General features: G+C 49.9%; 2 protein-coding genes across 3 annotated transcripts; both read left to right on the top strand.

The window, feature by feature from the left end:
* Window positions 1–15,475: 15,475 nt before the first annotated feature.
* LOC128268555 (autophagy-related protein 13 homolog) lies at window positions 15,476–45,406 on the top strand. Its single transcript, XM_053005680.1, has 4 exons — window positions 15,476–15,654; window positions 27,303–27,660; window positions 39,690–39,885; window positions 43,171–45,406. Exons 1-4 carry the CDS (start codon window positions 15,514–15,516, stop codon window positions 44,075–44,077), a joined length of 1,602 nt encoding a protein of 533 aa, XP_052861640.1. The 5' UTR covers window positions 15,476–15,513; the 3' UTR covers window positions 44,078–45,406.
* Window positions 45,407–47,817: 2,411 nt separating this feature from the next.
* On the top strand, window positions 47,818–69,872 carry LOC128278327 (sensory neuron membrane protein 2). 2 transcript variants are annotated; one of them, XM_053017037.1, is made up of 10 exons: window positions 47,818–47,960; window positions 48,590–49,078; window positions 58,448–58,605; window positions 58,667–58,814; window positions 59,420–59,554; window positions 61,944–62,198; window positions 62,279–62,508; window positions 62,580–62,779; window positions 68,945–69,063; window positions 69,141–69,872. In XM_053017037.1, the coding sequence occupies exons 2-10, from the start codon at window positions 48,968–48,970 to the stop codon at window positions 69,489–69,491; spliced, it is 1,707 nt and encodes a 568-aa protein (XP_052872997.1). In that variant the 5' UTR covers window positions 47,818–47,960; window positions 48,590–48,967; the 3' UTR covers window positions 69,492–69,872. The 2 variants fall into 2 exon arrangements, with proteins under 2 accessions (XP_052872997.1, XP_052872998.1); XM_053017038.1 differs by lacking the exon at window positions 59,420–59,554.
* Window positions 69,873–71,708: the final 1,836 nt, after the last annotated feature.

The following is a 71,708-nucleotide window of genomic DNA, read 5'->3' as shown; positions in this document are numbered from 1 at the left end:
ATCACCCGCACCCGCCGTGCCACCGGTGACCCGACCAGAGTCCCCGTCCCCACGAAATACGGGTCACCCATTGCGACCCTGGGACGCATCACATCCTGCGTCTCCGATTGTGGTGACAGTTGACAATCGATCCGTTTGAATAATTCCACACGATTTTTGGCAGGCCCTGTCCGTCCGTCCGTCCGTCGGGCCGTCCTTCTTCGTCTACGTCGGGTTGAACGGTTCAATAAATAAAACACCGGAGCCAGCTCCAGAGACCGGAGGGTCCGGTCCAGGAGCGAGTGGAGCAAGAAATCGGTTTCACGACACCTTCCGGAATTGTGTCCCCGGACCGGCGGACCCCCGAAAAGTGGATCCCCGACGACCGATAAGGCAGGCGCGCGTCCCATTAGTCTCCACAAATCTAACACCATTTCTGACACCGTAGACGCAAACGGTGCGCCGAACCTGGCTGCTTTGGATGGCTGTAAAACGAGACCGGACCGAGACCGGACCATATTTGGCCACATTCGTTAAACCCCTTCCCGCCGGAAAGGCGGCGAAGGATTGGGACCACAGACGGATGGGCTTTTGCATTCGGCAATACGGACCCGTCGAGCACGAGCCGATAACCCACGAATAACGGACGGACAGACGGATCAGAAGTTGACCCAAACAAACCACCCGATTCACCCGAATGGGGCGCACGACAAACATCGCACGAGAAGCAAAGTCTACCGGCTGTCGCTGTCGCAAAACGGCGGCCCCGGGTCGAAGGTGTTAATGCACGTTCTATTGTGAAAACTTGGAGCCCACGTGGATGGGGCGAACTTTTGCTCCAAACAATCATAAAACTCCCATTAACTCCGTCACGACGGTCCGTGGCATAGAGAGCGCGCGAATGGTGACCAGAAAAAAAAGGGCGGAAACACAAACACCGACGACCGCCAGATGCTGGCACTCCGGTCCTGGAAGCTGGACAACTCAGGAGAGAGCGATACAGAGAATAAAAAAATCTGGTCCAGACCGGACAGATAAGCAAAGAGCATCGAGCATACGCCAGTTGGCAGGCGCCCCGCAGGCAACTCGAGCAACTCGTACGTCACAAGTGACCAGAACTTTTTGACGTCATGGACGACGGAGTGTGATCCGGAGTTTTGCATTTTCATTTTGCTTTTTTACTTGCGCAGTTTATAAGTTTACTTTCAATCAACCGGGCACCGATGGGAGTTGATCGATGGCTTGGTGTGTGTGTGTGGGTTGCCCGTGTCCCGGTATTTAGTCCGGCAAACGGCAGAGTTCACTCTGCCAACAGTGGCAGCGGGCAGACGAGTAGTTTTTGCTCCCGGCGCTGGTAAGTGATTTTCAGCAAAATGCATCCCTGCTTTTTCATCACTCCGGCCATCGGCCACACTGGCTGGCTGGCGGAGATGGCTGGTGAAGGGCTATTAAAAGACGATTCGGCGTCAATCACGTCCACGGTGACGTCGGTGCTGATGGAGCAGTTTTTAATCGGGGTTTTTGTGTGCTTCCGCTTCTCGGTGGCCGCAGCCATATTGTATATCGTGTTACTTGCCGACCGGACCGGACCGTGTGTGAGACGTGGAGCAGCCTGCGGCCAGTCATTAGAGTGACTGCTCAGTGGAGAAAAAAGGTTGCTTTCCACAGGACCTCACACTTCAAAGGAACTAGAAGCGCAACAGCAGTGTTTCCTGCCCGAAGTTGGTATCGAGCTCTATTGTCCTACAGTTTGTTTGTTCTAGACCTCGCACTACATCTGTGGGATGCCTGAAGAAAGAAAGTTGATGAAACTTCAATAAAAGCCAATCTCATTCGCGCTCAAATTCTCATTACTCGTGTGCCGGTCCGCGACCACCGGCGCCCAATGGAGGCGCATGGTCATCGGCGTCATGGTGTGTGTTGCAGAAGCGGTCCTTCCGGTTCCGGCGTGGCGTTCTCCAGCACGGCACCGGCACCTTCATTACGCGTACGCGGGCTACGGAGACTCTAATCGATTTATGGTTCAATTTTGTTCCCGGAAACAATTCCGTCCCTTCATTAAACCTCCGCCTCCGCCCCACCCACACACTGCCGGGCCGCGATTGATGTTTGCGATGGTTTCGGATCGGATACTTCCTCCAATTTACTGCCCACCGGTATCCGGCCCCGAAGGATTAGGGTCCCTGTCTCGCTCTTGCGCCCGCCGGAAAATTAAGAGCCCGGAGGCCCCAGCTCTCCGGTGTTCGATTCGGGCGACGAAGAAAATTGCAGAAACGATTCGCACAATAACACGCACACACACACAGACACACAGGGCCTGATCCGAGGCTGATCGTGTGCTATTATCACCTCAAAGCCGAACTGATGGGAGAGGAAAATTAAATTACCCAAGGATTAAGTGGACCGAAAGCATCCGCAGTCGCCGGAACGACCGGAGCGACCACCCGCGGGTGCCTTTAAGAAGGACCTTCGGGCGTTCAGCGTTTAAAGGATAATGTTATTTTTCGCTTCTCACCATTCAGGTGTCCGCCGCGCGCCGGTGAACGTTGATGACGATCAGGATGACGAGATGTTGCTTCGCGTTGCATCATTACTACGCTTCAGGCACCACGGAGGACCATGGCGAGTCGGAACAATGGTCGGCGCACTAACTCAATCCCTATCAATCAGGGAGCACTTTATGAGCCGGACGCGTACCGCGACCGACGACGATCGATCGCACGGAAACGATTTATTGTTTTTCCCATTTCGTTGTCAATCATCTCGTCTGTCCGCTCTGGTTTCCACTGGCACCGAACGGGGCCTCACTTACCGATCGTGCCCTAGAGCGGTATTTCCTAGCTATCGATTGCCTCCCAAATGCTGCCTCCCAAGAGGCACTCGAGGACGCGGGGCGACCGGCGCAACACAGTTACATGGGCCATTTGAAAGAAAACCGGCCCGAACAAACGAAGGAGAAGAAAAGTGAATGCTTCATCTCCGATATTGGCTGGCTTCCAAAAATAAACGAACGGTTGATACACTGTGTCATTCGGCTCGGTTTCGATTCGTTCCGTTTGTTTTTCTTTTGTTGTTTGGTGAATTTCACGATTCACTACACCACGGCCGCTCTCGAGACAGACAGACCGAGAGACAGAAAATCGTTGGCAATCGAAATTGGTAACCGAGCACCGTTGGGTCGCAGCGTCTTAAGAATGAAATCACGACGATGCGATGCTCGACTGCGCTGGGCATTCTGTCCGCCGATTCGAGACCGGAGAAGCCGGGCCGTGCGCCTCCTCCGCAACATTGTTTGGCTTTCGAGGAGGCCTCTTCCTCTGGTGCGCTGATGCACCGTCGCCTTACGAAACATCAACCGGTGGTCGACCACGGCGGCGATGGCGATAACTTTGGAACGAGTTCACACGGTGGGCGAAAGTGGATCGGCTTAATTTGTCACCGACGTACAGCGTATGTGAGGTAATAAATGGCTTCGCTGGCTGGGCTTGGACTGTCCGACCGTCACTCCGAAGAAGAAAGTAACAACAGGAAACGGAACCCCGATGAACGAAAGTGTTAAGTTTGCACTTATTTTAGAATTTGCTTCAACACGAAACACCAAGATTCACCACGCGTCGATATTTATTCACCACGCCATGTGTGGTGGATACATAAAAGAAAGATTAATGATGATTGGGGCTCAAAATGTACACAATTTTTGAATTTAATGATTTGATATATTTGATGATTTTAATTTGATTTGCTTGACCCCGACATCGTTTTGTTTCCTTATCTGATAATTGCGCCCGAAGGACAGAGACTTACTTTGACTTTACTTTGACTTCAGCTCTTCCTTCATTATTTCTTTCGAACAATCTAAGTATGTTGCAAATAAAACTCAAATTCATTGACGGTACGCTTCAGCATGGACATGGTAGAAGCATTGCTGACCCAGCACACTCGAGGATCGCTCGAGTTCATCGCGTTCCAGCGCAGATTTAGCGAAACCGCACGAAATGGTGATAAAGATTTCATTATGGATGTGATTGTGCCATTTCATGGTGAGACCCTGCCTAGACCACCCTCGGGGTTCGACCACTGGCCAGTAGGTGCTTCCAGCTCTCCAGCCCCCTCGCCGGCCCTGTTACACCTTTTTGCCGCTGTGTGTTGACCGTCATCTTCATAAGCATAAGCGGCCGGGTTGAAAAAAGAAACTTTGGAGCGCTCCCAAAACGGTCGCAGGGCCAACGAAAATGGTCATAACGTTTCGGGCGAAGGTCCGCCCGGCACGGGTGCGTCGTCGTGATCTCGAGCTCCATCTCGGGCCGACTTTTATTAGCCCTCGGTTACATTAGCTCTCAACGGGGGGGGGAGCGCAGCATAATTTCATGCTGCGTGCGTGCAGCGATCGCGCCGCCCGCGTGTGGATTACAAACCCGAACACCGTGCAATGGCGCCCGGGAATCACACCCACGTTCACCCCCGCCCCGGGTGCCAGACATAGCGCCCGGGAATGCTCATACTCCCCACCCCCGGTGACAGACCCGGTGATGGACACGGCGAGTCCGAGCATCCGGCAAAGACACCTCCATCTTACTGCCGCCGCTTCCATCGTGTCCCAGCCCTTTTGGGCGATTCATTACCGGCCCTCGGTGGCCACCGAACTCCCGCTCCCGCCCTCTCTCTCCACGTGTCCACACGGCAGCACACGTGGGAGAAGCAGCACGTTTGTAATGTTGGGATGTTGGGTGGCTGCGGGAAGCGAGAAATTGACGTCCACGGAGCAAATGAAGATCATCTTACCGGGCGTGTTCGTGATTTGTCGCTTTTTTCTCCTGTTTCGCCTTGTTTGCTTATGCTGCCCGGTGTTTGACGGTTCGGTCCGGATACCTCACGGCCGGACGCCTGTTTTCTGCGCGCCGGTTAGTTTGTTGTGTTTGCTTGGCGTTAGACTAGATGAGGGATTAGTTTTGTTTTTCTTCTTTTTTGATAATATAACCCAGTTTAGTAGTAAAATGGGGGACATCAGGGTTTTTGGGGCGATGGCGTTTGGAAAACCCTGATTTTGACACTGACACTTCCAGGACACGGTGAACCGACTGCAAACCGTTTAACCACAGGATGAAAGAGCTTAAGCATTGTGTGCTCTAAGAAATGTCGCTTATCGTGGTGATCGTTAAATATAGGAGCTTTGCTTTGCGTAATCACGTTGTCTTTCAAATGGTTTTGAATAACGTAACATAATATAAGGTTGGGGAAAAGGAAATCCATTACTTTCTCTTAATATTCAAAAATTTTAATGAATCCATCCTATGTTTTGGACTTTGCACCAAGCGATTACCACCTTTTTCTGGCATTACAAAACTTCCTGAGTGATAAGAAATAGGGATCAAGAGAAGATTGTGAAAGTAGATTGCTAGAGTTTTTCGACAATAAGGACCAAGACTTCTATAAAAGAGGCATTGTGAAGCTGCGGCAATCAAATGGAAACAAATTTTACCATCGTAAACAACTTTTAAAAAGTTTTGAATTTGACCCAAAAATAATGGATTTCTTTTTTTGAATGAATATTTTTGTTAATATATGTTTAAACATTTTTATGAGCTTTTGGTTGGTGAATTTATGTCATTGATGTTACATTTTATATGAAACTAAAGGACCTCAAAACTAAACCGATTGAGTGTTAATGGTTGGTCTTCAAACGGTGAACAAGTTTTGAACATTATTCCTTACTGTAGCTACAAACTGTTAAAATGAACCGAAAACAAGGCTTTGAAGGCTCGTAATGCCAATAAAACGGCCTGTGGAAATGACTTAAATTGCATAAAATCAAACTTAAATTCAATTATCACTCTATGAGGTGAGCTTTTTATGCAATTTTATGGTTTTGGCGCTTCCTATTAGTAGTGCCAATTGTGTTATGTTGATCGCACCACCAATTACACCCTGGGCGCTGGTGTTGTGTAATTCAATTTTCCAGCAACACGCTTAGGGGCCACGTGCAATCGTGTCCATTTTTGTACCACACAAGCGGTTAGTACACGACACGGTTCATGTGTTCGGAAACGTGTCGAACAATCATCACGACCGGTGTTAAATATTTCATTCCGTTTGACCTCCGAGCGCAAGGGAACGGCGAAAATGGCGATTTAGTTTGGGACAAGGGGGTTTTGGGGGTTGGTTTTTTGTAATGCTCTCCGTGTATAGCCACTCTCCGAGCCACGTTGTTGCATGTTGTGGAAAGAAGGTTGTTTTTTTGCGAACAGTTAATCGTCAACCATTTCATGGTCCCAAGGTCCGACGGACGTTTTGACTCAAATTGACCGACGAAAGCAACACAAAACGATGCCATAAGCTGCACGCTGTTATGAGAACTTTTAATGCTCGACCGACCGACCGGCAACCGGCTCTCGTCTAGCGCCTTCTTTGAGTCGCTCCGGACGTACGATCGTTTTCTGAGGCTCCCACCGGCCATATTGCAACAGCGCGATGGATAACAACCCATTTTCCGCTGCATAATCAAGCGATTTGCTGAAGCATCCGTAATCCTGCTACGAACAGATCCTTTGCTGCCCTATGCATGCGTACGCTCATCCTTAAGCTGTGGGGTCCTTGGTCAGTGAGGTTCACGTTTTTTTTTGCTTCGCTCCGATTGCGTTTTAATCCTCATAAATGTGCCCGTTTTGAGGACGAAACCCGAAACCTCAGCGCTTTCGCATCACAACGTCCATCAGCCTGTGAGCCTTATTCTTCATGACGCGGTGACGTTTGACCCCATCTTCCATCACCCACTCCAAGGGTAATGTTTTCCCCGGCACAAAGCCACCCGCTTTTCCGACCCCCCAAACCCAACCGAGGAATTTATTATTAACTCGGTCTTTTCTTCATTTTCCCCGAACAGAATCTTATCACCGTCCGAAGGACGGAAAGGTCGCTCTCGCTTTTCTTATTAATACTTTCGCTCTCTGTCTCGCTCTTTCTCTTTCCCTCCAAAAAATCGCGACCTTCCAGCGCGTCCAGAGGGTAAAATGGCGATCCCTATCGTGCCGGAAAACCAACTTCCTTTTGTGCGCACACAACGAGCGCAATAATAGCGCGCTGATCCGGGGATGTTCCTATCCGAAGATCACATGGCCCGCTGGGCAGAGCATGAATAAGTCAGCAGGCCGCAGCCTGGACCGTGAAACGCTTTTAATTGCTCGCGCATGTTACACCCAAAAGTACGAGCATAAAGATTTCCATTAACCATCCCCGGGACTCCGGGCAAACAATGTCCCGGCCAACCGCGGGGGGCGAACACGTTTTTTGTGATACACCAAAAACGCGCTCCAAAAAGAAGGGCGCACCAAAAAAGGGGACTGAAGGATTGTATAAATGGAAAATCAACCGCCCGGAATGTAATGGAGTCTCCCCGGTTGGCGCAAAGGATGCACGGGATTTGTGCAGCGTACGCGCACGACGGTGCACTGGACGAGGACCGACTTTCGGAGGGGGCGGCTGGAAGGGGACCACGGGCGCTTAATAGGCGACTCACTTTTCCGGCTTTTTACACAGGCTTTATGAGGATACTCCACGATTCGCTGAGTGGTTGCAATAATAGACGGCCTGCCGGACGGCCGGTCGTCTTTTGTGTATGTTTTGGGCCGGACCCTGTGCTGGCCGATTTCTTTCATGACCATCCTTTCATGCTGGGAGCATCAGAGAACCTCCGGCAGGACCTCTTTGGGTCCTGGCCATGGGGCAAGCCCCCGTGGCGGATTCAAAGGACAGCCACGGTTTCCCAGGAGCGGGTCCCACCGGGCTCGACCGCAGGCAAAGATCCTCGCGGTCAGTACCGTGCCCTGTGCATCTAGCCAAGGCGGAGGAAAATCCCATTTTTCAGCGGATAAACCCCTATTTATTACATGTAAATTAAAACCACATTTAATTGCCACGCCCGGACGACGAGGACGTCCGTGCTGGATGGAGTGGCAACAACGAATGCACGGTAATGTGTATCCGGTGGGTTTCTTGTTGCTGTGGCCCCGTACTGTGCCCCGTAGTTTACGCTTCTCAGCCTCCGTTGACCGGCCCGGCCCGGGTTTTCCGCCCACTCAAGAAAAATGCCACATCCGCACGTTCTGCTGGCGCAGGGCGTAGGGACGCCAGGACGGACGGCCAGCAAGCCCAACCGTAACTAGTATCTATCAAGCCGTCGTTGTGTGTGTATTTCATTTTCATTTTTACTCTAGCCGAGGTCCGAGTCCAACTGTGGTTTATGTTTGCTGCCGGCTCGGTTAACTGGCGTTCGGTTCCGTATGCGGTGGTTCCGGTATGCTAAACCGGAAACTTTTTTTTTTTCTATTGGGTTCGCTCCGCCACACGGAAACTTCTACTTTTGCGGTTCTTGCGTTCAATCTTCGCAGTTCTAGGCAGCTGGCCTCGTGGCCAGTGTTGGTTGGTGAAGTTGTGACGTGATGGAGCGGGCCAGAAACCAGCAACCCGTAATGTACTGGCCGCCGGTACGGTCTCGGGCTTCGGTAAGTAATCACTTACACCGAGCAAATAACTTTGCGCGATAATTCACGATCCGGAGGCCGGCAAAGATCAAGAAACCTAACACCGTGGCCAAAGCGTAAAGAGAATTTTTATTCTGAACTTGTTTTCTTATTAGTGTTAGCGATACGGGTCCTTTTGTAAACAATTAAAAGTGAATTCTACGTTTTTCATATGGTCAAAAAGTGTTCAACAAAACAGTTCCATTAAATTTTGTGTGTGGAATCAAATTTCGGCTGCCAAAAAATGCTTTCAAAACGAGGCACGACCGGGACATTCATCAGTCCAATTGACAATTGAAAAGTGAAGTGTCGTTTGGTGCCAAAAACATAATAGTTTTGAATCACATTTACGTGATCATTTCGTTTCGACTTTCGGCTAGACTCACGAGAACTACTTTGAATGGGATGAAACGAATTTGGAAGAATAGATAATAAGTTCTTGAGTGATAAGCAAATTTCCGTTATTTTTTGGCCACAGTAGTAGTTCTGTGCTGGCTTCACTTTTGCAGCAAGCCATAGCAAAATAAGGGGTTTGCACTGGAGATCTCTAAAAGCTTTCGCTCGCGGAGAAGTTTGGCGCTCTTCGTCTGTTCGTGGCGAATTGAAAACTTGAAAGCGCCTCGGTGTCTTAGCACCCAGACAAGCCGTGGTTTTCCCATCTTGTTCCGCGGCCCACATGAAACGAGATTCAGTAGCATGAAAAGGCCACCGCCAGGTCAAAAAATGGCATAACCTTCACCGAACAAGGCTTCTCCGGCTTCTGACGAATTAGGTATCATTATGGTAAATCATGCTTCCACTTAGGGATAAAAGATAATTTTAATTTGAAAAACGACCCCCAAAGCAAACAGGACACTTTGTCCATACATCTTCATCATCCCCGGCGCACGCCGACCTTCACCGCCGCCGCCGGAGGGTCAGTTTTTGGGCGGGCGGAATGTGTTTTTCCTGGTCGCTCCTTCGTTTTATTTGCAAAATTTCCATTCGTAATTTGCAGTAAAACCACGCCACCCCACCGGGAAGGACAAGAAAACACGGCGCGTTCCCGACGCTCGGCTCGGCTGGGACGCTGCAAATGGCACCCGTCGTAGCGTATAAACAAATGTTCCAACAGAAGAAAACAGACTCACAGGAAAAACTAAACATAAAACCAACTCGGCCAGGTGGGCGGCGGTGGGCCCAGCATTCGACCAGCCGGAGCGTCTCATAAATTACGGTGAAAGATAAAACTTTAACCACATCTGGGAACCGGAGTCCGGAGCATCTGGGGTAGGCCGCACCGGGCACCGGGAGCGCTTTTAAGCTCGCCACGCAAATGATCAACGAAATTAAGATTGGCCAAAGCACATACCCGCCGGCCCGTTCCGGGGTGGGTGTTGGGGGGTGGAAGCATATCCGCTTCTCAGCATAAATCCCAATCCGGGGCGGCGCTTGTTCCGTTTAATGTGCTGTCATGCATCTTCATCGTCGGTGAAGATGTTCACGCGGGCGCTCGACAACATCGGCGCATTCGGACCTCGTCGGTTGCCAATTTATTTAAGTTTATTTACCGCGTTTATTTGCTTCTGCTCTACGCATCGCCCAAAGTGTGGGCCATATTTGCTCGCTTTTAATTCCACGTCCGCGGGTCATCGCCGTGGACTGAACATTAGAGAGACCTTTTACGGTCACCTGAAGCGCTTAAAGCCACCATATGACCCCGGGATGGCGAGGGACCAACAGCAAAATATGTTACGTTCCCCAAGGACCTCACCGGGGTTTGGGGGTTGCTTTCGGGATGCTTCACCAAAAACCGGTTGACCCGAAGGAAATTATTTGTCGTAGCCGCGGCTAATAATATATTGAACCGACGCGCTGAAAGGACACGTCCCCTGGTCAGCAAGGGGCCGTTGCCGTTGTGAGAAGTGCACTTTCCCGGCCGGCGAAAGGAAAAGTGGAGCAACAATAGGAACGCGAAGGAACACGAAGTGGAAAGACGGTGGAAAATTTCATCGACAAAGCACGATCGGCCACCGCGCGATTGTCCGTCGATGAAAAATGATGTTTCCTCGCCCCGGTCCTTTTCGGGGTCCTGTCCCCGTTTCCTTCACCCCCCTCCTCTCTCCCTTTCTGTCGGTGACACAATGGTGGAGGAAAAATAAATCCCCTTATCGTTCGGGGATGCTTTATGATCGGAAAAGCCAATGGGCTAGGGCCACGATTTGTGCGAATGTTTCAAGTGTTTCGTTTTTTTCTGTCTCGCTCGCTTCCATCAGTGGGCCAAGAAGTGCGAGGACGGAGCAGCCGCCGTACCGTTGCCCGGACAAATGAACCGGAAGCTCGGAAAAAGGACCAATTGTAGCGAGTGAGCAGAGAATTTCTTTTGCCTTATTTTCCCTCGTTCGCAGCGGCGACCAAGCCGAAGCACCACTTTCATACAGCACCACTTCAGCAACATCACGAACGCTCCGCGATGGGTTGCCAATCCGTTCCGTTCCGTTGTTGGCAGGGGGACGGTGCATTGGCCCCACTTCTGGCCCGTGAAGCATAAAACATACACACAAAAAGGCGGCGACCCGGGAAGCCTCGGGATGTCACGAGCCAAATGTTGGAAAAGCGGTTTAGAAAATTAACCATCATTGTTACCGTATCGAGATGATGGCAATCGGAAAGCAAACCGCTTAAACCGTACGCCGGTAGTGAGTTGGCGAAGGCGCACTATGGGCTAATGCTGTGGGACGGACCGACGTCCTCCAGCATGTTTCGTTTGGGCACGTTCCGACGAGTTCTTCGATATGGTTTCAGCACATTTTTCACATTATTTGACCGTATGCTTGAAGGGCTACACTATTGGAACATAAAAAATCCCTTCTAGCGGACGGAACCACAGCAATAATGAGGTAGGGAAATAAACGTCGATGTAAACATGGGTCGATAGCGCAATTACCGAAACGTCGCTCAGCCAATTGGCTATTAATAGTGAACACGAATGATGCTACATTGAAATCGTTAAACTTGGCTCATCTCACGCACAAATCACAAACCCCGTTCGATCGCGAACAAATTAAAAATCATTTACCAACCAATCCCTGAGCTTCCTTTGGCTGTCGCCACGGCACGGCGCAGCGCGGTCCCAAACGAACGCCTACGATCTCATAAATTTAACATAAACTTTATTTTTAACCCCAATTCCACGCCATCGGCCATCGCAGCGCGGAACGACCAACAGGTGTTGAGCCGAAAAGCTGCAGCCACAAGATGCAGCCGGGAGCAGTGTGTGTCGCGGGAGCATGATTCTTGTGTCGATGGCGACGATTTCGGGAGCTCCCATTTCGGGCGGTAATTAACATAATTGGTACTTGTAGTGCATTTTTTCACTTTACGAGTGACGTCACAGTAATGGGCGAAACCGTCCGACGCCATAAATGTCAATCAGCGAACCGAGAAGCGTAGCACCCATAAAGGATTCTCGCCCAACTGTTCTGCTGCTCCGCAGGACGCAAAGAAAGCGGCTGCCCATTACCGATGGTTGAGGGCCAGCAACAACCACGGTACGAACTAATTACTTTCCCGCTCCCGTGCCGAAGGAATTTACGACCATTTCAAGAACAAGAACTATCAACCCTCCTTACGGGTCTTCCACAAGAGAAGCGTAAAATAAATTGCACGACGACGTGCCGGTCTAAGTGGACTTAGTGGACCGGCCGAGAGCGGGCTCCCGGGATCGATTGCCGGTGTGCTGCGGCCGATTCGATTGCGATCCATTGCAGCGAGGCGAAGGAGATTGCTTTCCGCGCCAGGGCGTCGTACTTACCGACTGTCGATAGAACGGCCACGGCACCCAAAATAATTGCAGCCATCCAGCGGCGCTGGCCGGGTCTTTGAGAAGCCGTCCACAAACTGTTTGATTCCATTGATTCTTCGTTCCGGGTTTCTTTCCGTTGCAACACTTCAGCACTCCATAAACGAATCAACAAACGATTAGCGGCGTGTCGGAGGCGAAAATCAAGTCGTTATTCATCAACACACACACACGAACAGTCGGGAACTTTTAGGTGCGATCGAAAATTAGACACTAAAGGGAACACATTCGATTGAGCTAAGGTCACTAGATCTCAGCACCACAACCTAGCAATCGTCGCGAAGTATGTTGGATGCTTTTCCGCTTCCGCACTCACCGATCGTCCGTCCGAGCTGGCGGAATGTTAATGCGATTCACTAGCCCACAGGGTGTGCGAAAAATGTGCGAAATGCATCAATCGCGAACCGCGGGTTATGGTTTCAACAGATGACGGATGTGGTCACTGCCCACCTCGTGCGCGGCCTAACATCATAGACCGTGTTCTAATCTCAGCCAACCGTCGAGAAAGTTCCTTCCTCGGATGGGGCGGACTGTTTCCGAGATCCGCTACTCGCAGCGAACCGATCGCGATCACGCACCGAAGACGACTGAAGGCGGGATCGCTGTGGACGGTCACATTTGAGCATAGGTTTTGGTGTGTCTTCGGCCACACAAAGTGGGAGCTCGCTAGCCGTGCTCTAGCCGCGGCCGGCGGTGACACCATGCTCGCACGCATCGGATTCCGATCGGATCGCGGCATTAAAATGGGGAGACAGAAAAAACTCCTCCACGGGAGTGTACCACCCGGTGGGGGAAGACTTCTAGACCTGGTTCTCCGGAAAGGTGTCCGGATCGCGGGTTGGCTACAAGAAAACATCCATTACACCAGTTCGATAGCGTCGCACTGGAGCTGAGACTCCATTCATCCCCTGGCCACGGGGCACGTGGCACGCGCGACATAAAGTGACATGATTTGATTGCGCGTAAAACGATCGTCCATCGGTCCGGTATCGTAATAAATTGACTCTTTCGTTCACAGATCGTGTGCTGGGTTCTGAAACTGTTCTCAGCAGCCCGGCTCGCCGGCGCGTCATGGTGCGATCAAAGTGAAATTTTATTAGTTGGCCCGGAAATTATGTCACACCTCGGTCTAACGCCATATTTTATGGGGATCACCGGTGATATCTTTCTTTACGCCGCTTTCTCGATGCAGTATCGTCTTTCCGGGCCATTGGTATCGTCTTACCTCTGCGGTACCACGTTCTGGATGGAGAAGAATCTTCACCGGCGAGGATTATGGAGAACTTTTACATGATTCTACCAACCCCTCCGATCCACCTGGAAAGATAATAGCTAGAATCTCCACACAGGTTGAACAGGTTCTTGAGGTGCATCAGATAGAGGCTCAAAATGAAAGGCGGCAACCTTGGGGTGCACCGCTCGGAAAGGAGAGCGCATTTCCCACGGTGCACCACGACCGATCGCCGCACCTTCACTTCGCACCTTTCTTCGCCGGTGGCCACGGTTGGCCCGCGGTGGGTGGTTTGCTAATTTGTGAAAATTATGATTCGCGACAAAAGGACGCTTGGTAACGATTGCGGTGCGTGAAGCAAACAAAACAAAAAAACACAAGAACCTGTAGCAGCGACGACTCCCACGCGGCGGCGGCGCGCGACATGCCGCATGGGGTGGCATGATTCATGGGCAATATTTTGTGCGTTACGTTTGTTTAGCTGTGGCGTAAAATATTGGACGAATTTTATTAAGTCCTGGTCGGCCGCCGCACTCCCACCGCCTTTTGGGCTGAGGCAGTAAATTTTCCGCGCCCCGAAACAATCGCGTTAACCACCAGGCCACCACCAGAACCGCGAACCAGCTGCCGCGCCGCGTGCGTGCTACGCGACCCGGACGATTAGCATATTTATGAAAGCTGAATCGTGTTCGTTTGCCAAAAAATTGTCCACAACACCGGCGCCGGCCCCAGGCCGGAATAGTGTTCCGGCGCAGAAAAAAGATTTACGGCATGGTGTTCGAAACGATGGGCCCATCGATCTTGCTGGTCGGAAGATGATGATGATGTTGCTGCGGTGTGGAGACATCGAATGGAACAGAATTCGATGTTTCGTCGATGTTTTCCACGGTCATTTGATCGAATGTGTGCGAAAAGCCACGAAAAGATGAAGAAAAGCCAAGAACGATCCATCCAAATCCTATAATATTCCGAATAAGAACGCGAACACGAATTCTACAGAAGACTGCCGTCTCGTTTATTCTAGCAATGCTGCCTTAGCAGCTTCCTTAACAGTCGAACTGAGTCCAATTACTAATTACTATTCTCGGATTACTAAGTAATCAAATCAAATCAAACCAACAAATCCAACGAAAAACGGACTTTTATCAATGAAATTCAAACTTTAAAAATGTCAGTTGAACGTTGCTCAGTTTTGCTCAAATTGCCTGACAAAATGGTTGTTGTCTCGAATAAGGATCAACAGAGCCACTGGAGAAAAGTAACGACTAATTTTGCTGAACGGCGACCAATAATTTGTCGATGAACAAGCTACACTTAGCATAATACAAATATATCCACAAATTCCTGTATTTGTTTTACTTTTTTTGCATGTAATTTCGGTTCCTCAATGGTGATTCTTGGCGACAAACGTTTAAACAAACGTTTAAACCCTTAAAGTGCCACTCACTGACAGCTGACAGCAACTGACAGCTGACAGCAACTGACAGCAACTGACAGCTGACAGCAACTGACAGCTGCCAATTCGTTTGACGTTTCCTTCTTTCCGCTGCCCGCCCCTCACCAACCTCCTGCTCCATCAACATTCCACATTGGAACGGAAATTTCTTGTGTAAGAAGTTAAGCGCTGGGAAAAAGGTGAATTTTAGCTTCTTATTTCAGTGTTTCGCTCGCCAGAAGCCACTTTTCGAGTGAAATTTAGTGTACATCAGAGTGCGCAGCTTCATTTAACAATGGCGATCGTCGTTTGCTGCCTCTCCTTTGCGCGTTGTGTCCGGTGGTGATTTGTTTTGTGTCGATTGAATCCGCGAAACTCGGCTCGGATCGTTCCCGCAGAAGCTGGTCCCGTTATCAGCTGGGACGCGGTGTTGGTGCGTGTGTGCGGTAGGACGGAAGGACGGAAACGGCTTCCTTTAGTTTGTTCGAAGAGCACGCAAAACGAAACGGCAATGGCGGGCCAAGTAAGTCTACAGGATCGGAACAATCTGGAAAAGTTCATCCGCCAGCTGGCGATGAAATCGGCCCAGATTATCGTACAGTCGCGCCTGGGTGAGAAAATTGCCACCGAAAGCAACACGGCCACCGATTGGGTAAGTATGTCCCCACTGGCCAGCATCATTCTTTTCTATTTTGTCTCTTTGTTCTATTACCCGCTCGTTCGACGGTGAGGTGGAAGGGACCCCGGAGCTCGGTGGAACATTCCCCTTTCGAAGAAGAGGGCACCGAAAGTGGGCCACGACGGTGATAAGCGATTAGCGTTGTGCTCCTATTGCTATGCGGTCGGGCTTTTACATTCTCCCGGGTTTCTTATGCAAAACCAGGAAGCCAAATGGTGCCGTGAAGGGTGGGCACAAAGACGCCCGGACGACCTGTCAAGATTGGGCCCAGCTAGGATTAGCAGGAAGCGCGGCATAGATTGGATGGTACGCCGCCGAGAGCAATCCATCACGATGGCCGAGCTGAGAGTGGAGCAATTATTAGCGATTGAAGCCCCGATCGCTGTACCGGTTATCGGTCACGATTCGATCTGCTGCCGCGGCCGACGTACCGCCGTGCGTTGCATCATCATTGATCATAAATCAACGGAGCGTACGGAATGGCTCCGGACCGTGGATGCAGCTAATGCAACCTTGTCGCTTCAGAAGCCTTTCCATGTTTTTAGCAAATGGAACCGTGTTTAGGGCTGCCAGTTCTCGAGCACCTCCGTTCCCGGAAACCCGCATCATTACCGATCGATGCGTAGGGCTGGTGGATGTAGGTTAATGGATGAACTTTTGCCATCGACCGATGGTTCGCTGACCGCCGATCGCTTCTAGGCGGTGTCCACGCGGACAACCATGTCAAGTGATAATTAGCTGAATAATATTCTTTGCATTACGGTGCAAACGATGAATAAACAAACCGGGTGCCCCGTCGATTGACACGGGCGCAAACTAGAAAGTTGGACTGTCTTCGACGTCACCGACATCGGGCGGACATCACCCCAGATTCTAATTTATAATGCAACGCGGAAACGGCCGTAAGACGTCTGAGCACGTGAGGGTTCGATAACTAGGTTCGGCCGTTTCAAAACCTAATCCTCTTGAGGTACCTGAAGGACCATCTCCGTCTTTATAAAATGGTATTTGAATAGTGACGAGACTGCTCGTTAGCTTCTCGAACTATTGTTTTATGATTTTTTTTTTTCTAAGGGATGATTGAGATCATTTTGCCGATAGCAAGGAAAAGCGACCGTCTTGGGTGTTAAGAGGGAACTCACGAATTTCACATCCAGCTGAAAGCTGATTAGCCATCTTCTAAGTAACGATTCACAACCCCTTCGAACCGGTTCGTGATGGAAAGAACGAGGCGAAACCGTGCTCCGTGTCGTACCACTAGGTTGCCCTTCCCCCCTCAGGTTGCGCAACGGCACTTCGATTTGCATTGGAGGCATCGATCGTCGGCTCGGAAAGAGGAGCGCTGGGTTTGAGTGCACCGGAACGGGGTTTTGCAGGAAGAGCGAAGCACTTCCCTATCGCCTATCGTCAACGGGTAGAGTGCAACAAGTTTGCAAGATGCATGACTGTTGTGTTTCTATTTACCCTACTCGCTAGTTCTGAGGAACGACCGGCGCCAGCCACACGCTAACCGGTTCGTTCCCGTTGCAACCGGTGCGCTTAAATGACGTTTTCACGGCTAGTCAAGAACCGCCGAAAGGCGGTTTAAACTTCTCGAACGGACACTTATGCGTAATATTAATCATCAGTCCACCGGTTCGTTTACACCTCTAAGCCCAGGATATAGGGTGCACTTACGAGGAGTAACAGCACCGTTAAATTGGCGATTTAGTGGACGGTGGTGGTTCCCCTGACGAAGGCTGTTCAGAGAAAAGGAATATAGTACTTACAGGGGGATTAAACACACCAAGCCCCCGCAAAGTGCATGATAAGATTAGAAGTTTGTAGTGAATGTCGTTTGCTCACCCCATTGGCAACAGATACTGTGTTCCCGGTGCCGCTCTTCCTACCGCTTGAATATAAAACAATCACACATTGTGCGATATCTTATCAATTACTTACTTGTTTCGTAATAGACGACCGATTGAGCTCATGTAGTTTGAACAACTTCAACGAGGTTTTGCATTCCAATTTCCAGACATAACTTTAATTTTCCTAGCATTTCTTCTTAACTTTTTAGGTCCAGTTTTGCCCATCTAGTAACGTTTCTTTGTCGGGTCGGTGATGAAGTGACATTAAGAGGAATTCTACGGTCATTGTCTTCTGCCCATCAGAGTGTGCATCGACGCTCTCTCACGACGGCGGTGCTTGTCGTCAGGATTGCACAGCACATTTTATTCACATTCGCCATCGGCAAGAACGAACTATTCTCGGGTGCATTTGCTGTCCGTCGTAAACCGTGGGGACGCTAACGAGTGGACGTCATCGCCCGCATTGTCGTCACCCAGAGCGCGGGCGATGGCTGTATTTGCAGAATCGGTTCAATGTTTGCTGAGCTGGCCATAAACTTCAGTTCAGTCCAGTGTACAAATGTTATGAAAGCACACTTTGATGGGTTTCCCGGCCAACCGATGAGAACCTCCACATTGTTGTGGCGCAATATCTCAGCCCATCAAGCTCGCCGTGCCATCTGCCCGCCCGTTTGATGATTGATTTGATGACATGGAAATTTCTGCGTGAAATGGAAATCACTCGCGGCCGGGTACAGTAGTGTGAACATTATTCGCTGCGAACATATCATCTCCGGCGCTTTATGCTATCGGTGTTCCAGTAACCGCACATCAGATGCAATGATTTGCACTTCACTGTGGGCGCGGCGTGTTGGTTTGAGTGAGCATGAGTTGGCACAATGGCCATCGCCACAATTTGTTGATATCACACTATCTTCACAGCCGCGCTCGTTGAGCTTTGTCGCCGGTTCGTAAGACACGCCCCGAGCATAAATTCCGTCCGCCGTCAGAAGAGGGAATTTATTTTTATGGGAATTTTATTATTATTTACTCAAACTAACCGTGCCTTGCGTGTGAATGATTTTGTTTGTCTTCTGCAAATGGCCAAGGAAGATGATGACACTGGCACGTTGGCGACGATGGGATGCACTTGGCAAGTGGACCGGGTGTTGACAAAGTGCTCGTGTATGCGTGAAAGCGATTTTGCAGTTTTTCTGCATCTATTTGCAATGGCTTTAACATGCCATTCAACTGTTTATATTGGTAAATCAATTACTTTTGCTCAGTGAAGTTCCTAACATATTTTACGATAGAAATTTATTTCGGTAATCTGAAGAAGCTCAATCGATTACAGTCACTTTTAATTAGTACTCACCTGTGAGGTCAATTAAATATTTGGTCCTTGACCTCCTTTTATGCAGTACTGTTCGCGAAATGATGCTCTTCACAAACCCTCTCTACCGCTCTATGGGTCTTCAGCGAATTGTAATGGTCCGCGCACATGACCGCCAACGCCCATCTTGCGCTTCGTTTCGTGCCTCTGTTCTTTCTCGGCATTCCGTCGTCGTACGGAAGGAAATGCGAGATGCAATTTGTCGCAATTTGTTCCCAACTTGTGCCCTCGACGACCGGAGTTACATCGTGCCTCACGCCACTGGCCACCATGTTCTGGGTGATTGGGGGCGCCAGTTCGGTCCGGTGTTGGTGTGTTGCAACATCGTCTCTCCACCGTCGTCGCCGTGTTGGTTGGTCTGACCTTCCCAACCGAATCACTGGCCACCGCAAACCGTGGCCAGCTGGCTGTGACGAAGCAGTACTTCGATGCAACCCACGATTTCCGCTCGGTTCTTGTGAAGCAATCTGAGAAAAACCTGCAACTTTGCAACTTGGAGATTAATCTGCTAATCCGCTCGGCAGCGCGGACCTGGAGACAAAGAATGAACCCACTTGTAGAGGCAGCTCTGCCTCTGCATCGAGCCATAAGTGGGTAGTGCAGCCGGATATTCTTTAGTCCAACAAGACCCCGCTCCCTTGCGATTCCAACTAATGACCAGTTGACTCAAATCAGGGGTAAGAAAAATTGTATATCTTGTACAGTTCTGTTCATACTTTCTCACCACAACTCGGCGCTTTCACTTTCCACTTTGCTAGAGATACGTTCCGAGGCCATACCGTGCCGCGAGATGGTGAGAAGGCTCTCTCGTGCTCTGGTCAAGTTGATTGATAACGATTTCCCATCGGTTGCACCCAAACCGCTATGCGCGGTTTGTTGTTCAATCGGAAACGTATTTAATTCACCACAACTCGTTGCGGTGCTCGGCACTGCCGCAGTAACTCGTGAAAGCTACACCGCAGTGGGGCGGCAGGAAAAGTATGCCGACTCCGTGTTGCAAAAGCGGCCAATGCATAATCTCTACTTGGAACGACAAACCGACTCACGAATGAAAACCTTCAAATGATGCTGTCGATCGATCGATCCGGCTGCGGTTCCAGCGGGGCTCCATCACGCGCCACATTCCAGCATCATTCATTCAACAATCGGCCTCGCGCGCCTCGCCGGAAATTCCAACGGCCCGTCCCCTGGGCTCGTTGTTGATCGTGGACTCGGAGACTGAATGGACTGGCTGGGTTTGTTTTGATGCTCGGCACGGCATCTTGAATGGCCCTTCGACGTCACGACCGTTGCTCGCTTCTGACCGCGCCGCATAAGATAAATCCATGAACCAAATACCTCGTTTCCAATTGCAGAAGCATAGCCCCGGAATGAGGGGAGCGATCGACGATCTGCGTACGCGCGAAAGGGAACGCAGCACTGTATCGTTAGATACACGGCAACACGCACTTATGCTGTGTGCGTGAGCTCCTCCAACGGATTGCGTGCGTGCGTGACATGTACACGGCCCAAACGGCACGTAGACGGCAGGCGGCGTTCCGATAGTGGCCTTTCGGTAGGGGTGACCCTTTTTTTGGTTGCTTCTCAGACCCGACGCGCGTAAACAGCAATCTTATCGCGAGCTCTGAAGGAACCACCCCCCATGAAGACTAGAGTTTTCTTTTTTTTTCAGAAGACCTGTCTGTGTATGTTTTGATAACAATTTCGCGGCATGGTCAGTTATTACCACAACCTGCTGCCGCGTAGTGATTTTATTTTTAGCCAAACAAATCTCGACTCGACGGAGAGGCTGCCGGTTTGTGACATAATGGTCCTGGTTCCGGCTGCTCGTAACCTGTTTATGACTCATCAGAGAATCGGAGTTCTGCGTGGTACAGCTACAGTCGAAGGTCGTTAGGCAGACGGCGCCAAGGTCATCATGCAGAACGGCTACGCATCGAGACGTAATCCTCGTCGCGTCGCAGCCCATCCGGTGTTCCGGCGGAATCGGTCGTCCCATCCGCCATGTCTGATGTCATTGACCGACACGTGGTCTTTTAGGTTGCCCGCGTTCTGGAGAGAGAACTGGTGAGAGTTCTGTCATGTTGTCCGAGAGAGAACGAATCTTGCCGCCGGTAACACTCCAGACGACGCAGACATTGGCAGACCGTAATGGCAACAATTCCTCGAGAACGAGACCGACGCACCGGGCTGGCGAATCCCTCTAATGGGACACAACCCGTCGGAGGTGTAGGCATGCGCAGACCGGGATTGGCTCGGGAAGAACCGCCACACCAAGGAATTACGACGTTTGGATGTGTCTGGGATGCGCGTTCGTGGGTGTCGTGACCAGCGACACGTGGACCACTATGCGTGGCTGCCAGGCAATTCGAAGGAAAGAGACCCCGTAGGGAGAAAGAGAACGTGAGACAGAAGAGCATAAAAAAAGTCCAACATAACGGGTCTGTGCGTAGCGTCACGTCGGCATAGGAATATTCCATCCTCCCGAAATAGGCGCACTTGTTTCGGGACGGAAGAGACGTTTTGTTTTTCGGTCCCTCCCGTTTTGCTGATCACGCTCCAAGGACACCCGAGGAAGCCAGCCAGAAGCCGGCTTTCGGCTGTAAACAACTTTATTTTTGTTTACGATTTTTGAAGTCTTCTCGAAGCACCGAGAACCCTCGCCAGCCGCGCACAGTCGCTATGGCGCTATGGCCGACGAATGGACCACAGTTTGCACGGGGACAGCTGCCTGGACGACGGACCCACAGCTGGGCTTGAGTTTTGGAGTTTTTTTAGTACCACCCGGGAGCGATAATGGACCACCAGCAGCAGCGAATCATGCTGACGGAGCCTGTTGTTGTGTTCCGTGTGTCCGGATCCGGGCACCAAGATCATTGACGGAGTTAGTTACAGACAAGATTGAAGCATGGTCAATAAGTTGTAAGTAATGTTACAATTACGCGTTCTTCGGAATTGATAGCCGAATCAAGCTGACGAATAGAAAAACATTACTAAGCCAGGCCTCGTTCCGAATCCAGCTCTCCAGCAATAGCCCTGGGTGGGAGACTAGGGGAATAGCCCTGGGTGGGGTGGGAGAGAGAGGTGGGAAACTGGATGTCCGCGCTTCTGTGCCCACGCAGTTCCCGATTCGACCCGCGGGACTGACTGCAAATCATCTCTCGGCGGCGGCGGCGGCGGCCAGCAACATATTAGACCCGTTTGGGTGCATGACTTTTTACGCCTCTGCACGCGAAACCCACGCCGCGCGCTCTCGATGCTGTGTCGGCGGTCGATGAAGAAAATAAATCATGTCCACTTTCCGCCGCCATCCAGTCAGCGCCCGCCCCAACCGGATAGAAATGCAATTATGCGTGTTCCATGCTGGTTGCGAAAATGAGGAGGCCCTGCTGGAAGGGCGATTAGCCACGACCGACCGACCGGCAGCGTGGGTCGCTCTCGATACGTACAAACTTCCCCCCCGTCGGAGGGACTCTTTCCATTGGTGTGGCCGCAGCTGTGGGCCATTTTTTGCGCGCAGACCACGATCGTCGGACCAGATGGCGATAATTTTCGCCATTTCTGAGCGAAATGAAATCCGTTTCGTAAACAGTAAACCCCGCCGTGTGGCGGACATGGCGACGGAGTCTCTCGGTGGCGCGAGATTCATTTTTAATGTGCTACTCCGTAGACCTTTTGGCCTTGGTTTTGTGGCCTCTTGATGGCGGCGCGGGAGTTTATGCTGCTGCTGCAGCTTGCGGCGCCAAGCGCGGTGTTGCTTCCACCAATACAAACATCTAGTATGCTGGGCATGAAAACGAGACGGGCGGCGCAGAGCGTGGCACGCTCCGATGCACAAGCGGCGCTTTATGCTGCGCTCTTCGTATGATATCTCACGGGCGACGTCTCCCCTCTCGCTCACCTGCCCAATGGTCCAACATACCCATCCGCACGTATACACAATGGGCGATGCAGCGAAACGCAACCACACTCTTCGCTGGTGTGTGTATGCCGCGTTTGCCGCGCAAGAAAGAGATGCCAGAGAGTGCGTAAAAAGTGCACCCCTTCTCTTGCAAGTCATAGCCTTCTCTCTCTCGCTCGCTCGCTCGTTGCACGTGTGTGCGTGCGTTTTCCTCTCCGTGCTGGCGTGGCGTCGTGTGTGCGAGAGCATATCGGGAAAAGTGCTTTCCATGGCCGGCAGCATTGGTCTCGAAAAAAGGTGCCTTCGCCATCTCGCAGCAGTTCTACCGGAGCAGAGCAAGAGTTTAGAGTGTGTGTACTGATTGTTTCGTGTGCCAATCGCGGCGTAGCATTGTGAATTTCCACTGTTCCCATTTTGGAGTCTCCGTCTCAATCATTATCGCAATCGGAAGAGCGATTGGCAGCGAGAAGATTACGGTTTTGGCCACAACCTGGCAGTGCGTCTGTCCCGCCGCGCGGGTCTCTAATTTTCGGGCTGCCGCCCAAATTACTGGACAATTCCGTAGGTGGTGGTGTGTAAGATTGGTGGTACCGGCGGTACCGTAGAAACTGATACGGTCGACGCCTACTTGGCGCTTTCAAATTCCGTGTTACTTTCAAAAGTGTGGAACAATCCAAGGCGCAGCATTTCCGTGACGTTCCGTTCCGTTTCGTGTCCCCGTAACCAGGAATATTGACTCCTCAACAGCTTCCCGCTCGTGAAAGGTGAGCCCCACGCTAAGTTGAAACATAATTTGATCCTGTCGATGGCGACTCGGCGTCGTATCAAAATGTAACGTTCTGGAAAAAGCTGGAAAGAGACACCGATGTCGAGGCGTCCTTTGCTCGCTCTTTCTCTTTCTCTTCATTTTTAGCCGCTCAACCAGACATCCGTGTACACGTGTTCTGTGCCGGGAGTCCTGGCGTACAAAAGAATTGAGAGAGAAACATAGCCCAAGAGAGAGAGAGAGAGAACGAACGTGGAGTACGCGTTTGACCGTCGTAGCGTAGCGTATTTGGAAATGTTCCCGGAAAAAAGGCGATGAGTCATCCGCCATTGCTCAACGTGCACCTCTCCCACACACACACACACTCGGCCGATGGCCGATCTTCCAGGACACTGTATTTTATTTTTATTTTCGACTTTCAATTGTCATTTTCGGACCAAACAGACAGGCGGCTCTCCAACCTGTCCTGAGGCACCTTTTTGGGGGATCCATTTGTTTGCTGCAAAACATCCGCTCCGAAGCGAAAGGAACTCCGGTCCGTGAGTCCCGTGACCATAAACGGCGAATTTGGCGAACAGTCCGCTCGCGCACACCCTTATTTGGTTTGTGCCAAATGCCATCACCCCTCCGGGTCCGGGGGTGCAGTTTTTTGAGCTACGATTGTCTTAACATTTGCTCTCAACCCGCGCTGCGACTGCATGTCTTTTTTGGGCAGATGGTTTCGCAAATTAAACGCGGACAAGGACTACGAAAACCAAAAACACCGTGGGTGTGCAATTATCAATATTTACCCAAAGATCTCCCTGTTTGCAATAATACTGTTGTGGTCCGAAGGCTAAACCGCGGAACATTCGCTTTTGCAGGTCGTAGCCAATAGAAGAGTAAATCGTTGTTTACGCGACCCCCGGGCCCAAGGTTGTCTGACTTTTGTACTTTGACATCGTAGACAGTGATAGATGAAGAAATTACCCTTTGGGCCGAGGGTTCCCGTGTGTGTCGCCGAGGCGGACCGGATGCTGCCACTTGTGCGTCAGGAGAACTGCCTGCCAGACGTCTGCTTATTACTACGGATAAATTGCAGGCTCGAGAACAAACGACGACGTGATCCGGAAAAGTGGGTGCCCTATGGCACGGGAAAGTATCGTATATCATATCGTCAAGCGCCTCGCGAACCTTTCTCCAGCAAGGCGTCCGGAACAGGCCGTGTCGTGTCGTTGGAGGCTGTTGGAGGCGACGTACCCATAAACCAAGGGATTTGGTGCGTGCGATTCGAGCCGCGACACGACGGCCCTAAGTACCAAAGCGGGTTTGATTCATGGTAACTGGAGAAGCCACAGTTTTCTGTGCTCTGCATGACTCTGCATCTGTTAAGTGTATGAAAACGTCACATGGCAATGCGTCTGGTACGCGGCGTGCGTATCGAGGTCAGGCGATTGGATTGCCGTTCTCGGGGCGACCAACCCCAGAAACCCCATCACTACACTGCGGCGGAACGGCGGACGGCCCATTTGTTTACGGTTCCATTGCGTAAACCTTCGGCTCTTTATTGTGACTGCGACTCGCGCGGGTAGCGTGAAAATGCAACATAATGCTGGGTTTAAATTGGGTGGGTGGTGTGTGTGTGCTGGACCGGATGCGCCACGCGACGTCGAGGTCTCTCGAGTGCAATGAACATAGATTATTTTTAGTTTTCTGCTTCTGCCGCTGCCGCTGCCGGGGATGTGGACGGAATAAGAAAATGATAATGGAAACATGATGTTGATGGTCGGTCTGGGCGCTGGGCAGCTGCTTTTTGGCTGGTTTATTGTAATGGATGAATGACCACAATGGTTATGGGCACCATTCTGTAGGCCTGACGCAGTATCGAGCTGGGTTATAAAATCCCTTTACCGATTGAATTTTCTTCTCCATTTTTTGTTATGACTAAACCGTCTGTTACCAGCCGGCGAACAGGGCATTACTATAAAAAATAAAGTTATATTTATGTTTACTTCTCCAACGTCTTGAAAGTTGGAACCAATCCGTTTGAAATCCGTAGACGGTATTGTAATGACAAAGACATTCGGGCCCCAACCAACGAAAGTTTAACTTGTGACCTGACAGCCTTTTGGGATGGCTCCCGAATGTGGGAATCAAAATGTCCCAAGTGCAGTCACCGTACCAGTGAACACCAATTTCTAACGATCTCTGTAGATTACTGTTGTAATGCGTAAGGTAGCTTAATAATTAGCACGAACTGTCAGCATAGGTGTGTCTATAGTCACTGGCAGCCCATGATTCACATTGTCCATGTGCAATATTATCAAACAATCGAACACTCGACGCTCGGACTTCACTTCGTCGTTGGTTCCCCGATTCCCCGATTGCCCACCGGTGTTCCGTCTTGAGTAATTGCAAACAGCGGTCCAACCGTTGTTTACTCGCACTTGCCATATTGCTTTGATTACACCCGAGAGAGAGAGAGGGCTCACTATCTATCAGTGGTCAAGAAAACGGCAAAGCGGCTCTGGGGCCCTGGGGAGGAGCTGCGGGTCTCTCACATGTAACAACTCTGATTGATTTGTTTTCCTACCGCTCTCTTGGGGATGTGTACACTGCGGCGTACGACCGACCTGACGACCCCCGGGATCGTGGCGTACTTTTCCACCGAAGCCTCTCAAGCCGGGTGACGATCGTACGATCGATTCGTCGGAAACGCGTGTCTGGTCCATTAAGTGCAATCGAGATTTACTACGACGCATCGTCGGCCGGTCGTCTAAGGTGCAGCAGGTCATCGCCGCTCCGGATCTGCGGCGAAACTCGTAGAGCTCAGCTCTACAGGTAGCTCTCTCAGCCGAGTCTAGCCGGTTCGGGTTTTTTTGCGATCGCGGCGAGTGTCTTCTACGAAGGTCAAGCTGATAGTAAGAAAGTGTTTTTTTTTCACTAATCTGAAGCTTATCTTGCGCCCAGTAAATCTTCGCAGGGAGGAAAGTCGGCTGGGGTCAACGGTGGCACCCGTGTTTTCATCTTATCTCGGACGGCGAACGTTCAGCAAGCTCTCGTGTGTGTGTCTGTTGACAAGTGGGAAGATAAAGCGCTCAGATTAGGCTGCGGTTGGGGGGAACTAGGGTGGAAAAATGGCCGACAGAGTGATGGAAAATTTCGCACGATTTTTGTGATGAAAGTTTGCGGTTTGGTTTGATTCAATGAAGGTTTTTTCCGCAGCTGCTATGAGACCGAACCTGCTCCCATTTGATGATAATAATTGCTGAAACATTATCTCACTGCTGCAATAAGCTCCAACTAGGCTCCTACTAGGCTTTTTTATTGTTCCATCTTACATGGAGATTAATTTGATTACAGTCGATTGCTCACCAATAACAGAGGCAATAAGACATATTGCGTCGCGCCTTTTCCTTACAACTATCCTCGCTACTAACCTCATTTCGACGCCTCTATCTGGACCAAGGTCGACAGGACGACCGGAATCGAGCCGATCAATCGATAACGGCGTAGTGCGGGACCGCCATTCCAGTTTCTATATCCCTAAGGCTTCCATCAGCTTGCCATCATTAATGCACAGTGTGTTATTCGAGGCGTGAACCATCTGTCCGATCGATCCGAGTTTTCCGATGGGAAACTTTAGCCATTCCCACGAGCCCCTCCTTAACGACGCCTGTAACGAATTCGTCCGGCTTGCGGGTCGATAAAGGGCAAAATTCTAATCACTTTCTCCCCGGTCGGTCTTTACAGTTCAACATCGCAATCACGGACCAGCCGGACGTGCTGGTCGACACGAAGAAGGCGCTCCAGGGCAGCCAGCATGAGTCGATCATCTCGCGGTTGCCACTGTGCGTAGAGATTTCGCTGCAAACGGCCGAGGGTGGTAGCATGATACTGGAGGTCTGGTCGCTGAGCATCCGCACCGACCAGACGAACGCCCCGCAGCGGGCCACCAATGTGATCTACAACCGTATGGGCTTGCTGCTCAAGTCACTGCTATCGGTCACGCGAGTTACGCCCGCCTATCGAGTGTCGCGCCTGAAGCGCTCGGACTCCTACGACATCTACTACCGCATCTACATCGGTGACCCTCAGACCCATCAGTTGGGTAAGTATCAGTTCCCGCCGCGTTAGGCGACGACGACAGGCCCAATGATCAACGACGTTCTCGATCTCTCGGAAGGGGAGGGCCACGATTTAATCTGTTATTTTCTGTTCAAGTTCTCTCTCTCTGAGTGCGATCTCGAATCCTCCGGCGGGGCACATTCCAAACTCGGGGCGGATACCCTTCCGCCATACGGGTTCGCCCCGTTGCACGCAAGGCCGTTGATAAGAAAACAAATTGGTACAATTCAACCCGCATGTGTAGTGCGCGGGAGATGCTCGATGGTGTCAATTTGTATCTGAATGGAGTCGCCGTCGGAATCGTAACGATGCCGGGCAATTACCATCACGTTCCTCGCACGGTATCGCGGTGACGGCGGCGGCGGCGGCATAAACATGTTTACAAGCCGAGCCGAGCCGAACGAATTCCGGTTCCGGGAGGAGGTTGCCCTGGTCAGATCGCGTAGTGGCGAGCGAGAACTGCATTCGCATGATGGTGGTGCTGCAGTCAGGCAGGCAGGCAGGGTGCCAGTTGTGAGTGACCTTTTTACTACGGCGGTAAAAAACCCGCTACTTTTTACAGCCGAGTGAACGGCAGTAGCGGGGACACCAGGGGGAACGTGCCTCGTTGGGGCTCCAAAGTTCACGTCCGCGTTGACGGGTAAGGCGATACACACACACCAGCGGAGTTCGGTGTGCGTTCGCCGGTGTGTCCTTCCTTTTTCAGGCGACCTCTCAACTATGATGGGGTTTCCCTCCAGGGCACGCTCCACCACGACGACCCAGTATGGTGCCCCCCAGGAACTGGGTTCCGGATCATAACACACGCTAATTAGCGCCACGTACCAGCTGCTGGCCAAAGGGACTACAAAATCGGTTCCTCGCGGCGTTCTTAGGTGTGATGTCACAGATCTACAATGGTTTTTATTGCACTCAGTCACCGGTCAACGACCATCGCCTTCAATTCGCAACGCGAAGTTGAGTTGTCAAGGGGATGTAGAGGTTCAAGGTTGGCCTGTTTTGGGGCCCCACTCACGCGTCGGCAGCATTTTTGGCAACTCGTGTTTATTCAATGTTAACGGTGCCCCCCCCAATCGAAAGTGAGTTCTGGCACACTGTCGATTGTAGCTTTGTTTAACTAGCCTGGTCTGGTTTTTGGCCCACCAGAAAAAAAACACGTCAATCGCGTGGAGTGAATGTCTTCGGAGAACCTGTTTCGCTTGCAGGTTCGCTTCACGGATGTTACTCATGCAGCAGCGTGTGGATGTTGTTGGCTAAGCTCTCATCGTTTAGCGGTGCCGAAACCATGTGGCAAGATTCTGCAAACAACACTCTCTGGGCCACTACACTCCACCACCAACAGTAGCAGCAGCACCGGCTTAGGTGTTAGTAAGCAGCGAAAAACGGCCTTAAAGCGCACTGGTCTTGGTGCTTCCAACACCCAGAGGCCTCACCAGACGACCTTCAGACCTACCGCTCGAGTCGAGCTGCTGCAGCATCGTCACGTTCGATAAGGTTGTGGCTTGTGTCGGGGAGAGAGAGAAAGAGCGCCGCGCATACCCCATGCCTCCCGAAGCATACCGCTGGTGGATGCTGCTTAAAATTCCGCTTCACTCGCCTCGGTCGGCCTTTTCAAAGCATAAGGCAACACTCTCGGTACACACACCGCCAACGAGGACGTGCTTTATCGCACGCGCGGTACACGGTGGAATCAGAGAAAATCATTGTTTTCTTACGAGCCCTCACCCCGTAAGTGATGCACCTGGCGCATCGTGACTGCATCTTGCACGGCGCCGTGCCACGCTTAACTTTCGCAACCCATCATCTCCTCGTGTGCGGGTTTGTTGAATATTTAAACAATGCTTAACGCAACTGCGCCTCCTCGAGTGATGCAATGGCTAAACGGCTTCGAAGATGCTTCTCGAGTGGCAACTTGAATTGATCTTACCGTGCCCATACCTATGGAGAGAGAGAGATACGCACGCGATGGTGGATTAGTTTTAAAAGTAACGTCGGGTTCAATCTAAACATCTACTACTCCAAGATAACTCAATTACGAAACGGGTAACGGAGAACTGTATCGCGAACCGCGGGAACCGCTCACAATTAGAAATCGGGTTATATTAATCTTCCGCTGAGACGGCACTTTTCTAATCCAATTAAAACTTCGGGCGGCTGCTGGTTGGTGGGCGTTTTGGTCGTGAAAAGTCGCCCTTCACTTCTTGGCTGCTCCCCTTTTTCTCGCTCTGCGTGTTTGGCGGCCCCTTTTCCCGCCTTCTCGCTGGTTGGTTGGCTCGCGAAAAGAAAGACGGTTTCGCGGTAATTGGCTTTAATTACGTTTGATTTATGATCCGTCGGTGGCCATTCGAAGGTCAGTCAATTGCGGTACGTACGTACACTTCTTTCTCTCTCGCACTCTCTGATACCTCGGATTGCTGCCGATCAGTTCCGCTCCGAATCGGAACATGCTGGTGGTGCAGATGCATCTCGCTGCATTCGTTGGCGCCGGAAGTTCAACGTTTCACGCCCGCTGCACTATGCAAACAATGTTCGGCGCTCTACCGGCAACACGTGAAGCTTCGAACAATAAACTTCCGAGCGGATGGGCCATTAAAAGGTGTCAAGGAAGATGCAAATCGTGGTGCGGTGCGAGATGCGGAATGATGGGATGCTCAACAAGCTCTCGCTCAAGGTGTGTGAGATTAGTATCACCTTTCCGCGAAGAAATTCTCCTCTCTATCAGCGGGGCCGCACGTAACACGTTTTCTGTAGGCCGCGGCGGGTCCATGGGGTTAACCCTCCCAATTTAATCAACCAGCCAGCGAGGAGCGTGTTTTATCTGCGAGCTTTTTACACGGTGGACGATGCTGTTACTTGGCACATTTTTTTGGGTTGTCGTAAAACAATGAGATTAAAATCATCGCCCGGTATCATTAGCCGACTTACGAATGACAGCATTCTGTGCCGCACGGTGTGTGTTGTCACGTTACTTTATCTCGCACCCGCATGGCAACCTAGGGCAATCGGCAGGGACATTCGAGAGCGAAACGCGTGCAAAATTATCTTTAATCCATTTTTGTTTGTTTTTGCAACCGCCTTTGTGTGTCTCACGGCGTGCATCACGTGGCTGCAAGTCGTTGAAGTGTGTCCCCTAAAATGATAAAAACTGGCGTCGCTTGGTGATTGTGAAGGCCCGCACCGGCATCGCCCCGATTGGATTGGTTTGATAGAAGCGCATTCCGATTTGGATGACTTTCTGAAAAATCGCTCCGGCGCGGCCCAAGGTGGCCCCCGGAATGGAATGTGAAGAATGTCCGACAGAAGAAGCCACCGTCTGCAGGGCAGGAAGTGTGGCACCCGTCCTATGGCCAGTGGCGCATAATTCCGGCCGCCGCTTTCCATCAGTAGCTGCCAAACTGGGTGTGTCGAGTCTCCCGGCGGTGACGACGACCTTCCGCGCAACCTTGCCAAGGTAATCCTTCGGGTAATTAATTCGGTGCTCGCGATACGAGCTCCGTAAGTGTCGATTTCCACCTTCGAAGCGGCACGAGCCACTCCGTGAGGCATGAAATCGAATACCCAACTCCGGATAATGGAAGGTTGGACGTGGTGGTGGTGCTGGTATGCAACCCAGTGGTGCGCTCGATGCTTATTATTATTTTCTTCGGAACTGGGTCAAATTAGATAAAACGAAAGGTTCGGCAAAAGCGTTACTAAGTGCCACGAGTTTCCATTCCAGGTACATTGGTCCCGGTACCTGTCCGGTGTTGTTACTGACCGATCGGACCCGAGCGGGGAAGATGTGGCCTATGTGACTGCCCGAGGGCCCACCGATAACCCGGGCCGGGGATGATATTATGAAATTTATGCGAATAAATTAATTGAAGGCGGTGAACAAGGCGGCCAAAAAATGGTTGCCCGCGACCGATGGGCCGAAGGTCTTGCTTTTTAAATTGATCGAATCGATGTCTCGCGATAGGAAAAGGCTTTTATCGGCGGCTTTTAGCCTCATTAGCGATTGGCCCATATAAAATGGCATTTAAATCTGACGCGTCCGCTCGGTAGTTAGAGGTCGCCATCGTCGGGCTTCTACTGCAAACTGCGGCTGTCGCAAAGGAAACAAAATACCTTTAAATCGAGAATCACGTGATTAAGTCGGTTCCGGACCTTCCGGTGTTTCGCTTTCACCAAAACCGGTTGCCGTTCCCGCTTTACCATGACTCGATCCGGGCGCCGCTGCCACGTTGGCAGCGGGGACCGGGGACACGCTGCACCTTACCCATCTTCGGTGGCGTCACAACTGAATGGTGGCGAATGGTTGAACGTTCTGTGCCGCTGAGAAGGGAAAAGTTTACTCCAGACTCTGACCCCAGACATCCGGAGGGTATAGCTTCGCTTCAACCCTTCAACCGTGAGCAAGTGCCAAGTAATGGGTAAGAAAATTGTTCGCCCAACAAACAAGTCAATTAAACAACCCCGGCCTGGCACGTGCCCACGGAGGAACTTTTGCAGCAAGTTAGTTACTGGCCAGCTTTTGTGCCGCCAAGATTGTGAAGCAAAAAACCTTACGCGTCAACCTTCACAATGTCGCCGTTGTGTGGCTCGCGTTGTTTCTTTTAATTTGGTCCCCTGTTTTTGTGGCAAAGAAGTTCACTTCATTGCGGAATGCGCGGAGTGTACCGAGCGAATAAATAAGGCACCAGGAAGAGGTGATCTGGTGGCATTAAACGAAACTTGGAACTTGCCACTTAGGACTTGCGTCCGCCCGTGTGTGTGTGTCCATCTTAGGCTGGGCCACGCCGCGTCAAGGAAGTGCAAAAATTATCATCCCAACGCGATCTGCGAACGGAAGGTTGCGAATTATTTTCCACCGTTTAATAAGTCCATCGTCACCAGAGAGGTGGCGATCGTGGCGGTGAGACGATGGGGACAGCAGCACCTGACCGGCAGGCGGGCAACGTACGATGATAAAATACTAATTAGTAGGAGGGATTTCTTTTTCTTCGTTGCGCGCCCGCTTGTTGCTGTGCTGGAGTGTGTTTTTACAATCCCCACCACCCGGTCGTGTATGTTAATGGCCGCTAAAACCCGGTTCTCGCCAGTGGCGGGCGCGTTGATCGAGGGCAGGGAATTCCGGTAATAAACGAAACGTGTCATCTCTCGTCGGGCGGGTTGTGGCCACCGGTTGTCACCGGTTGAGCACGCTTTTGCAGTGGAACCACGTTCCCGGCCGGTGAGTTCACAGTAGTGGACCTCAGGGGTGGAGCACGTTTCGAAGTGTGGCGTCTGAAACCCCGGGCGGTGATAAATCCAAAGGTTGCTGTCGATAGGCCGCTTCCAGGCACTGTCATGTTGACAAACTTTTCCTTTTCTAGCTACTGAAGACGCGGCCGTGGCAGCGTAGGCCAACGGGATAAACAGTAAACTTCTCGTTGAATTATGATTAATGTCGGGACGAGCTTTTGCCGACCGCGCACAGATCGCGCTCCTTGGGACCATCTGTCTATTATTGCGACTGATCGAAGCGTGACCGATTCGACTTACAATTGTCATTCGGACGCATTTTTCCTCTGTTTATATGCACAAGAAAATGCTGCCTTTGGAGTTTAGGGCAAATATCGGAGTCGTGCCAATCAAAACAATCCTCGTACGCCTCGTGCCAAAATTCTTCACTCCATTAGCGTGTGCCGCTTGTTGTGGACAGCTTCGTTTCGCGAAGATCACTCGCGGTGTAGCCTTTTTTTGTGTTTCCTCCATTTTTTCCTTCCATTACGCAATGCCTTTAAACTGACATTGGGCCCGAGAATCTTCTTCCCGCGACCACTCAACGGTTTTCAACTCTGTTCCCTCTGGAACACCACACATTCGTGGGGCCGTGTTGCGCGCCGGCTGATGATCGCATCAAGTGGTGGTGGTGTCGGCCCCGAGAGGGTTGTTTCCCGAGGTTGTTACGCTAATGGGTTTATCTAACGTTCTCTCTTACGTACTGCCCCGTTCTGACCTTGAATTCGCGTGCCGGCCCTTCTTCGTGATCCTTTTTCTTTCTCTCTCCGTCATTCTACATACGGGGAGGACGGCCTGTACCGATTCGCGATGGTAACCCAATTAGATGGGAGGCCCGTCGTCACCCCCAACAAGGCGAGTGGCCATCGATTTGGCGCAAACAGCGCAAAAGAATGTAAGGCACTAGGCAAACGATGGAAGGAAGGCCCCATTGGGGAAAAGGTGTTTCGTGTCAAGGTTAGTCACGCTCTTTCAGTGGTCAGTGGTGTGCGAATGTGTCTCCCGTCGTGTCTCCGTGCCCGACGGGGGACGCACGACCAAGTCTGCCCGTACCTCCTTCTCCGGTCTAGCAGCACCTGCAGGGTTTCCACGCTTTTCGCTTTCGGCGTCTGGCTTTCGCCCCGGCGCCACGGAAGTGTCATGCCGGCTCGTGCCCTTTTGGGTTGCATAAAAGGAGTGCAAATCCGTGCGTTGCACTTTTTGACGTTTCAACTTTTGCGCAGGAATTTTCTACACTCTCCATTACGGTGCGGGTTTCCCAGGTTGCCCATGCATGATATAATTCGTCGTTGGGCAATCGAGAACCGGGAGTCCGGAATTGTTGCCAGAGGAAGGTGACGAGATCGAAAGGAACGCAAATGGTGTTTACCAGTTTACTCCAAACCGGTTCGCACCGGGTTTATCGCGCAGTTACCGGGAGGTTCTAATTACCCGATGGCGCCCGGTAGTTTAGTTCCGGTCCACCAGAGGTCCGAACCGCGTGAGGCACAGCATCGTGGCAAATTAAAAAAAAACAAACATCAGCTACCAACGTTGTCTCGAAGCGCGGTCGGTACTAAATTTTAACGTCCCGTCATCTTCCGACTTCCGACGGAAGCGGGTCCGCGTGAGATACCGGTCCAGTGGGTAAACGAATCGCTGTTTGAAGGGGCGCTGGTGTTGATGACTCGATCGTGTCGTAGTGACTTTAATGCAAACGTTTACACACTTCCGCCGTAACTGACACTTTGCTGACATTTCAGCCACCCTGAGACAGAGGGAGAGAGAGAGAGGTGTCACGTTCCATCGCCGGACGTTCGTGTCAACTCACCGGTAGTGCGGGGGGAACACTCTGATCATCGTAATTAATCATTGAAAGTTCACCTGACGCAGATCACACGTCGATCAACTGGCATTTAGAGCTTTGGTGCGCTGTGCCAACGAACTTCCTGCAACTCCGCGGCTGGGATGCTAGTCGATCGCACTTTATGTATGCAAATCGAGAGTAATGTCACGTTTTTTTCGCAACAACCAAACACAGCAAAACAGAGGTGCAAGCTGATTAGAAATTCTCTCGCCGAGCTCCGAAAGGAGCGCGGATATTGCATGCAAATGGAATTTTCGCTATCCTTCCTTATTAAAATTAATGCAAGAAAAGCGGGAAGGTGCCTTCCAAGGCCCTGCCTACAGTCGGTCGTCATATGCTGACGGGAAGACGGGAAGAACGTTAAGCGTTATTTAGCTTATTTTTAACGCCGATTATCAATGCTTAATGTGTTGTCACTAAAACTTAAAACTTCCCGTGCCGTTCCATTCGATAGTATTGGCTGCACATAGATTTCTATTCTTGTGTCTAAATCGAATGGAATGTGGTCGCTTACTGCATTCCAAACACCGCATTCCTTCGGTTGTTCCATTGGCGAGCCTTCGCCACTCGTTGATTGGCGCCACGTTGGTGACCATTTACATACAAGACGAAGTGCACGAAGTGTCCGCATCTATGTTAGTGAATTGTCCGCAATTCGCGCGAAATGAAGCAAGAGCTCTCCGCGATCCGTTTGATCCGCTTTCGGTTGGTGTACTTCCTCCGGTTTCTCCATCTCCGATCGGGGCCACCTTGAAGCCGGTTGAGTCGAGCGTTGCACGCTGCAAAACTGCACTCGACGCATTCGCAGGTCCATTCGCCCGGTGCAGCATAGTACGGGGTGCCGCCGGCATGTGTACAAATATAGCCCCACCGGTGCACGGGGTGGGCCGTTCGCGCGAAGGCTATTTTTAATCCCAGCCAAGCAAGGAACAACAGCCGCGATTCCGCCAATGTCACGGCGGAGCCGGTTTAACGTGCGAGGGAAATTATAGATCTTTCTTCTTCCTTGTGCGCTGTGGCCGGGGGTAGTTCTCCTCGGGGTGGTGCCGCCGTTCTCAACTTTGTCGTGAAGGGCCGGCACCATTTTAACCGGCGGTCGCTAGGTAAACATACATTGGTCAAACCGATTCCCCGACACATCCGACAATTGTTCGCCGCTCGCATTTCTGTTTACTTTCCCGTGACTCGCTCGATCGTAATCATTTTCTGATGGCCCTGCTAGCTACTGCTGCTGCTGCTGGCACTTCTCGGGTTGGGTTTTGTGGGCGCGACTCTCGCTATTGGACTCGGAGTAAACAAGCTCACCCTCTGCGCCCTGCGATCCTCGGTCAAAGGCCCGCCCGGTGACAACTGAGCTAACCCTAACCCTCCTTGTTTAATTTGTAAAACAAACCCGCCCAACTTCGTTGCCCCTTGCGGATGTTGAATTTACAAAAATTGAAACAAACGTTCATTCGAAACCTACATGTTGACTGTTTATGATAACGTACGATTAGCATATCGAATGCACGGACAAACATCATTGTTTGGTTGAAAATCTACACCGATATTTTAATAGTTTGAAGCTAGATTATTTTGGACGCTTTTCCATCCAAATTCAGCCTACATAAGTGAAGATTTGATCAAAGAACATTGAAGCTATTATAGAAATATACAGCCCTTAATCCGTTGACCAAACCTTGCAGCTACACTGTTCCCTGCTCTACAATGTTTCGCTGGCGTTGGATTTCACCGCGGACTTCAGCAGCTTATCGGCCGCGATCGCGAACCGCGTCGTTGGTAGTTGTGGTGGTGGCGTCTTTGTTTAAAACAGTGCGCTTCCCGCGCCGAGCATCATGTTTCCAATTATCGCTCCCCCGCGTGACCTAGAGAGTTGCATGACCAGCGCCGCCAGAGTGAGTCACCGAGAAAGTGGAGATGATTTCATGCCCAGTAGTAGCAGGGTGTCCGGACTATGATTCGACTTCCGCATTGTGTGATGATTGCTGGCTAGCCCGTTTGTGATGAAGTCGTCGTGGAAAAAAGTTTCCAATTTGTTGATAAGACACCCCCTTCGTGACAGCGGCCGCCCCTTAATAATAGACAACAGAAACAAGTTCATTTTGATCCCAGCGACGATAGAGGATGGGGTTGTCCAGCCGAAGCCGGAGCACGTTTCCATCGGTCATGCTCACGGCAGGCGCTACCTCTTATCTGTGGTACTATTCCCGCAATTTTGTGGTCAACATAGAGGTGCTCCCGCTGAAACCCCCCATAAAGGGGACACTGATAAGGCAATGTTACATCTCTGAGGGAGTTGCACATCTGGTTATCAATCGGTACACTCGGTCGGACTGATATCGATTTCCACTAAACCACAACCGTTGCAACCTGTCGCTTGATAGGCAAAAGAGTGGCAAAAGAGTCAAAGCCAAATTCCTGTGGTCTTCATCCTTCCATGCGGTGTGTCCCGTTTGTAGTTCCCTGTGTGTTGATCAAGTGCAGCTTCCGAGCGGCTGCAGCTTGTCAAACAATTGGAAATAGACTCGAAGAAAAAACATAAACAAACAAGCAACAAACCAACTCTCTTATCAAACGAATGCGCCGGATTGACGTCAGTCGGGAGTGTGTAGAGCTTAGAGCAGTCAGAGCCCTCTGGAAAGCACGAGATAGCGCCACGGGTGTCCGGGCGGCACTTTCTTTATCACCCGGCCACAATAAAAACGCCCCTTTGACGGGTCGGGCGTCCTGAACGCGGAGTACATAGAAAAGGCAAGATCTAACGACAGTTGGGGCCCGTCGCGGAAACAATAGCGGTCTCTGTGGTAGAGTTCACACGCTCGCGTCAAGCGTGACAATGGCACGCTACGCCTACCGCCAAGAAGGGATGGGTGGGTTGAGAAACGATCGCCCTCCCCCCTGGTGATTAATTAATCGCGTTCGTGGCGCCAGCTGGCGGCTGACCAGTGGCCTTCTCTCCCACGAACAGACAGCTCCTCAGGTCTCTTTTGTCGAACTCTGTCGCCCTTGCAACTTTCTTGTTTACTTCTTACTCGCGATCTCCCGCAGCTCCCGAATCGGACTGACATCTTGGATCATGTTCGAAGTGCGGAACGTGTTCAAATTTGGCTACGAGAAATGTTTACTCCCCGCACATTAACTCACCGTCAACAGATCGAAAGATCTCTCGGATCACTGTGGGACCAGCGATGTCTATCTCTCGCGCAGCCTGACAGACAAGGTTTGGGCGTGCCAAAAATAAATTCACCGGCAGCCGGTGAATGTTTCGGTCTCGGTCACAGTCGTCGAGAATCGGCGGGTCAGCCTAAAAACGGACACGCTTTTGAAACGGGGATCACCAAAAATATCTTCACAACTCTCGTCTAGCCTGCTCCTTTGGCCGTGTTACAGGTGGTCGCGCCACCAATTGCATCCCTTCGTCCTTACTTCGGGTGCATTCTTTTGGGTGGCGTGGCGACGACGGCGCTTTGCATAGCAACAGCTACCAGCATACGGGGGTTACGCCACCAACAGACTTCCGTCGAGCTACAAATTGCACCACCGTCGTGACGGAAGGCTGCCGGTGACGGTTGCAACGATCTGCCCCCTGATCGGTTGCGCTCCCAGACCGCCGCCGTCGGTTGGCGGAAGTGTGAGGACTTCAATTGGATAATCATCGGCCTGTCGCAGGCGCAGATGACAGCCAAACGACTCACGGGAACTCGGAGAGCGCCCCCCGCGCGTGATCGGCTGACACGTCAAGCATCACCGCGAGCCCAGGGGAAATAGAAAGCCGCAGCGCATTGTTTTTGTGTTATGTAAGGACCACCGTTCTTCCTCTGGTGGATCCTCTTCTGTCCTAGTCCAATCAACGCACGCACCCAAGAGCCGCTTCTTTTCTTTGCCGCTTGCCACAATCATAAACGCAGGTCAAACCTCCCGAGTCACCGGCACCAGCGGGGGGTCGTTTCAAAGTATCAAAACAAAATGATTAGACACCTTCAACACATCGTTGCTGCGTGAAGGCGTGGCACATTATGTCGTAGACAGCAGCTGGCCGAGGAGACAACTGAATCGAGCGTGGGGGGAACCCCAACAGACCACTAGTAGTTCACCACGTCCGATCATTACTACGATCATTGGCGCCACTACTGGCGACTACTACTACTACTGCGCTACGTGGCGAATTCCGCGGCCGCGGAGGGTCTGTGTCGCCAATGACTGTCCCGCACCCGCTAGATTCGCACCCTCTGTGTTCTGCCGCGACTCACACGTACACACGCGTTGGTGTCGCCGCCGAGCGATAAGATGTCCCCGCGTAAGGCCTGCGCACTTATCACTTACCCACACATGGAGACATGTTGTAGAGAAGTTCCACATTACAGAGTCTCTAATTTTGCACAACTTTTCGCCAACCCCTGAGCGAAGAACCATCGGGAAAAAGGTGTCCTCCCTTTAAGGTATCTAACCTACTTCAACGGGTTAAACCCCCATCTGGACAAACACTTTGCATCCTTCTCCCTCATCCACGGCGCCTCGGGTGGCGCCAACTCGTGATGTCGTGCGGCCGCATAAAGTGCTTAATTCCTCCTTCTCTCAGAAGTAAGTGGAACTCGCAAAGTCGCAAACTCGGGGAGGCCATTCAAATCGGCGCTCGCGCCACACGCACAACTCGCCTGTCTGTGTTGGTGATCGCGGTTCCGCGGAACACGTTGACCGTTTCTGTGTTTTGGGCTGGGTGGGGGGGATCGTGCGTTGTGTGTGCGGCGGGGCCAAAGTGCACCCACTGGGAGAGGAGCGCGGCGATCGAGAGAGAGAACCGCGAGAGAGATTCGAGCGCGAACCGTCTGTCCGTAGTCGTCGTGAAGCAAAAGCAATCCACGCTTACCCGTTGACTCTCATTCATTTCTCGACCCTTCCAACAGGCGATGGTCATAACCAGGTGCGCGTCGGACAGTTGTGCACCCAAATCGGAACACTAAACATGGCCGTGGCCTACCGGACGAAGATTACGTTCTCGCCTACGCAAACCGGACGCGACAACACGATCATGCTGAAGAGCGATCACTTCCTGAAGGATCTCAGCCCGAAGCACGTACGCTACAATTACAACAAAAAGAAGTAAGTATCGCGGTGCGAGTGTGCCAGTGGGGACACTCTAGTCTCTGTCCATCCAAATACATTTTGGATCTGGAAAAGTTCCGTCAAAACAACGGAACGGAATCGAGAAGTGATCAGAGAAGTGACGACAAACAGCACCAGTGACCGTGTGACACATTTGAAATGCGAAAAACCTCACCGAAATCCGGGGACAGAGTCGAGTGACGCGCGGCCATCCCATCTTCCGTCGGAATAATAGCTGATTCATGCATTTTGTTGGTATCCACGGTTTGCATTTGCGTCACGGCGGCAGGCAGCAACGATCACGACGAAGACATCCGCTGGCGCCGTGAGGAGGAATGACAATCAAGCCCCTCGATCCTCATCACCCATCATCATCATCATCATCATCAGGTCGGCTCTCTATCGGTGATGGGTGTCATATTTTTTTGTGTGAAGTTTTAAATTATGCCCCGTCACCAACAGTGCAGAGTGGGATTCCCACACGCACGCACGCACACACGGGTTTTGGCGCGCATTCCTTGCACCCCTTTCGGGGTGGTGGACACCTGAATGCTGCGACAGAGCGAGTGGCCGAAAAGAAGAGTGAACTACTAGTTGTGGTAGCTGGTAATGGTGGTAGTGTGTGGAATGCGGTCCACGGAAGAGCTGCGGTTGGGAGCCAAGCGGAATGCGTTTGATTGTGGCCACGGCGTGATGATTTGTGTGATCGTGGACCCCGCGCGGCTGGTGTGGAGAAGTGAGTGCGCCCTCCGCGATACCGTTAGAGTTGCATCGAGCTGTCAGCAGATGGAGCTGTTGTGGTGATGTTGAAATTCACAAAATTAAGATTCACTCGCCCGATCAAAGGAGGCGGCAGGTGTAGTAGGATGCTAGGCGCGAAGGAAACCATTAGCAACCACAACAACAACAACGGTGCTGTGGATGCTGAGCATCTCGCCCTATGCGCCACATGTCCGAAGGTTGGACGCACACAAAGTTTGGATTTTTAAATTTCAAATGACATCGCACGCTCTGTCGTCGCACGACGGCATCGAGAGTGTGACATTGCAATGGTGAGTCGTGCGGGGAGTGCGTGGCACACTCGGATGGTCTCGCGATGCGGCGATGGAGAAATCAACCGGTTTGATTCGGAGGTTTTAATCGCAACGCGCAGCGCTTGCTGCGTTGGCAACGCTTGGTGGCAACGCTGTGAAGGTTTTTGCGTTTCCCCCCACTTTCAACGTTCAAGCAGTTCCAACATGGCGGCAGTCTAGTGTGCTTTATGGACACTACTTGGAAACGGAACCGATACCGAATTGGTAAAGCAGATCCCACCAGTGTCGCTTACCGATGAGAACCGCAAAGGAAATGGAAAGTGAGGTGCTTTCAACAGCACCATCACCGTCGGTAGTGAATCCGTTTTGTGATAAAAGCCTTACCAAGAAACCTGAAGGAGTAATACAGAATGGTATCACAAGGTGTCTTGTGGCAGGATGATCGCGCAACTCTTTCGAGCACAATTGCTCCAATAAATCTTGCTACTCGAGGGGGCTTATCCGTCAGGTAACCCTGATAACGAGGATCCGGTTCGGTTAAAGCATCCCCTATCTGGCACAATGTAAAAGATATACCTGAGTGGCGTCCGCAATGCGGATTGAGATTAGCAGCCGCGAGTCGAACTTCACTTCAGGAAGTAACGGCACTTGAAATTGAAATACCTCTAGTAGGAAAGAAGGGAACCGATCGCTAGTTCCGACGACCGATCATGCCATGATTCAACGCGCTCCTCGAAGGTCGAGAGGGCGAAAGCATTGTGAAAGGGAACCCAGCATATCGACGCCTATCGGTCAGAATGTCATCATCGTAAATCTTCGAAATGGTGCAACAAAAAAACTGCAACATTGCACCAAGCAGCGAGAGAGGGGGCCCCAGCCACGTACTGACCAACGATAACCGGATCGTGGTGTTGTCCTGGCGGCTCTGTTGGCCCACCGGCCGTTTGTTATGTTTCTCCGACGAGATTACAGGCGGCGAGGTTCGCCTGGAAGGGCGCGCATAATCACGCCTCGGAGCTTCGGAGGCCTATTCCTATCTTGTGCAACGTAAGCTTTAGATAGGAGCTTTTTTGAAGGCGAAGAAAAAATGGCTGAAAGATAATGAACCGGCCAGGTTTGCAATCACCAGGTTTGTTACAAAATCTGCTGATCGGAGGTCATCGATCGCATCGTCTCCAAAGCGCCAGCAACGTTATTTGAGCGAAATTGCATCCCGCTCAGCGCGATCGTGTACTCTCACCGTCGTAGGATCTCGCCATTAAATGGAATGTGGAACATAATTTATCACCTCCAGCCCACGGATGAGTGGGCTCCAGTTTGTGCGCCTTGCCAAAGGCGGCCCTACCGCGCGTCGTCCGAAGTGAATGGAGAAAATTAATTCCACGTCGCCTCACCGCCATTCTCCAGACGGCGGAGTGCCCGCAGAAGCACGACAGGCTTCCGCCCGGGTTTCCAGCAGCCAATCAAGCGTCTAGCGACAGTGCAGCGATTCGTATCCGTGGGTAGATTCATTCATAAACCACACGATCGCCACAGCAGCGAAGAAGTGTGGGAGACAACACACCTCCTTGCGTCGAGGGCCCTTACCCGGGTCTCTCTCACGTGGGCGATGAAGCTGTTGGCCGGCGCGGTTCCCCTGGGGCCCTTTCAAGACCGGTGGTCTGCCCGTTCTTACCGTTGTGTAGGTTTCGGGGTCCTCCTCTCTCTTTTCTGTCAACCGATGATCGATATTTCCTTTATTAAAAACCATAACCAGGGCTTGCTGGCTGCCTGCCTTTCCAATGGCCTGGCAGCCAGTATTAATGGTTGGCGAGGGGAAAAAAGTGAAATAACGCTACGAACGGCATCCAGACCTAATCTGTCTCTGCAAACGACGCGATATTGGCGCCCACACGAATACCACTGGAGGCGGTCCACTTGACTTACCGCGTTCGTTAATTGATGGAGCCGTCTGCGGACTCCGGCCGAGCGACCAACCGGTCCCGCATGACTTTTTATGGCCGGGACGCTGTTGCTCATCGGAACCAACCGCGACCAATCACTAGAAATAGTTGCTGCTCTTGGATTACTGCAGACATTTAAGCAGCAAATTGAAGTCCGCTCGCCAACGCGGCCTCCAGAAGTAAAAGGTTTAATCGAAAAACACCGTAACCGGTGGCAATCTTTTCCTTGCACATCATGACTCTTATCACTAAGTTTAAATTTTATTAACTTAACTAATTTGTGTTCGCCGTTCCTTTATTTGCAGTGATAAAAAGATAATCGATTTGGACAAACCGATGCGATGCGGTGCCTTCGTTGATCCGTCCCGGGTGAAGAAGTACACCGAGGACGACTACATACTGCCAGAGACGCCACCGTTCAGCTGGTTGCTGCCGAAACCGCGCGACGAGAACGGCGAGGATCGGATCTCGCTCCACTCGCCGACGACGACGAACGTGGTGGACGCGGAGAACTGTTCCGGCAACGCCAACAATCTCATCAACAACCTCCAGAACCAGAGCAACAATAACAACAACAACAATATCCCGCAGCCCCAGGGCAAGGGATCGTACGAATCGGGGGCGTGTGCAGCCGGCCCGATGCACTTCCGGTTGTCGCAGTCGCCCAAAAGTAACGCCGCCGGCAGTGGGGAATCGACGGTGGGACCGCTGGCACCGTCCAGTATCGGAATGTCGGTCCCTGTGAGTACCGCCACCGGAACCAGTCCGCCGCTCGGTTCGCTCGGGGCCGATGGTGGGCTGCGACGCTCATCGCGCTGGTCGATCCGGCGTGATCCGTCCGAGGACGAACGGATGCTGAAGGAGCTACACTTTGCATTTGCCGAATCGACGGCCCAGGGCGAGTTGGCAAAGTTTTTGCGCGAATGCCAAAATGCGCCGACGCTGCAGGAGTTTGATATGATGCGCTCGAGCGGCGGCGATACCGTGACCGATGCGACGATCGACGGCAGCCGGATACTGACCGAAGCCGATACCTGCTGCGAACCGTGCGAGCGGCGGATCGACGACGACGACCACGACAACGATGATGACGACGACGATGCCATCAATGACCTCACGCGCCAGCTCGAGCAGTTCGAAACGTCGCTACCGGAGTACGAGTACCTCGTGTCATCGCTTTGCCAAACGGTGGACAGCAATTCGAACAGCTAAACGGATGGCGGCGCGGGCAACAATCCGACCGCCGTGGGTGTGGCGAGTTTATTGTTAATTTTTTTCGAGAGAGCACACACTTCTGTACTCCTGTGTCGACTGATATATATTTTTTGATGATATTCATCTCCACATTACACACACACACACTGCGCACACACACATAAAACACTGAGAAAACCACAAACATCATAACCACAGAGCAGTAGGAAAGACAAGACGGCGGATGTTGCGACAGCGACAGAAGGAACGGGAAACGATAGGTCCAAAGGACGCGGCACTGCTAGGGAACGGAACGGCACGATTGAACTACTCTGTTTCAATGTGACCACCGTTTCGAGAGGAGGTTGTGTGTGTTTTGTTGCAGAGTCCTTGCCTTTTGAGCCATCATAATCTACGTGTTTTTTTTACTATTTCGGGCCGTCGCATGTGAAGCGGCCGAATGAAGATAATGTTCCTTATTGTGTGCGCGCGGGGCAGCAGCAGTGTGTCAGGGCACCCGTCGAATGAGTAGCCAAATAAGTTCAATCGTCCCCAGGGGTCCCTTATTTTCTACATATTTATGCATTGAATCCAAATTAATCCAAAGTATATTCTTCCCCGCCATACACTGCTAGTGAAGCTTTTGTTCGCTTTCGAAAAGGATGCTGCTTTCGCCGGCGCATTGCATTGGTGGTCATTTACCGACTGACATTGGCTTTAATATTGTTCGATTGCTTTAAGAGCGCAACGCAAGGGGGGGAAGTAGATGGATGGCGAAGGATTGTTGAAACGGAGGGGAGTGATCACAAACGTAGCTAGGCTCTTTACGGCTCACCACGGAACTGTTTTCCGGCCACCCCATTAAACGTAAAGCCCCGCCGCTGGCGTCGTGTTTGTAAATAGTACAACATTTGTTATAGGCTTAAAACCGTCGCAAGGAGCCGGACCTTGCTTCTCCTGTAAATAGGCGTCCAACTATTATTTGGCTACCATTTTTTTTTTCTTTTACATTACTTTCGGGGAGAATATGCTTGTTGTGCGGAAGGGAGGGTCAGCGAGCAGCGGTGGGGTGCTAATGCCCGGTTTGGGGCGCCGGGAAACAATTCCCGTATCGAACGGAGAACAGAAAATACATTTTCAGCCAGAACATTTTCGAAGGCGAAGAAAGTTAGTGTCGTGGACGAGAACAATGTGCCGATTACGCCGGGAAAACTTACTGTTATTCACGATTTTTATCCTTTCGTCAGTTTATATTCAACTAGGTTTAGCGCGTAAGGGAAAACGTGTGCTGGTAAAGCGCAGGGATGGGATACTGTATCGTTTAAATATAACTCAACAATTATTTTATACCTTCTGATGTTGGAGCCGATCTTTGTCGAATTCTGGTTACTATTTCATAGAAACCCCTCTCGAGAGCATGGGGGTAAAGAGAGGGAAGTTATGTATCATCAGCTATCTAAAATTTGGTTTGCGTTAACTTCAAAATACTTCAAACACATTAAACAGTGTAACATTTTAGTGTTAGTTACGTTCCGTTGCATCACATATCATGGATTGGCATACGCTCCAAGCATAAGCGGCGCGCAGTATCTGTAATCGGTTCCTTTTCTATCGCCACGCAATGCAAAAATTACACATTTATTACCACCATACGTTGAATGAAAGACCAAACATTTATGAATAAGAAATGAAACGTGTTGTTGGCTGAAATTGTTTGCCAAATAGGTTGAGCCTTCTATTTTCTTGTCTTCGTTTCAAAGAGACTGATCAGCCTAAGAGAGGAGAGAGAGAGAGAGAAGAACAGTGCGTAGTCACATGTCGCTAAATCGCTTTTTAGGGCCTTACACTTGATAGCAAAATTTTAGGACCGAGTCAGAGTTACTTTTGTGCTTAAAGCTAGCGGGAAAACCATTTCATTGTCGAACCTTTTGGGTATAGAAGTAAGTTTAATTGGAAAAAGGGCATAAAAGATATCATTGGCAGGGCGTTTTTTCTTTGTTTCTGTTCCAAATGAAATGGTTTGAGAACGGAAATGTAATATTTATTAGATAAACAAATATGTTTTCTTTTCTTCCCATACAAACCCATACAATGTAGGCTCACAGTAAAACAGTAAACAGTAAATCGAAACAATAGGCATTATGTCAGGCATATTAAGTCAAGCGGCACATCACGGACAGAGAGGAAAGTCGAAATCGTAACATTAGCCCAAGAAAAAGGATCGCAACCATCAACCACAGCAACAATGAAATAAAATCAAATTGATAAGAAAACAGAAAAAAAATCATACTGTCTTTTAAATTGAAAATGAGTCTAAAATTCCGAAACTATGGGAATCAGTTATGCACGTTTAAGAAACAATCAATTTTTCTTTGCCAATAATTCTTATAATAATAATTTCTTTTGCGTTCGTTTGCAAAACTCATTACGAAGTAGCTAAAATTGTGTCCACGAGTGTCCGGCAAAAGTTTTCCGTAAGCAGTGAAGCGCCTCAATGTAGGCAATATGCTGTGCTTACGTGCCATAAGAACTATTTTTTATGGTATTTATGGTAAATGATTTCACTATTTTCAAACCAAAAACTTCAGTATTTAGATACTTTGAGTTTGTATTTGTTTAAAAAAAGATTTTAATAAATAAAATAAATCATCATCTAACACGAGGATCAATAACAATACGTCGCATATTGTTGTAAAAATGAACAGATTTTTTATCAGTCAACAGTCCTTCACTTAAAAATTTATTTTTAAGATAAATACAACTTTAATCAGATAAGTGTTTTGTATCTTTCAAAAAGCAATACAAATACAATAGCTTGATTTGCCTCGGAGTACCCTGCAACATGAACCCAACTGCAGCCATGCGAATCGTTCATTCAAGAATCCTACGCGTGGCGCCCACAGCCGACGTCAAACCAAAACAGCTGATTCGTGCAGCGGTATTTTGGCCGCGAGAAGCATCTGAACATTTTAAGGTTCCAACGAAGTGGAAAACGCCAATTTGCACTTGACTTCGGGCAGCACACGCACCCGGAAAACGTTCTTATGAGGTAGCTTCCGGATCGTTTCCGGCCGGCAATTGACATCTTCGAACGAAGACGAGCGGGCGCCTTGAAATTGTGTTGTTTGGTTGAGTAACTTCCAAAAGGACACTTTTAAATGGCGTGCGATGGTGGCTTTTAATCGGTAGCTTCCTCGTTCCGAACAGGAACCAAACGAAACCACCTTCTGGTGCTGAATATTTTTTGCGTCAAACGCACGTCACAGTAATCCAAATTGAATTTCCCGCCAACGGACATCGATAGAGCTTTTCCCTTCGAAAAGCTTTTGCTCCTTTCAATCCGATCCTTTAATGCTCATCAAGGGGGAGAAATGAGAGAGGGAGAGCACGAGAGAGCGAGAAAGCACACACGATACACGTGACACGAGTGGGCAAATAAAAACGAGACCACACTTATCAAGCGACCGATCTAATAACAGCACCACAACAAACGGTGACCGGTGGCCGAAAGCGGCCCGGCAATGAGTTCGCCTTGAAGGAAGGCGCTTCTGGGTGTTCGTGGCTTCGTGGCTGGCCGTCACCGTGACGCGGCGCGCACACGAGGTAACACGAACACGGCCGGTCGACGTAGCCGGTGCCCCCCGCCGGCCAGATGGGAGGGGATAACGCTGGCCAACGCTGCGGTTTTTGCTGTTCCGACACCGCTCTAACTATAGGCGAGCCACCGCCGTCCGCGAGTAGTTCAGTTGCCCAACGGACGCGGACCGCGATTGACCTAAAAGCGCCGAGGGCCGAGATTCACTCTGACACGCCGCCTGCGGTTTCGGACTTGTAGTGTTCCGTTTTTTTTGCTCCTTCGTCTCTCCGTCTAAGACCGGCTGTGGAACACCTGCGGCTCTAGGTGTGTGTTGTCCGTGATTAAAGATTGATAGTTTAAAGCCACCCAGAGCATTGCGCCAACGACCCGAGCGCACTAAAGTGTCGCATGTGTGTGATGGGCACTAGCTTCTGGATTAATTAGGACTCGCGCCGCGCCCGTTCAAGGTCTCCCTGTGGCGGTGGAAACTAGGAAATGTGGTGCACGAATTATTTATCAACCAAGCAACGCAACGCCGAGGTGCATCACAAGCCGATTGGGGTCTTATTTGTTGGCCTCGTGCAGAAAAACGGTCGCGTTTGCTATAGTGGATTGAATTAGCGCAACAGTATCGTCCTCCGGCGGCGGCGGCGTAGCTACCAATTCGGCTGTGGGGGGCTCGCCGGAGCCGTGGCTTCTTTCGAAACACGTTTCGGCATTCCATTCCAATTCGGGGCCGAGACTTCCCACAAAGACAAAAAAGCTACATCGGCGAAAAGAGTCGCAGCGCCGGTGACAGGAGATTAAGGCGAATGCGTGACACGCACGCGGCGCGGAGGTTGCCGTGTGCCGTGTTTCAAAAGCTGCCAATCTGCCGATTGATTCGTGTTGCTGGTGGCTCCCGTTGGTTTGCTGTTTGTGTAAATATTGTTTTCTGGTGATTGTATTTTCAGCCCCTTCGACAGCGAAATGTGCGACTCCCGATAGGTCCGTGTGTCGTGATGCTTGTTTGCTTGTTTCTTGAATCTCCATCCACGAGCGAGACTTCATCGTATTAAAAGTGCAATCGGTGCGACTGTTGTGTGTGTTTTGGGTTTTGAGTGTTGTAATCTCCTCGTGAAGAGAGAGAAGTGAAAGAGAGAGGGTGTGATAGAGGGCGGCAGTGTTGAAAGTCCGGCCACAACTAAACCGATCGCCACGATCGTGCGGGTCCGCGAGTAAGTGAGGGATTCCACCAGACGCCTTCCGCAACTGCCTTCGCAAGGATTGCAAGACGGTGGCGAGCAGCGTGGTTGTGGCCGTGTCGCGGGTAAACGGTGTCACGCCTCACGATGGTGCAATGGACGCTGATCTGGGCCGGCATCGGTGCCTTGATGGCAGCATCCGGAGTGCTACTTGGCTGGGTCGTCTTTCCGCAGGCAGTGCACGAGAAAATCATCGAGGTAAGTGTGATCGCGAGTTTCCGGCTCTCCAGCATCGATCGTCGATCAACGAACAGTGTGTTGAATAACAGCATCTTCATAATGCATCTCGAGCCTGGGTTTTTGGGATCATAATAAAACACCATCCATTTCCACATTCCAATGTCGGGAGGGGTCCCCGGGGTCCCCGGGGTTCCAGACGCACGGCCAGCGATCATCATCGTTTAATTTATTGCTTTTGGCTCAGCGACACGAAACGTTTCGATGGTGTAGGTTGGGCCACAAAAAATCAAACCTCAAGCTACGAGATAATTTGCATACTTCGGTGAGCTCCCAAATGGCGGGTCGAAAATTGCCCATTTACGAACGAATGTCATCATGCGCTTTTTGGGAGTTGTGATGATGAGAACTCGCACAACAACAACAACAACAAAACCGATCCCTGTTCCCGCGCCGTGCCCCGCTGCCCCGCACGCACAAAACATCATATTAATGTGAGCGGAGGGCCCATTAGGAGGGGATCCCGGTGTCCCGCGCAATGACAACATACCTTTAACCTCGCCCCGGGGCACGTTCTGAGCTTCCTGCTTTTGTTGTCGGTCGTGATGATAAAAATTTCCCCACGTCCATTGCCCGGCAGGCGCACGCGACGCGGTGATCAGATACCGCACACACTTGTTGCGGAGTACTCCCATTCCGTACGGTTCCCCCGGACGCCGGACAAAACCGGATCTGTCCGATGTGCCCGTGTAGGGCACAGATCTGATCTTTACTCCCGCACATCGGGGCTGCATCTACAACGAAACGGTTCATTAGCGTACGGGACGGCCTTAAACGATCGCCAAGGGAACGGTGAAAACCCTGAAGCCTTCGCCAGTTCCCAGCCGTGTGGAGTGGAGCTTACAAATCGTTGCGTTTGTGGCCCAAAATCAAACAACCCACTAATGACTCGGTCACGCTCTCAACGTCGGCAGTGTAGTGGTCGTACGAAAGGGGTTTTACATAATTTCGCTGCCACTCGGGGCATCACTTCAGGAAGAGGAAAATGAAAGAATCGTAGCCCACCGGGAAGCGCATCATCTCGGCCGTGGCCAGACCATCCAGGCGTTGTGCTTCTCCACAACTTAGCTCACTTTCAGCCAGTCTGCCGAATCTACCGAAAAAAACAACGCGGCACGATGCGTGGCGAGCGAACAAAAAGGGCAATCGACCATAAGGGGTTCCTTTCAGATTTGAAGAGGAGCCCCTTCGCTCTAGTAGTTGCGTAACGCTCAACACGTCATTCAGGTGGTCAGTATTCAATTATAACTTCGATGACGGTGCGATTAACCCACGAAAGACCTGCTTCGGGACTCGCAACGCTTTATGGAGGTATTTGTGAATTAAATTGGCAACACGACCGGGCGTGACTGAAATGGACTGAACTTCACGGTTAGATGAATCGAGAAAAAAACAAGTGGACTAAATTATTTTTTTCTATCTTAACTATCGGGTTCGTCGCTACTCTTCGTGTGGTGGCCAGGTATTGAGGGTTCGAGCGTAACTTTAGTTCAATGTGTGATCTTTCTATTCGCACTTCACCAGTTGCTTTACTTTGTGACGAATTTTCTTCGCTCGCGAAGATTCCGCAGTCGGACAACGTGCCTTGCAAACCATAACACACCAAAGTAAATCGCCAAGCCACGATGGTTGTTCTAACTCTCAGACTCGGCGTTCTGTTTGTTTTGCTTCACTTGCTCGTTACGTAAAAGCGCCCGTTGGAGATTGTAAGATTTCATAGAACACAATATAACCGGGCGCTGAGTCACACAGTATTTGCGGTTAAACTATTCCCATTCGGTTCCTAGCGCGCGTTGTAATTGACGTCAACGATAGGACTTTTTAGCAGCGCCATTGTTTCCCTCAACCTTGGACCCTTGATCCGACCGATCGGACGAAGATCGGTGCTTTTTTGCGGGCGTTTAATTCCTAAGGAAACTTTCCGACACTTCCTGCTTCGATAGGAAGCGATTGAAGCTGTAGCGCGATCGCCATGCTGTGTTATATCTTTAATTGTGGCTTGTGTTGCGTGAAAACGGTTTGAGTGAAACACAATTATCACTACCGCACCCACTTGGCGGGCCAATTATCCTCAACAGCCTCAGCCCGGTGAATCGTGTTGGATGAGTAACATATCGAATGATGTTCAGGTACGGCATAGAGTATCAGCTGAAACGTCTCAGTGAGGCTCACGGGTACATAAAGGACTGGCATTGTTTTGGGGGCAGCGAAATGGATGCGGAAAAAAGGAAGCTTTCGCCATGAACTTCCTCGCGCTAGGGCACTCAAATTTGTTGACACCGACCACAGGGCTTTCACTAGTTGACAAACCTAGGCATAATGGAATTGATTCAACGTCCCGCAGTGGTCACGTGTAGGTTAGTGACTGAAGTTCAAGACCATTTCCGGAGTTCCACGAGCATGGGTCGGTTTTTTGCATTGCAGATTACATCCCACTTACAGCTCTTTGGCATCGTTCAAGATCATGACCCGTCTGTTGTCGTTGTCATTATTTGGCTTGCATATTATTCCGACGAACTATAATTTGTCACTATGGCTTAGAAGCGCACAGGCCACGCTGCGACGTCCAACTTATAGTACTAATTAAAAGCACTTTTATGGTACTTCCCTCTCAGAATGCTTGTATTCGACCTTAACCTTGACTGCACAATCGACATGAAATGAGTGTTTTGCTAATTAAGTCAATCATCACTCTTGCGTCGCTGCCAAGCTGTTTTTAATAGTGTGAAACGGGAACGCTATCCTTTGTAAAACACACGATTCACTCGACAAAAAAACTGTTATTAAGTGACCCAAAAATCTATGATCAATCACTCAACGCTCATCGCTTCCAGCGATCCTATTTAACTTCACCGCAGGCACTTCTTTCGTGGCTTTGTTGCCGTGGCGGTGAGCTCACTTCTCCCCCCAGACTCCAACGGCCGTGCCGAAAAGCCGTGCTGCTCTCCACACCCGCCGGTCAGTGACCTAGGGTGGCCAAATGTTAAAACTGGCCGTACGATTTAGGTTATCTTTTCTCTCTCTCGTCAAAAGCGCACTCACGGCGCCACGGCCCTGATGAGCCGAGTGAATCATCTCTAAGAAAGATTTTCATCACGCTGGTAAATGATTTGAAAGCATAAAACTCTTATTTGTGAAGCTAAGCCTTGTGGCCACGATAAATAGGTTACCAGAATCGTTCGCCGCAACCAATGCCGTAGTTTAATCTATTGGTTCCGAAGGTGCTGATGCCGGAAGATCGAGTCAAGAGGCACGCCGAGAGTAATGCGGACATCAATCACCGTTACTGCTATTGTGTTGATCGAGTGCATCTTACTGCATCGATAAAATATCTTCGCGGTTTGATACGAACAGTGTTCCCTGGATAAAGAATGCCTTTGTACTAAAAGTTCACAAACACAGCGCTTCCAACATACTGAAAGCAAGTTACTAACTTCGTAACGCTCAAGCCTCGGGAGTTTTGGTTCAAAATATTCAAATTTTAAACAAAAGACTTCAACGTCAAACTGTATTACAAAACACCAAGAGACGAACCCCACAACTCTGCCCATTTGGCCCATCATATGCTGGCATTTCATCCATCACGAGGTCTTCTTATGCCCCTTTCTTTTCGTTGTTCGTTGCTGCCAGCACCACATTTGTAGTGAGGGCGCGCACGATTCGCCGATCGGTCGCTGGCCGTGAAAGGGAAAGAAAAAGGAAAAGTTGTTCTACCACTGCGCAGAGCGCATGAGCGATTTGCATGTATGTTTTGTGCACTTGTGGTTGTGCGTGAAGTACTGCTTCGACATCGAACCACCCGGTGAACCGTCCACTTGACGGTCGCTTGGTATAAAACTGAAAGTACCTTATGTTGAAGGGTTGGTTCTGGCTAATCAGCCAGTTCGTTGCACAATTCTGGCAAGTATGCGGACCCCTTACAATTAACTCTCGCTGTTCAATCAACCAACGGTCGGTCAGGTGTGCGAGTAGAAATCCAGACTTCTTTGGGCGCTCGGTTCGCACTTCCTTGGGTTTGACAACTAGGATTCGGTTGATTCCGTGAGGCTACCTTCCATAAATTGCAACTCTTCTGCTGTCAACACTGCAGCAGAGGTTATTTAAACGACGATTCTTCATTTTGCAAAAGGTTGATGGAGTTTTGCGGTCGTTCCATCACACGACGATACCCATCAGCATCAGGTTTATTATTGCCGGTTTCCCATCCGAACCGCTGTGGCGGAGTCAACGTCTTAGTTTGCCTACTGGATTGAGACAACGATACCTTGCTAGGCGCTGTTCGCTGTTTACGTCCATCAGACGCCACAATCGACTATTAAAGTGAGTGGTTATAGGACTGGTTTGTATCCAGTTTGTACAGCTATTGTGTTTCCGCCTGCAGAAAAAAAACTCCAAAAACATGGAGCTGACGCAAAGATAAACGAACGAAGAACTGACCTAATAACGCCGGCCGGTTGCACACAAATTGCACAGATCTTTACGATGTACTGCTGCTGTCAACACCCTTGAAAGGTTAAGACAGCTTTTTAGTGTTTCATGGGGTTACTCTTTTTCATAAAGCTCGAAATTTAATGGTCCGCTTTATGGGAGGATTTTTCATTTTTATAGACATACGCAGGCTTTGCTTAGAATAAGCCACGTCACACAGCGGCTCTCCGGGAATAGGAGAAAGACCTCCGCCCAACGGCATTTAGGTCGCCATAACGATACAAATAAACATACTTACCGCCCATGCAAACACACACGGCGAGGACCGCTGAGCGTGCACAACGTGCGATCGTGCACACGCAATTTATGCTTACTTTCCACGTCCGGACCAAGTTCGCGGATGGTCGATTGTTTTTCCAGTGTGCGGATTGTTTTATTACACCGCCGGTCAGTTCATTCGACGATGAGTGAGAAAAACGAAAACGACGCCGTTGCTGAAACCTCGAACTGGACTATTCTTTCATAGGCGTGCGGAGGGATGGCTACGAACCTGCGACGATATTCGCCCGACGAAATCCAACCAACAATCGCATCGCAACATTGCCGCAATCGGGCGGGCGTCTGTGTGACACGGCGCCGACGTGACGGCGTTAAGGTATATTGATCGCGGGCCGCTCGAAGGCGATGCGTTATGCGACTCGCCAAACCTTGACCGGCTTGACCGATGAGGAATACCAAACGGTTTGTTCTCCAAAGCTTGATCGAACGGCCGACCAATACGCCAAACATTGCCGACCGGCTTCTGCCAAGGCAACCGCCACCGTGCCACCGCCGTTTAATGTTGGCGTTGACGCCTTCGACGGTGCGTCTTAATCGATTTTGCGTGGCATTGTTAGCATAGATGCACTGTCACCTCGCGTTTTAATCCGGTGCTCATTAATATGTCTCCTTAAGGCTCGCGAAACCACATTATGTGATTGGCACGGGCTCTATCCCACAGGGTCATCGTATCGTTGGTGTTTTAGTCTGTAATTTGATACATAAAGAAGGGTTGTTTTCGAAGTTGATTCGACACACAGCGTTTGCTTCATGTGTGACAAAAAATATTGATCATTTCTGTGCGACGATCACCGGTTCAGAAATGCTAACTTTCTATTCACGAGAACCGGTGGCATGGGATGGCCGCGATCGTTTCTCCAGATTGAATACTAACCGGTTCGACCACCCGATCGAAGCAGAAAATATTAAAATGAGGAAAAAAATATTAATTCACGTCATGTCAAGAAATATCCCTTACGAAACGAGGCCGGAATAAAATGTCGCGTTACGTGTGTTACTTTCATCGTGTCGCTTTCTTATCCTCTGAGGCAGTTGACATCACAATTTTTTGGACCTTAGAGATGGTCTGTTCGTTTAATAGTGTACAACCCATATATACGTTACAGTAAATTCGATTACGTTATGAGAGTTCCTACTTGAGCATTCTAGATACACATCCTGGTCGTCCAACGCCGACAGCATTTATTTAAAATGGTTTCGTTTCACTCATGGGAAGCCTAGATCACAATAATCGTGGGAAAAGATTTTGAGAGATGAACCAAGTATCAACTCCTGATGCGATCATTCAATCGGTTTGCTTCTCACATTTATCATGTTTTAAGATACCGAAACGGATATATCTTGAAACGTAGTGTGAAAATAAATCACACGAAATTCCCTCGAATGGAAACGGAACTGTTGCATAAGATTACACACACTACCGTGCTAGTAACTTACTCAACTGAAACCAAACAAGGCAGTTTAGTTAGTGTAACGAATTCAATTACCTTAGCTGTACTTGTTAAAAGTGGAGCAAATGCAGGGAGCTTAGTTTCGTAGTTCGGACGTAATGACAGGCCATCATCGATTGGATTTGCATCGCAGTTCCGCCGGCATTAAACAATGGAAATGAAATGCTTACGATTCTGGCCTAACCGTGACAGCGTTCCACAGCCTCCAGACTCAAACACGACAGCAACAGCCGCAGCCAAAGAAGCAACGACAAAGAGATGAAGAAAACTTTCCACCAGAAAGTGTCCAAGCATCTGTGTTCGGTGAAGCAATTCAGTGGAGCAATAGCGATCGTCAATAGCGAGTGTCTTCGAGTCCAGGGAGCAAACGAGCGCTTCCAACTTTCCCGTGTATTGGCGGAAGAAGGACGGTCGGGAAAAGTGGTCAATTTCCTTCCCATCCGCAGGCAGTGGACTTTCCTGCCCGGACAGCAACTCTCGCCATGCCGCAATTATGCGCGTAACGATGTCCACCGGCTCGCAACCTGGATGTTGCAACGAGTTGCGATTGTTATCCCCTTTGGGCAGGAAAGAAAATCAACCGCATTTCTCCCGAAGACACTTTAAGTACTGTACGGACTTCGAAGTCACAAACTCTGGCACTAAGCTGGAATACTATTCAATACCATGTTGGCGACGCATTCAGAGCTACAAAAAAAAACAAAAAAATGAACCGGTAGTTTCTGAAATGTCGTAAAATTCGAAAGGCTGCTTCCGAATAGAGGCTTCACGGTGCAATTGAGCAATACAGCACATGGGAACACGTTAAACGTTTCTGCTTTGGGACCAGTAGAAAATCGCTTCGGTAGAGATACCCCACCGGAATAGAAGTTGTAAACTGAATGGTGCCATCATTATAAAGCGATCAATTCGTTCGAAGAATACCTTCCATGAGCTCTGAGAACCACATAAAGCTCGTATGCTTCGACGTAACCGTTTTTGGAGGTTTTAAAACTGAAAGTTGTTTTATTTTCCGGCCAAACTGTCGGTGTCCCTGAAGATTCAATAGCAGAATGCGTTTCGAAAGTACTTTCCTGATGCCCGAGATTGTAGATCTACGCTGACTATCAGAGCCTCGTTTTGTCCATATTTCCTTTCAGGTGCTTCACCTCGTCCAAAATCGGTGTCTTTGCTTAACGGTACGGTATTTGCTTTGCTCTTCGGAAGCTGCGTTAGGTTACCGTTGAAGCGTGATGGTTGATGCCCAGTTTAACACTTTATTTAACACCACTATGACACGACGTGAGCATCGTGTAGAGCTATTGGTGGCATATTTCTCATTTGAAATAACAAGATGTAGCTTTGGGAAGATGAAACTTGCCACAAACGAAGTCTCTTCCCACTTTTCAAAGTCGTTACTTATTATTCCATTACAATATTACTTTTGTCTACTCTATCGTTCGTCGCGCTGACGTCGATTATCTTTCAGAATTCTCGGGATATATTACCATAATTTATTACGGATTATGTCACCACAACTCAGGGTTTAAAAGACGTCAAACACTTGCTCCGCCAATTTTGTTATGTACCATTCAAACATTCTGTTCTGTTGCTCTGTTTGCTAGCAGTCGAGTGGCCGACTATACGTCATTTGCGCAGAACGGCGTAACTTTCGAATTCGTGTCCATAAGAAACTATGACTGTGACAAACGAAGATTGCGACTTTTGATTCCAGAAAGGGCAGACGTTAATCAATCAATTATTTAAAAACGTCGTTCCGTGATTGTCTCAGTGAAATTTCGTTGGTGTTTTCTTTTATTATCTCATAATGATGATTTGTTGTCACACGTACTAGCAGCTTGCCAGCATATTTACACACAACACACAAGTTGATCAATTTCTATAGAACTTCCCAGTGAGGCAGGGTCAGATGTATTAATAATTTAATCGAATCTATGATCATTATCGGCCAACACGTATGACACCAGTAATCCTTGAATAATCACTTAGAAAATCTAGCACCGAGAGAAACGCGTTGTTCCAACGCGATAGCTGTCGTCCTTGTACCCCCAAAATACCGGCGTCCCCTAGTTTTAACCCTGGCCGCCTTCTGAAGGAAAATTACTCTACTTCCGTGAGAATATACAATTAAATCGTTTCCTTTTGCCATGACCGCTTTATCAGTGCATCATGGGTTGATTTGATCACACCGAATCGTCGATTTGTTGCCCACCATTCGGTGACGATAATAATCATTTTAGTAGTCGAAAGGACGAAGGACCCATATGGGCCGTTTGAATGATGGGTTCATTCATTGACACTGCGTGACTCTTCGAACACACAGCATACGTGAGTACAGAATATTCCACGTCACTATTCGTGCCCTGCTGCTACTTTTACGCGCCGAAAGACCATTGCACTGTGGAGCAGAGAGTGGCCAATAAGCGAGAATATTATTTTTCTGATTGGTTTATGATTTAATTACTTCAATTGTTGTTGTGGTTGACTCCAATCTTTCGAACCGTAACTCCAATCTTTCGAAAATTCATAACAATAAAACTGCATTGTTTTCCCACTGTGCGCTATCTTGTGAGTACAATCGCGCCTAAAGGTAGACAATTTGCCGAGCACATCGAACGGCAGCGCTTCTTCACGAACATTATTACATTACAGTAGTGGTCATAAGTGGAAGATTTGTTCCAATAATATTTCAAAATCAATTCATCTAGCTTGGTTGCTAATATGAAAACCTTTATTTTTGTACAAAAACTATCGTCTTTCTAGCACTACTACTTATCCACTCATTACTTACCGGATTGCTGTAATTATTACTATTTGTCAAAATCTTATCGAGGTCAATTCACTCAAATTTCCGCAAGTGGAAACCATTTAATTGTAATCTGGCACGACAATGGCTCATTTCCTACACTAAGAGAGTCAGGGTCGAAGCGAGTTGCTTTTTGGGTGGGTCGCAGCGATGGCTCCTATCGACCCTCCGGATTTCTGCGTAAGGCCCCCCTAATGGAGGCCATCGATTTTTTACATTCAACACACTTGCTTGACCTTACGCCCATTTTCGAGATGATGATGGTAACGATTGTGTTCCGTTTTCTTCTTTCCTTTTTATTTCCAGAACACAGAACTACGCCAAGGGACGGAACAGTTCAAGCGCTTTGAGGCACTGCCACAACCGCTGGACTTTAAGGTCTACATTTTCAACGTCACCAACCCGTACGAAGTGATGCAAGGGCGGCGGCCGAAGGTGGTCGAAGTGGGACCTTACGTTTATTTGTAAGTAGTGCGTGCTTCCGATTAATCAGGGCCCTATTACAGCGACTAACGGTTGTTTCAGTCAATACCGGCAAAAGGATAACGTACGGTTCAGCAGAGACCGGTCGAAGGTACACTTCACCCAGCAGCAAATTTACGTCTTCGATGCGGAATCATCTTATCCTTTGACGGACAACGACGAGCTGACGGTTTTGAATATGCATATGAACGTGAGTGTGTGCAAGACGGCTTTAATACTAATGCTTGATAACCAAATGAAGGCCCGTGTCGTAATCTTCCGCTGTCGGCATTTATCCAAATGTAACTTCAGGAAGAGACACTCTATGTATAAACAGACCACCAAATCACAGACTATCCAATAACATGAAAGGGAACAACCACATCTACAATTACACACACACAGTCTCTCTCTCTCTATTTATCCTTTCCTATTTCCGCAATGTGTGGGATATCGTTGGCACAATAGTATTCCCACGTAGGTGGACACAATCTGGATTAATCCTCATCCTTTCCTCGATCCCACAGCTACACTCGTACACAGTTTGTGAATCGCGTAAATTGATTTGCCCACTACCAACAGTGACAGACCGTACACAACACCAGCCATGTTGCTCTTTCTCTTTATTTATCTAGTTGATTCCTTTTATCAAATTTTCCATCAGTTCTGTCATCTTATATGCCACAATCGAGAGCAACTTGCCACTTGTCACACTCTGTCTTCTTACTCGATTGTTACTTGTTCTTTCTCTTTCTCTCGCTCCGGTTTTTTCCTCCTTTTCCTACTTCTGAAATTGTGTCTCTCTTCTGTTTTCAGAGCATTTTACAAATAATCGATAACCAAGCGAAGGAAACGATCACCAATTTTCGTTCCGACGTTAACAATACGCTCGAGAAAATTCCCGTGGTTAGAGTCATTAAAAGGATCATCGAGCGCACCACGCCGATCCAAGTAATGCTCAGCACGATCAGCTGCTTCCACTATTTTCTTCCGTTTTACTTGTCTCGCTTTACGCATCCCCCATTTCGTCGTGCACCGGATACGGTGGGCCGTTCATTAAACGTTCTCGACACCGGTTAGTTGTGGTGCTAGTGGTACTGACTTTTGTCATTAATCTTACCGTTGGCCCTTCTGCCGGAAATCGGATGGGTAAACACTAGGGTGTGGAGTACTCTTATGATACTTCCTGTGAGGTTGCCAAACGCTATAGTTCACGCTCCTGGACGATCGTGTGTTGGCATCCAATGCATTTAGAACGCTCAAGTTGAACTGGTTTCGCAGTTTCTGGAGTTTGGTTGTTATCACTTTCGCTCTAGTGTTTATTTCTTTCTAATTTTATCGTTTTCTCTCTCATTCACGTCTACTTCGCTCCATCTTTCATCATCATGTATCGTAACTATATTACGGTTCGGATCATTCGACGATCATTGGGGCAAAGGGATCCTCGGCAAAGCACCAACCAACTCCGTAGCGCCATTTTGCTTCCGTTTGTGTGCGCTTTCTGTGTTTTTGTACTTTTCGGGTTGTGTTACGATTTTCGTGGTGTTCTCTGGCGTAGTTGTTCTTGTTGTAGTGCCTGTATGTGTGTGTGGTTTCCTGTGTGCATAATCCATCACGGTTCGGACGGTGGCGGACTAATGGTGCTCTTTCGTCCCCTTAGCCATCCCTTACGTCCAAATCTCGGTGGAGACTACCGGATTGCCATCACCCATTTATCTTCTTGTTCATGTTCATTGATCAAACCCCGCCAAGTCATCCGTTTCCCAATCAACCGTCTCGTTCAAGTCACCCAATGTTTGGCCATTCAATGTCCAACGATCGTGATGGCAAACGCGATGCCCAGTCGAAATCACACACAAAACACTAGGTTCCACACAACACACAATGTGCGGCAGAAGAAACCACGACCAACGGCTGCGTTGTTGAGTTTGCAAAGACTCTTCAGCCGAAAAGGTTTTGATCAACAAACAACGCTTTGGAAGCTGTGGCGTAAGTGACCATATTCTTCGTTGTGTCGCGCAGACATCTTACGTTCAATTTCCGTTGTTGTTTCAATTTGGTTCAATCTTTTCTTTGAAATTTTCTGAAATTTTCTTGTAACTCGAAGAAGGTGCTCCTTGGGCCGAAAAGTTGTGGCAAAATCCACTCTGGTGGGTCGTTGGTAAGATTAACAGGAAGCGTTCGTTGCTCCCATTTAATGTCAGCAGTGAAGGTGACCAACGACGCAGAAGCAAGACGCCAAAACTTGTTTGGCCAATCCGACGATTGTACTCACAACCGGTGCCCGGTTTGCCCGGCGTTGGCAAATACCTCTGTATGGCGAGCCAAAGCTTCAAGATAAACACGAAACGTTTCAGACAGTGTATTTCGATTTTGTCTGCAGGACATTTACTTGCGTCGCTGAGGGTCTCGAATTCAGTTAAAGTGTAATGTGAAACCGTAAAGAAGCCGCCACGGCGCCTGCCTGTTCCGTGTAATATTTCACTTTGACAGGTTCGTGGTCGATTTGAATAATCAAAGAGTTACCAACCAAGTTATACTCCGAAAAGGTTACACTTGGCATTGATACGAAAAACAATATTATTTAAATTATATGAGACACATCCATTCGTAAGTTCGGTAACACTTGTTACAGTTCTAAGTTTGTAGAGAAGTTAAAATATATATAACATCTCTCAATTGAGTTTTAATTTTCAATAACATTGAAATATCCTTTCGTAAAATAAACACAAAGCGTCGGCAAGCGGACAGATCGTTTGCATTTTCTACGTGATCATTCTTACCATTCACCAGTGTACGAGTACCTTCCTGATATGATCCTCACGCCCTTACACCCCAGTACCTCGCATCCCCATACTCATAGCTTATTGATCGAACGTATCAATCAAACATGCTGGTAAATTAGTCTCTAACCTCGCTAACGAGCTAATCATCTCTAACGCTTGAAGGACTCCTCTCCCAAATTGGGCCCATACTAAAAATAAATATTTAGTACAAATAAGCACTCGATCATTGCTAACCATGTGTGCGTAATCCGACGTTCCTTCGCGATTGCCGCGGCCGAACCATTCATTTCTCTGTTTAATTCACACCATTTATCATCCGAATGTTCTTGCATTTTTTTTCTTCACTTTTTTTTCTGCACGCCGCTACCGGTTCGCGCTTCGCGAAATCGTTGAAATTGTTGCCAAAAACCACAACCCTTGTCTTGCGAACACTTGATTTCACAATCGCCTCCCGGCCGGTCGGCAACTACACGTTGTAATAAAATTTGCCAATTAACGTTCAATTCAAACATTGACACGAACACTCATGCCACATGCGCGGTTGACTTGGGCAGTCAATTTTGCAAATCGCCGAAGACGAAACGTACGACAGTTTGCGGCTGATCAACGTTGAGCTGAACCGTATTTTTGGCCGACCGGACACAATGTTCCTGCGGACCACGCCAAAGCAGTTCCTGTTCGATGGCGTGCCGTTCTGCGTGAACGTGATCGGCATCGCGAAGGCGATCTGCAAGGAAATCGAGAAGCGAAACACGAAAACCATCCGCACCATGCCGGACGGTAGTTTGCGATTTTCCTTCTTCAGTCATGTGAGTGCGCCGAGCCCAGAGAGAGAGAGAGAGTAACGGGAAGCTGTGTGGCTATAGCGCCTTCCGGTGTTTGCTTGTAGAAAAATATGACCGACGATGGAACGTTTACGATCAACACCGGCATCAAGGATCCGGCGCGGACGCAAATGATCGAACTGTGGAACGGCAAGACAACGCTGGACGTGTGGAACAATCGCAGCAGCGGGCTGACGTCGGTTTGCAACAAAATCCACGGCACCGACGGCTCCGGCTATCCACCGTTCCGGACGAACGTCGAACGGATGACCATCTTCAGCACCGATATCTGCCGGTAGGATCGGCACAGAATCAAATGTCCTTACAGACGCCTGGTAAAAACGAGGGTAAACTTTCTTTCCGCAGGACCGTTGACATCAAGCTGACCGGGACGTCGTCCTACGAAGGCATCCCTGCGTTGCGGTACGAGATCGACAACAACTTCTTGCACGATGTTGGGCCCGAGTACGGGAACGAGTGCTATTGCGTGAACAAAATTCCCAAATCCATCGTCAAAGCCAACGGCTGCCTTTACCGGGGAGCGCTCGATCTGTCCAACTGTTTCGGTGAGTAGAACCCAGCCAGAACCCGATCGTGGTCCGTTTTGCGGGATACAATGTTTAGAATGCGCCATTTTATAGCTATGAGTCACGCAGCATGGGCAGGCCATAAAAATCGGTCAGCTCTCATCTGATACCTGAGGCCTTATTGAGTTGTTACGAAACCATTATTCTTTACGGGCGCACTTTTCCTTACGCTTTGTTAACAACATCAAGGCGGTGGTCTGCGGTTGTTGTTGCTTCAACCTCGAACAATACCCACCATCAACAATATTGATGAGCAACTCCCCCCAGAGCCGATAGCGAGATAAGTCCGATAAGCCTTTGGTGTTAATTTTATGCGTATTGAACCTGCGAAACTGGTCGGCAGCAGTCGAGGAGCATTATTATAGCCTCCGGGCTGGAAATTGAGTCACGGCCGACCGACGTTTGAGAACAGATGTTTTATGAGTGTGTTATGAGTAACAGAACAAGTTAATAAGATGGGCCAGTATCGCCGATCACGGGCCAACACCTCAAACTCGATCGACACCCCAGGGCGTGTCGTGCCTGGGGGTGAGTAGTGAAAGATCAGCTCTCGAGAGAATGATTCACGCAATCGATAGAGGAAGGCCGAGAGGCCGGTATCTCCGGTGAACGGGGTGAACGTCTAATCGGACGCTTCTGATCGGCCATTTTCTCACACGCGCGCTCCTGGGTCGTAATGCGCCATTACAGGTTGCCGTGGGAGTTATGAAACGCGACGAAAAGTCGCTTTGTTTGCCCCGCTGGCGGCCTGTTTGTGTTTGTCCTGTGCTCTGAGCAAACAGCCAGGCCTCCCCCCCCATCCATGGCATTAATGATCGTCTGGGTTGATTGATACGCAGCTGGAAAGGTCGAAGGCTGTCCACTGGCATCGCGACGCTCAGGCATGATTGAAAATCAATTAAGGCAGCATTGAGCATTGAGCGGATCCCAAAACTGACACTGGCAGAGGTTTGTCGAGGATTTCCATGGACCCTAGTTCCAACCAAACTAAAATAATGTAAAGACTCCAGACTCTTTCCACCAGACTTACCGTGCCGGGGAAAATCCCCCAGCGAGCGATGTGGCCACCGTAAATAGGTGCCATATTATGCAAATAGTTCCTAAAACCTCAGATCGGAAATATTTCGAATACCAGAAATTCTTGGTTGCGCCATACGCGCCATGAATCGCTTCGGATGCCCGGGGCCCCTATTTCTTCCGTAAGTCCTTGAAATTGATTTAGTAATAACGAAAAAGAGCGTTATTCCTCGAACCTCAAGCTACGTGTGTCTGAAAACAAACACTCATCGCCGACCAGGAAGTCCAAACAGCGTTCGTCCGGTCGCGTCGTTTGAAATGAGCGGTCCGGAATGCCTCAAAAATGGAAGGAAAATGTCCGAAACGGTATCTCTCGGGAGAAGAATGATGGGCTACGCGTTTGGAATGATTTATTGGATTTACTTATCAGATAGAACAAAAAAAAAGGCTAATTATAAGGACCAGGAACCATGTGCTGAACACGTGTGTGTAAGCTTTACCCACTTTGGAACCATCGATTGAAGCTCTCTCGACGGCCGGTAGTCGTTGAAGGCAGTGGCGTGGTGGTAGTCGCGGTTGTCGAGCCGCGATCGGTGGTCGCCCGTAGCCGGGAGGCGAACGGTTTAAAGGTGTACACCGGCTTGGCAGTGGGATTGGCCGTCGGCCGTCGGCCAAAGTGGTACAGGTAGAATTCGTACAAATTCGTGGTGGTTTTCATGGCCGAAGTAGATGGCACCACCGTCGTGGGCAACGTCGTCCGGACTGTGGTTGTCGTTCCGATTCTGTCGAACCGATTCCTTGGCGTGGTACTGGACACTACCGGAGCAGCACTTGTCCGTGGCCTTGCCGTGGTGGTGGTGGTACGTCGCGTAGTCGTTCGAGTCCTTGGCGATGTAACGGTAGTGAACGGTGTTGTGACCATCGTGACTCCATCGGTGGTACCCTCCGGAAAGCATCCGTCAATGTAGTGATCCGAGCGTCCTTTACAGTACGGCCCATAGACAGCCCAAGCGTTGAAGCCATCGCCCGAGAGTCGCGTGTGCTCCTCGAAGATCGTCCGCATACACCCGATATCGTCCGTCAGATCGTTGTCCTCCAGGTCGGAACAGGGCAACCCACAAACCCAACCCTTGCCCGGTGGCGAACACCAGTAGATGTCGCTGATTTGGAACAGCCCATGATCCTCGCTCCCGTCGGCATTCAGACGTCCGATGGCCGACACATTGTAGCTCGATTCCCGGTGGGCGATACAAACCCAGGTCGCAATCTGTGCGAAAGGAAGCCCGTGCCGGTAGAGCAACTCCTGGGCCAGCTCGCACCGTTGGTAGATCTTGCCGCGCGGGAACTGTTTCGGTGGGCTGGCCGGACGCCGTGTAGTCGGCGGTGTGGGGATGATTGCATTTTCACCCTCCTCGAAGCAGCCGTCGAGCAGCGGGGTCGCCTTGTTATCCTTGCAGTGCGGTTGATACACCGCCCAGGCATTGTAACCATCTCCCGAAATCCGTTGATGTTCCTCGAAGATGTGCCGCATGCAAGCCAGATCATCTGCCAGCTCCGCATCCCTGAGCTGCTCACAGGCCACCCCACACACCCAACCACGGCCGGGGGGTGAGCACCAAAACTCATCGCTCAACTGAAACATCCCATGGTAGCGCACCCCTTCCGGTCCGTGTCCGATGGCGGACGAGTTGAAGTTCGATTGATACTTTGCGATGCAAACCCAGGTGGCCGTCTCGTCGAGCGAAAGGCCCTGGCGCAGGTGAAGCTCTTGGGCAAGCTCGCAACGATCAAACACTTTACCGGGTGCCGTCCTTGGCCGTGGTGGTGCCGTTACTGCTGGCCGGGGTAGCACGGTCGGAGGGGCCACCACACCACTGACTTCCGGTGCGGTATCTCCGAAGCACCCGCGAACAAACTCTTCCGAGCGGCCGAGGCAATAAGGTTTGTACACGGACCAGGCATTAAAGCCATCGCCCGAAAGACGCCGATGCTCGTCGTAGATCGTCCGAATGCACCGCACGTCGTCGGTGATGTCGGAATCTTTCAGCGCAGCGCACGTCACTCCACAAGCCCACCCATTGGCCGGTGGAGAGCACCAGTAGATGTCACTGATCTGGAACAACCCGTGATCACCGCTTCCGTCCGCGTTCAGTCGGCCCTCGGCCGAGGTATTGAAGCGACTTTCGTGGTAAGCGATACAAACCCAGGTTCCGATTTGTTCGCGCGGGAATCGGAACTTGTGCCGCAGATCGTTGGCCAACTCGCACCGATCGTACACTTTGCCGGCATCTTCCGGCCCTCGGCGTCCGCCGGGGGTCGTCGGAGCCACGATGCCCGGCCGAGGCTTGCTGGCCGTTGTGGGATGTTCCTCTGGTTCGGCACAGTTGTGCAAGAAGCTCGCAGCTTCCGGCCCCGCACAGTACGGACGGTACACCGTCCAGGCGTTGAATCCATCGCCCGAGATACGCCGATGCTCGTCGTGGATTGCCCGTACACAGCGGACATCGTCCGTGATGTCGTTGTCACGCATTGCCTCGCAGGTAACTCCGCACGCTTTGCCCGGTCTTCCGGAATCCGTCGAGCACCAGTACAGATCGCTGATCTGGAACAACCCGTGGTCACCGCTGCCGTCCGCATTCAGCCTACCCTCGGCCGACGTGTTGAAGCGGCTCTCGTGGTACGCGATGCAAACCCACGTCCCGATCTGTTCCGCCGGTAACCGATGGCGGTCCCGCAATTCGGTGGCCAACTCGCACCGCTCATACACCTTACCGGAGCGCGGCGGTGCAACGACAAGGTTGGCCGCCTTCTTTGCCTTGGCCCGCTTACGCTTAAAGTAGGCCTGTACCCGCATCACCTCTTCGTCGAGGCAATCGTCGAAGGGTATTTTGGCCGAGTCCATCCGGCACGCCGTCTTGTGGATGGGCCACGCGGCAAACCCATCGCCCAGCTCGCGACCGTACGCGGCGTGAATCTTGAGCATACACTCAATGTCATCGTCCAGGTCGCCGTCCAGCAGCGCACCACAGGCCGGAAGGGCGCAGATTGATCCGTAGGCCGCACAAGCGTACCGATCGATGATCTGAAACAGACCGTAGTATCCGCTGCCACCGAACCGCTTGAAGCGCAGATTGGTCGCGGAAGTGTTGTAGCCCGATCCGCGTTCCGCGATGCACAGCCAGTCACTGATCTGCGCTTCCGGCACGTGCCTTAGCGCCAGTTCGCGGGCCACCTCACACCTCGTCATCAGCGGTGGCGGGTCAGTGGCCACCACCGGGGGTCGACTGGCAACGGTGGCGATCGCCACGATCACCGCAAGCGTGGTCCTGGAGCCCCGGTGCATTTCAACGCGGCCCAACTTCACAGCAGCCTCACGACTCGCGATTCACTCATGATTCTTGTTTTTATGCTGCGAAACGAACAAAACAAACGCACACAAACAAGCGAGGCCCAGGGGGGGGATCAACACTCGGCGAGGTCAACGCAAAACGATCGACCGACGGCGGCGGCTGCGCAACATCAACTGACTCCGGTCGGGTCGGGCACGCAAGCATCGAGTCGCGAGTCGAACGGGGTTGAAACCAGTCTGCATGACGCCATTCGGTGAGATCCACTATAGGACAACTCGATGCAAAGTCAAGTCAGATATGTAAAAATAGAGCCGGTTAGCCGGTTGTCCTTTCGGGAGAGCGAGAATAGACTGTCCGACCGTTAAGTCCAGTGACTTAACTTCACGACCTACCCGTAGGCGAACGTACTGGGGTGTTCAATAAGTTCGTAGCCTCGATGACACAGGGCGCTGCTAGGAGTCCAATTTTTTATTTGTTATGTTGATACAATCTTCATATGAACGTATGTGAAGTTTAATTTCAGTCGGTCACTTAATTCTTTTTTTACAAGCCATTTAGTATCGGCGTGTCACATTATTTTTTACAATGGAAAAAATCACGTATCATAGAGTGATTGTATTTTCATTTTTGGAAGGTTTAAACGCAAAGGAAAATTATGAACGAATGGTGAAAGTATAAAAGGACTCTTCGCATTCAATTAGAGAGCTAAAAGGGGAGTTTCTGAGTTCAAACGTGGTCGTACTAGCTTTCAAGACGATCCATGTCAAAAACGTCAAAAAACAGACACAATACCTGAAATCGTATTGGAAAATCGTCGAATCACTTAAAGAGATTTAGTATAAAGCCTAGCCTTCTCATTGAGCAATATAACCAATACTTTGACTGAAGTTTTGGGTTCCTGAAAGCTGTTTGCGCAATGGGAACCGCATTCGCTCAAAATGGAACAATGCACCAGGTCACAAGAGCAATTTGAAAAAGGGCAAGGGCAAATCCATGAATTGAAGATTGAATTATTGGAGTATCCACCCTATTCACCAGATTTGGCCCCTAGCGACTTCCATCTGTTTTCAAATTTAAAAAAATCATGCTTTAAATGATGACGTCGTAACAGCTGCGGAAGCGTTTTTTGAAGCCCTTCCAGTTTCTTACTTCAGGGATGGAATTTATAAAATGGAGCCTCCTTGGAACAAGTTTATTGATGTTCAGGAAGCCCGTACTGAATAATAAAGTGTGTTTCAAGCCGTAAAAAAATATTTTTCTTCTCGAGGCTACGAACTTATTGAACTGCCTAGGATGCGAGACGATGGAGATGAGTGAGCGAAGCGCCAGATAAACGACTTCGACACGTCTTAATGAGCGTGGCAAACGGTTTATTGAATCACAAACGCTACAATGTGATTAATTAACTCGAACTGACACAGGGGTTCTGATTCTGCCCTTTTGGGAGGAAATATCGTTGATCATCCTGCTGATCTTGTGTCAGAAATTTGAAGCAAAGCGGACTTGTGCAGTAATTGAATCCAAGAATGGTGTACACGATCTTTACCGCCTTTTTAAGGTCAGTCACTAGATGCCAACGGATTGTTATGCAAAATAAGTGGCAATAAGCATTTCTAACGAGAGATGTCGTTGGCTCACTCGACTTTTATTGCTACCTCTGTCTTCCGTCAGCACCGGCAGATAAATGTTTAGTTTTCCAAGGACATTTTCGCAGTCAGTGCGACATCGATGAGCTGAGTGATTAATTGTACGTTTTATGCTCGGCCATCCGTTTCAGACGCACCGGTCGTGCTAACCCTTCCCCACATGCTCGGTGCCGCCGAGGAGTACACGGCGCTGATCGATGGCCTGGCGCCGGACCCTGAGCGCCATCAAATCTTCGTCGACGTGGAACCGGTAAGTAACCGATGGTGCCGATGCTGATAACGCCGTTGCGATGCTAAAAGCATTTCGAATCTACTCCGTCCCTGCAGTACACTGGAACGCCACTGAACGGAGGGAAGCGGGTGCAGTTCAATATGTTCCTGCGGAGAATCGATGCGATCAAGCTGACGGACCGGTTGCAGCCGACACTATTTCCGGTCATCTGGATCGACGAAGGAATTGCTCTGAACGAGGACATGGTGAAACTGATTGATGTTAGTTTGATGAAAGTGCTGAGCCTGTTGGACATCGTTCAGTGGGTTCTGATTGGGGTGGGACTAGCGCTCGTCGTTCTGATGCCAGTCGTGTACTTTGTGAAAAAACGGTGCCAAAAACCTGTTAGTCCGGCGGTAACGGCCACCACCAGCGCGGCCAGCCTGTCGACGGTGGGTAACAAATGACCGGTGCTCACGAGGCTCAGCCTTGGCTGACTGAGAAGCTGGCAGAGGATCGGCGGACAGGATCGCCCGAGTTCGCGGGACTGATGGACCGTTTTAAGGTGCCAACGATTGCGTGCGTCTGCGGTGCGTGCATGTGAGCAGTGTGAGTGCATGAGGATTTTGTACGTGTGAAAAGGAGCGAACGAATGCCGCGAATGAGAAACGTAATGCGCGCTTCCACCCCAAACCGAGTCAGAAACTGATACCGTCCATTTACGAACGGGTTGTGTAAGATAATGATTGCTTTTGAAATAGCTACCGCTATATTTGTTTACATTTGCGTACGAAACATGTGGCCTTTTCTTTTACCAACTACTAAATGTGATCCAGATTACTGTAAGAACAAACGAATGAATAAATCGAATGTTTTAAATTTATTTTTTTTTCTTAAAAATTAAATTGAGTGAATAACAAACGGCGGTTGAACGTTATTATACGACGCGCGCCCCGCAACGGACGGTTTAAATTCGAATTGGTTTGAGCAGCGACATCTACCGGGAATATTCAAAATGGCAGTTCACTTCACCTATTGTGAGAAAAACCGGAATGAGATGAGAATGAGAATTCCGAGAGAGCGAGAAAAATTTTCTCATTTGTCTAGGGTTGGTAACTGCCGATTGTTTATTTTCTGATGTGCTCTAGGATTCATACGAAAAATTAACTAGGTTTCATGCTCTAGGTTTCATTTTTGTACCTTAGCTTAATATGCTATTGGGTTCAATTTAGGTTTCTTTTATCAGATTTTAAACATCTTTCTAACCATACATCATTCTATACGTTGCAATATCTTAACTCGAGCTGTTTGCTGATAGGAACCATTCAGTTCACTGCTCCTTTACGAGGTCTGTAGAAAGAAAAGAAACAAAACTCTATCCTTCGATAATGAAATGGCCTTGAACCATTTAAGAACTACCTAATTTGAGCACACCGGTTCCGGATCAGATTATTCTAAGAAGGCAACCCTACCCACCTTCAGTTCCCTGCCGTACTCAACAAGAAAACAATGGCAATGGCAACATACAAATTAGGTACTGCTCCGCAACTCTCTAAGGCCGCAGATGATAACCATCACAGAACTGCACCTTCTTTTGCGGGCGTGCTGCGCGAAACTCAGTTGGAGTTCCGTTACCGTGGCCGACCGTGGCCGACAAACAGCCCCCTGGGTTGATGTATCATACAATTTTACATTCAATAAAAAATATTAAATTACTTGGTTGCCCCCTCCTAGCCGAGCCATTCGCTAGAGGGTGCCAGGGTACCGTTCGGGCTGCGCATCTCTTACCACATTTTCCGTTTGCAATGGGACAATAGTAGGACTTACGGAAGTTTGCTGGTTTTGCTATCATGCACCACCCTTCAATAGCAACAGTATAAAATTCATAAATGGCTCGGATGCTGGTGAAAGCATTAGTCCATCGTAACTGTAAGTAAATTATTCTTTCTATAGGATCGTTTCATTTTTACCTCATGATCAAAGTATTACACACTGGATATAAGCTTGAGTTCTTTAATTCTATAGAAATCCTTGTTTTTTTTCAGAACTATAAATCATTTTAATTTAATGACCTTTTATTTCAAAAGAATTTGGCAGCATCATAAACTATAAGAAATTTATTAAACTTGTCGGAATACGGCTTCATGCAATCAGCTTCTTTATTGCTGTCGGAAAAGTCATTGTAGATCGGAACCGGGTTGGGTAATTCATTGTAGATCATCGTAGGTTTGCGGGAGTGCACAAAACATTGTTTAGAATTTCAGTGCAACGGGAACATGCTTGAAACTAAACCCGGCCCAACTAACCACAACCCGCTTTAGGTGGTGTTCGGTTTCGCGAGCAAACGGCAAATCGGAGGTCCCTGTGGCGAATAGCGAACTGTTCACGAGCACGGGTCCTTCGGGGCATTTGCACTAATCCACCGCCTTATCGATCGTTTTCTATCTGTTGCGATTGTACATTTGAAGGATCAATCACGCGCCCCCGAAACCGCCACCGAATGCAACTTTGGCAGGCTGCAAAGTATCGTTTTACGTTGGGCGATTCGAACTGGTCCCGTTCCTGGCGCTACTGTAGGAAGGTTTTTTTGGGCTTTGGGATCCCTTCAAAATGCGAAGTTCGGAACATTACATTCATTAGGGTGTCATAATCTTGGGCCACCGGTACGAGACTGCGACCGGTTT

Source organism: Anopheles cruzii, chromosome 2, assembly GCF_943734635.1.
Source record: "Anopheles cruzii chromosome 2, idAnoCruzAS_RS32_06, whole genome shotgun sequence".
Taxonomy (NCBI): Eukaryota; Metazoa; Arthropoda; class Insecta; order Diptera; family Culicidae; genus Anopheles; species Anopheles cruzii.
Note: the sequence above shows the minus strand (reverse complement) of the source record. Positions and strands in the feature narration are given on the sequence as shown.

Bases quoted from the DNA above. Each gene is read 5' to 3' on its own strand.
- LOC128278327 (XM_053017037.1), top strand. From the start codon at position 48,968: ATGGTGCAATGGACGCTGATCTGGGCCGGCATCGGTGCCTTGATGGCA. The intron at 62,509-62,579 runs GTAGGATCGGCA...TTCTTTCCGCAG, and splicing joins TTCAGCACCGATATCTGCCG to GACCGTTGACATCAAGCTGA. The intron at 62,780-68,944 runs GTGAGTAGAACC...CATCCGTTTCAG, and splicing joins CGATCTGTCCAACTGTTTCG to ACGCACCGGTCGTGCTAACC.
- LOC128268555 (XM_053005680.1), top strand. From the start codon at position 15,514: ATGGCGGGCCAAGTAAGTCTACAGGATCGGAACAATCTGGAAAAGTTC. The intron at 27,661-39,689 runs GTAAGTATCAGT...CCCTTCCAACAG, and splicing joins CCCTCAGACCCATCAGTTGG to GCGATGGTCATAACCAGGTG. The intron at 39,886-43,170 runs GTAAGTATCGCG...CTTTATTTGCAG, and splicing joins TACAATTACAACAAAAAGAA to TGATAAAAAGATAATCGATT.